We start from the raw sequence: 70367 nt of genomic DNA, 5'->3' as shown, positions 1-70367 counted from the left end.
AGGTTGTCTTCAACCCGGATACAACTTAAGTTGCTCTTTTAATCCAGCCGTCCAATTTTATCCAAAGGCTGCGATCTACCCTCATTTTAAGTTCCTCAGTTAAGGTTCCTTAAGAGAGACTCACTCTTATATAATGAATCTAGGTTGGGTTGGGCACGTGCACAAGGCATGAGGCCATTATTAAGTTAAGTCCATTAAAGTTGTGGCCTAATACAGGCATAATGAGAGATTCAGCCAATTACTTGAACACATCTAAGTTGGCCCAGTTAATTAGGGCAATGTGCTCGCTGTCTCTTTACACTTAAGTTCGATTCTCAATTTGCCTCTGTACTTAAATTCAATTCCCAGTTTGTATATTAAACTAGTTTAGATTATTGCTTCACAACCCCATTAAAAAATTAATAAATAAATGAATAAATAAAAACTTGCAAGAATTGTATCATCAAATTATGGACCTATTTGGTGATTATATCACCGTATTCACATCATGTACATCTTGTCACTAATTCACCGTTTTATAGTCATTCAGGCAGCACGGCAAAGGCTATTGATTCAAGGAAATCAAGCCCAACAGTTCTTAAATTTTAGATATTGTGAATCCAATAGGACTACCGTATGTCTTTGATTCTGATAATCAACAAAAGGGAAAGCAAGCACAACACATGTTAAATTAAAATCTCAAATTCAAAATGAAGCAATATTGAAACAAGTAAAAGGATAGATGCGTATCCACTGAGAAATGAATCAAACAAAAGGGAAAACAAAATGTAAGCCAGTCAATAATTTAGTCGCATTGGAGCTTGTACTAGTTAACATAAATCATAAGGAAAATAAATATCAAGCATGCCATGCCTGTAGCTTTGAGATACATTAATTTGGGTTAATGTTATTCGACCCCAAAACCATAATTAACATTGCTTTTGGGGTATTCCCACCCAACTATTTTCTTTTCTCCATCAATTAGAGAAGTGAAGGAACCAAAAAAAAAAAGAAAACCAATATATAAATTAAAGAGAAAAAAAAGAATGCCAAAAAGAGGAGAGGGCCGAGGAGGGGTTTACATAATTAAATAAACAATGATGCAAACATGGATGGGACCCGATGATGATCAAATAAAATGATGAGAGAAAAAAAGTGAGATCAGTTTGAAGCAGAAGTGGAGGCCGTCCTAGCATAGTGCAGCACCATGACATGATCAGTGGTTGTGGTTGAGGAGTCTGGAAGCAAAGCCGGTGCTTCCCTTAGACTCCATATGTTATCTCTTACATGCTGCAACGTGAAGAAAGGCAGAAGCTGCTGTCCTCTACATGTTATCTCTACCTGTAATTTCATATCATTTTCAATCCCAATCACAACAACATTCCAAATTCTCACACCTCCACATTTATACATATATACATATATACATATATGTATATATGTATATATACACACACACGTACATTAATAAAATGTAATCATTAATTAATTTAATTACTTACTAACTATATAATGACAAACAGAAACAAATTATTAGTAATGGGCTCCCCTTAGCTATATTTGTTGATTTCACATGCATGAAAAAAGAGAAGTTCTTAGGTGCAATCATATCATACGTGCAGCTATAATAATTGTGCATGTTAGAACAGCATAATTATGAAAACTAGCTTTTTGCTTTTCTTTTAGCTAAGTGTAATTGATAGCCATGCAGATATTAAACCAGGACTTTAGGAAATGTAATCGAGTATATATTATAAAAACTCTCGGAAATAGGATGCAAGTGATCTTTTGTCTCTTATTAACATATATATGTTGGATTATATGACAAGAAAAAATCTAACTATTCAAAAATATAATGTTAGAGAGTGTAACGATCTAGGTTCTAAGTCGAATCCTAAAATCCGTGTAGGTTGTGTGAGTTTAGTATATTAACAACGCTCCTTTAAATAAGAAAGATCTTAAAATATTACTATCGCTTTTAATCAAAAAATAGAAAGGTCTTAAAATATATATATATGAGAAAATAAAATCAGCAAATATTATGTAATGTTGAAGTCATGCTTTGTCACTAGCTTACGTCTTTTCCATGCTTTGTGTTCCATATATATAAATCTTTGTAACGTCTGCTTTACCCATAAATCTGTCTCAACTTTTTATCTTTACTCCCAAGAGATTCTTCTTGCCCCACACCCAACAGTCCACGTTGATAACTTTTATATTCCAAAATAATAAAGAAAAAACATTCACACAACGAAAAATTACGTATTAGTATGTAATAATTGTAATTGTCCCATAGGAAAATAAGGGATATTGGAAAAGAAAGTAAATTCGGTCAGCGGTCAGGCATTAAAATCGACTATGAGGGGCTGCCCGCCATCGCACGATCTTAAACTTCCCGGTTTTAATGATTAGGGGACCTACTCAGACTTTGCTGGTAAGCCAAAATCATGACGCTTTGGACTTTAATATTAAATTAACAAATAATATAATTTTTTTTATAAAAATCAATTCACGTAATGGATCCAAAAAGCACGGCGACGAATAGGCACTATCGATCTTTTATTTTTTTCAAAAGGGCCAAAGCCTAACTATTCCAATCCAATTTCATCTTCATGCACGTCTCTTTCACGTTGCTTCTGAAAACCCTAATTTGAAAGGTCAATATTCCTTCATGAACTAGCTTCCACCGCAGGATCTTCTCTGGCTAATAAAATATAAATATTATAATCTCTAAGACACTGCTTGAAACCTGGCAAAACCAAGTTGTTTAAAGGTCGTTTTTATATTAGCCAACAAACAAGGATTATCCTTGTATTTCTTTAATGTGCATGCATCGCATTCACCAACTATAAACTATTCATTCACTTTCATGCTTCTTATCTGTCTTTCGTGATTTTATTTTTCTTCTTATTATGATTCTTACTAACACCGTGCATTTAATTCCTCCAACATAAAGTATTTTGTAATATTTATTTAGGTTTTTAGAACATTTACAACGAGCTAATACGACGAACCTACACCATCAAAATGAGGCTAGCTACAACTAGGTTCCTAGCTGATTGTGGTAGAGATGAGGATGGGGTCTATTAAATTCCATGCATCAAAGTGCAGCACTTAAGGTTTTGATGGGCCTTTTTTTAAGCACAAACAATGCATCTATATCTAGTAAAAGAGAGCGAATTAGAAGGGCCTACATTAGCTGTGGAATAGAAGGATATGAAAGATGAGTATGAGTTGAAAGAAACGAAAGCGTGACGGAAGGAGAACGAGAGAGAGAGAACACCAAACGCATGCAAGAGGTTTTGAGAACGACAGGGTCCACGTGTGATTTTTGAGGCCCTACAATATAATTTGGACCGACAGATATGTGTTATTATCGACACTTTATTGTATGGTAATAAGTGTCAACTGGCCAAGATAATCCAAGATGATCGAAGATGTTTGATTTGCAACAACTTAAAGTCAATGAAGCAATTACAAAATACATGTTATTCATGTCGATGAAAAAAGAAGAATAATTTTTTATGATTCTCATGGATTGTGGCTAATCACCACAAAGAGCATCATGCATGCCTAGCTACCAGCTAGTGTGAAAACAAATCAACAAACCCAAAAGATCATATGTTGATCATCTGAGAATCATATCACCCACAGATACAAAGAGTCCTAAATTTACGCTAAAATCATCAGAGATTGTTTATATTTTTTTGGGTTCATGCGACTAAGTGTATTTAATGTAATAAGTTAGAGCTCATCTTTCATGCCCACTTATAAACCTAATCATTGGGTATTTAGTTGCATGCCAGGTGTGAAGGGTACGAGTTGGCTTTCCGGCCGGCATGGAATTTAATTTAATTTCTCCCTAGAAAATTTGTGTAATTAACCTGGGCGGTGGATCCAAAAAGAAGAAAAGAAATTGCCAAATCAATGGTGTAAGGTTGACTTATATAATACTAAAGTACGTGAAAATTATTTAGTTTTTTTATTTTTATTATAGACATTTTCTATTGAGAGGGGCGACACCAAATTAAACTCACACACACTACACGGATACTAGGACTTGAACCCAGAACATTTCCTAAGAGAATAATTGCTCCAATCAAGTTATTTAGGTTATATGTAGAGTACATATATAAAAGCAAGGAGAATGTTTAGTGTGTCACACATCCTAAATTATTGCTATATTTTTATTAATATGGTATAGATATGGATGAAAGTTTTAATTGTAATTAGGGGGATATGAATATATATATAGATATAGGGGGTGCATGGAAACATTAGCTGCAGAGTTCGATTGTTGGTTGTTTTGCATATAGCTAACTGTTTTGTTCAAGAATGATTAATATTATAAGATACTGTCTCCATCTCTCGTCTCCTAACTTGGTGGCATGGAGTATAAGGTAACAAAACAAGATTAATTGCATTATCAAATCATCGTAAAACATTTGACCTATATTATATACATTTTGTTGGTTTATCATTCCTTCCACTATTTTTATATTCTAATTAATAGAAAACTAAAAACTGCTAAAGATGTAGAGTCAACAACTATTTTCTATGCATTTTAACAAATTAAAAAGATTGAACTTCAAAATGCAAAACATTGGCATGTAGAGTATGTCATGCAGATCAGTTCATACACACACACACACATATATATATATATAATTTAATTAGGCTACAACGACATCGTATGAATATGATAATTTAGGTCAAGAGAAGACAATAAGCATAGCCATTCAGCCTAACACGTTAGCTGATCTAGTATTTATTTATTTTTAATGTGAATTAAGTTGTGGTTCCCTGTTCTTTCCCTGCTAGATATACTTGTGTTGGTTCCTATATCAATTTCCCCAGGTCATGATTATTATTTTTAAATTAGTACTAATATCGTTTTCTTGTCCTTTTTTTTTTATTAATAGCAGGGATATACTGCAATAATTCATTCTATTATTATTATCATTCTTAACCATTTCAACTCCTATTCAAAGCAATTATATATATTCGATTCATTTGTAAATTCATGATGGATTATTTGAGGAATTTTAAGTAGATTCATAGTTATTCGATTATCGACGAAGCTATTTCTATTGAATATATTCACTAAAGAATCCAAAAAAAATTCAATTAGAAAAAAGGACCACTCTAACTCTAATACAGTTACATTTGCTTGTGGGAAATATAAATTTAGATTTATGCACCTTTTCTTTAATGACAAGACTTGTGTTTCTTAATTCATGTAGAAAGAGTAGATATTAATTATATCTTAATAAATATTATATATAGCTTAAACTTGCATGCATGGAATACAAATGTATCCTAAACAAAGAATATGCATGCATTTTCATCGAGTTATATATAATATGTAGAGCTGACTTTAGATCATGACTCAGGCCTTCACGTAACATCTATTATTGAATACTGAGATTTCGTCTACTCTCTGCAACTATGTCTTACACATCATGCTGTTGATTAAACCCGTGATTAATAATTAAAGTTTACTCGTTCGTTGCATAAACAATTTTATAATTTAAGAATGCTGGCTAATAGCAAGGGTGGAGTATGCTAATCATTTCAAGGTATAATTAATATGATCAAGTACGTTAAGAAACCCTTAGTTCATTGTGAAAGCTTAGGTCACTTTAAACATGACACGACTACTTATGTTTCGATATGTTTTAAGGAATTTTAACTTGAGCAAAATTATTAGGAAACATAGGTATTTCATCGTCAAGTGTGTGTTGGAAGAATTCCTTATATGGTGCCGCAATAGTATGCACATTATCACTGTATTATGTGTAATTAATGCAACTCGTGCACCTATACTAGTATTTGTGCATACATCTAAGGTTTATTAAAACTTAATTACTCTATCTAGAGATCTGTCATATGAAAAAAGAAACTAACATGCATATGCCAGTTAACATTGCACTTGGAGGATCAAATTAACTTCTAGGGGGAATCAGAAACAAAGAAAAACAGCCAAGGAGTACCGCCGAAGGGAAGGAGGACTGGTGAAGCCCGAACGATTTGAGAGAAAGATCGATTTCTCTCAAACTTCTAGGAAAAAAAAAGAAGGTAAAAATGTTGTTGTTGATTATAAGAGGATACCCATATAAACAAGCCTGAACGATTTGAGAGACAGTGGGAGATATAAGCCAAGAACTCCTAGCTAGAGTCATATATATGTTGTACGCTGATCTAGGAAAAAAGAAGAAGCTAAAAAGTGGTGTTGTTGATTATATAAGAGGACACACTCATATAAACAAGAAAGGAAGATCGATCTCTTCAGGTAAAATTTGCACATAATTTGTATAAAAGATCAGTCTGAGCCACTTAATCCCACCCAACTCTCCTTTATCTTCCATCTATTTGAAGTTAAGATACGAGTGTGTGCGTGTGTAGTCGAATTCCTATTGTTTGGCTTTCATAGTGGTGTTTCTATCTATGGTAATGTAGAGATTTTTCTTTCTTTCTTTTTTTGAATGTTGCTTGTGCTTTATTCTGCTTTTCCATACAGGTATTGCCAGTTCATTGAAATGTTACTTTCATTAATTTTAAGATATGAAAGAGGAAACTACTTTTATGCAAAGAAGAAAGGACATTCATTTTTCTCTACCATTGATTTGAGGTTTGAGCATAGCGCGGTGGTAGGTAAAGAAAGCACTTGATAGTAGTTAACCTTAATCAACTTTTACCCTTAATTCCATAACCAAGTTAACTAACTAAACATAAGCAGATTACCCATTTAGAAAGACTAATTTTTTTTTCCCCTTTATTAGAAAATAGTTATGAGCAGAAAAAGCTAAGGCGAACAATACAAAAAGAGAAGAGAAATATACTCACCACCTAAATATGGTTTTATCATAAGAAACAAATAGCACTATATACAAGCCCAATTCTAGTTCTGCTGTTTCTGTCACGTCTCTAACACCAACCATGTGCTCATAGCTTAGCTTAGTTACTTGACAAATGATGTTTCTCGATGATGTTAAGTTAGTAAGCAGCACTACAAGCTATCAATTAATGATCAACTCTTAAGTATGAATTTCAAGTTTTCTGCTAATGGTCAGAAAACATACCTCTGATTCGCTATCCAGTCTCAGCTTGTTAACCAGATACTTCTTTATCAACCGGATTGTCATCCTTCTATCCCTAAATTTTCCCACATAAAAAAATTATTAAAAAAAAAAAAATTAATCGTATTGATAAATAAGTAAAAAGGAAAAAAAAAACCTCAGATTAACTAAATCCCAGAAGATGAAGGATAGAAAGAGTTTACTTGATTCTTAGGTAGCTTTTGGGTATCTGTGGCAAGAACGGTTCTTTTTCTCTGCATTGATGGAACAATTAATTATCATGAGAATTGATTAAACACAAATTAACATGAAGAAGAAAGAAAGAAAAGATAAAAAAAAGAGGGAAAGAATGATCAGTGGGGTCGGCTATCCAACAACACTAATAATGCTGATACAATATTACTTACTGATTTTGGGATGCTTGGAGCATAAACCAAATGCCCGACTGGGGCCTCCTGGGAGGATCAACAACTCTGAAATCTAAGCTTGGCCCAGCAACATTCATGTCGTGATGATACTGATGATGAAGCGGACGAGGAAAATAGGGGGAACCCAGTTGTGTGAAAGAGGAAGTTGAATAAGAAGAAGAAGAGGTTGAAGCCATCCCTATATGATTATGAGGGACAGTTGGCCTGAATTGCCAGTTGCCCTCGTGGTGAGGAAACAAACTCGATGAGGAGCTGCTCATTCCCTGCCCCGGGTGTTGAAAGTATAAAGATGTAGCACTCGTAGAGAAATTCGAATGAAACGGCAGCCTTGCGGAAGAAGAAGAAGAAAGAGGACGGATTTCTGGAGGAACAAGAAACATTGGAGGCATATGATGATGCTGCACAGACGACATAGACCTGACTTGTCGTATGGATGATGAAAGAGCAGCGTCATGGCCAGGTGGTAATAGATCGAGCTCAATCAAACCGGGACCAGAAAGAGTGTCCCTTAAGCCTCTGGGGGTTTGGTCTACGTTTGCAGCTGGTTGATGATTGTTGGAGCCGCCTATAGTCAATTGGAGCCATCCTTCGTTGTCTCTGTCATCTGGAGCATCCTTTGAACTTGAACCGGCTTCGTTTACACTGTTGGTTCTCGACTCATCCTCAGCCATTGGATCAATCGCCACAAGATGGTGATGAAGATGATCAGATTCCGTAACGATACTGTTAATATTATTGTTGTTGCTGCTGTTATTATTACAACAATAATAATTATACTCATAACCTTCTTCTACTTGACTAGTAGTACTCATAAGACCGAAGCTCTGATCTTCTGCCGTGTTGTAATTGGCACCGCATCCACCATAACCACTGTAAAGATATCGATGATGTTGTTTGGATAAGTTTTGATGAGCAGCAGGAACCATGGTCATTTTGAGCAACCCACTAACCCAAAGGAGAAATAATATTGATTGGAGGCCTCAGCTTGAGCCATGAGTTGATAAAGAAACTAAGTCTTGAATGATCTGGGGTTTAGATGGGGAAGTGAGATCTGCTGCTGGTGCCATGGGAGGAATGTTTTGAGCTAGTACTAATTGGGGTAGTGGTATAATTAAGAAAGAGAGAGACACCCATGAACATGAACGTCTTGCAGCGGCTGATGATGATGATGATCATGTGGTGGGTTTTTGTTTGATGCAGTTTCATTTCATCCTAGTCGAGATATGATATTCCCAGAAAAATCGGGAGAATAAACCTTGCAAATCTCACTTTCCATTAATTCTATATCTTTGGAAGCTTGTGGATGGAGATGAAATAGATGGAGAGAGAGAGAGAGAGAGAGAGAGAGAGAGAGAGAGAGATGGTGATCAGTCAGTTATATTATATATGTATTTTTGTTCTTCTATTCTATATATGCTGAAGGAGAGGTCGAACAGTACTGGTGGTTTTTTTAATAATAAAATAATAAAAAAAATTCTTGACTTTATTAAGAACTAAGAAGAAATATACGTCCCACCTGTTTTCTAATAAATAATTAGGCTAGGTACCATGATTCTTGTACAACATATATATGTATACAAACATGGGTAAATACTTCAGACCCAGAAAAAAAACATGGGTAAATACTTTGTTCTTAATTATAGCAACTTTTACCAAAAATTCATGAGATTATTATGAAAGTAACAATTCATTTGAGTAAGGGTGATTTTTACTTTTCATTGATTAAAAATTAATTGGTGATAACTTCCATTTTATACCGGGCCGCGGTGATAATAATAATAATAATAATAATAATTACATGTAAAGTATAAGTAACTTTATCAATCGAAAGGTAAAAGGTAACAAGCTAGATTATTAATGTTTGTTTGTACATCTTTAATTGAATATAGGGGTACAAATGTTGTGCATGAATGAATGAAATGACATAACGGCTCTCTCCTCCTTTTGAGATATCTCTAAAAGATCCCTTTTTAGGCACAGCAGTGGTGGATTTATGTGCTAAAGCCATCACTTGTGTTCTGTACTGTAGAATATATATATATATCTTCTGTGCTTTTCAATTTGGTACTCTATCATAATCCATATATAAGACTAGTTGTTTTCTGATCTGAAAATCGATGATGAACTCACATTATTATTAGCAGCTACCATCAAAGTATTTAAGAGTAATCCCAATAAAAATGATATGGGCTGTGTTTATTTTAGTCAAACAAGGTGCAGTACTTTTGGTTTGGTTTTAAGGATTAAATTAAGCAAGTAATTAATTAAATTTAAATGCCTGAAATTGAGAAAAGGAGAGAAGTGGCAGGGCATAATGACATTACCTGTCATGTGTCTAAACAAGAACAAGGCTGATTAAGATATTAATCCTCAGAGCACATAGGGCTAAGTTTTATATTAAGAGAGGTAATTAAGTATAAACACATCAACAGGGGACTTGGGGGACTTGGGGGACTTGGGCATGCATATATGATGGTGTTTCCCCACAACCACAACCCAAGAATCGAAACACAGCGACGTGGGGCTTCCAATTACGAATTTAACAATCTATATTCCTTCCAAAACCCATGTGCCTCCCACCCTCCCTGCATCTCCTCCTGCCTCCTGTACGGCAATGGCAATGACAATGCCAGTGGGAATGCCAATAGCATGCATCTGACTATTAATTTGCTGTCGAAATTCTATCTGCACCAGCAGGATGCTTAGTTTTAATTAGTAAAGCTTCAAAATTGAAAATCTGACATTTCAATTCAGATGGTGGTTGTTGGCTTGGCTTGGCTACCTCTCTTCCTGAAAAGCTGACCATAATTTTTTTTTCCAGCCCATCATACACACCTTTATTTGAATTTTTTTGAAATGAAGGGACCTTTCAAAGACGCGTCAATCAATGAATTCTATAAGCTCTGAAACTGTGGAGGAGAAATATATGCCATGCCATGCCATACAGGACACATGCAATTTTAATTTAATTTAATTAAACGCCCTATATATATATTTGATCATTGATGGATGGACGGCTCATGGGGCACTCCTATAGTACTATAGGTGATCAACCACACTATTCTATAGACTATACCCATCCATTGCAATTTGCATATACATCTAAATGAAGACTATTCTACCCCCATAATCCTGGACGCCACCCACGGATGCAAAATAAAACATAGATCATTTCAAAGAACTGTAATTGTGGTAACATAGGTTCAAGTATATGACCCGGTTCGGTTTAGTTTGGTTTATAGCTCAATTGTGAACTCAGCCGATCATGCATGCCGATTCGATTTACTAATATACTTAGTTTTGGCTTGATTCGGTTTATTAATAGATATGCTTTCTGAGGAATCACTTTGATATTTTTGGACATTTTTCTAATAGAAGTGCTTATGAACAAAAACAGAAGTGCTTTCTATATAAGCATTCCCAAACTCACTAACTGATTGTATGCCTATTACATATACATTGTAATGAAAAATGAAAAAGTTACTTGGGGTGCCACATATGACATAGAGCTTAGATTAGAGTGTTAGAGAGAAATGGGAGGGAAGTAGTGTGATGAACATGATGATGGGTTTGGTTAAATTTGTATGGATATATATAAAAGGAGAAGAAGAGGTAGCAGAGTGAGTGAGTGAGTGAGATGGCATGCCTGGCTGGTGACAGTGCATGGGCATGGAATGACTTAAGCTTGGAATAAAAGCATGAAAAGCAAGCAAAGGTGAAAGGCTATTGATAGTGATATCTTTCTACCCAAAATTCATCCGCAAGATATTGCCTTAGTGCTCTCAACGGTCCTACGTCACGCCGACTGCTCTCTCTTTTTTATTTGATTATACATAAAATATAAAGGATAGCGCTCAGACAAACATTTTGAGTTAAATTCAATCTTAAACCATAAAAACACAACTCTTGAATTTGTATTTTGTTACTGCTAGCTGCAATTCCAATTATAATCCTTCCTTTTGATCTCCTAATTACTTTACTTAACTTGGGTCTGGTTTACTTAAGTAGGTGGTTGACTTTAATTATATAAGGAGTTATATATAATATCCATAGTTTTGCCAAATTGGGCTGGACCAAGGAAGATTTAACCAAGTCATGCCAACCCGCTAGCTATGCCTATGGGGTGCAGAAGATAATTAACACTAGAAAAGAAAACAAACACACAAATCAGACATCGGACAATTATAATTATTAGCACGAAAATAATTTGCTTTTCAATTCAATCATGAAATTACACGAAACCTCATGTGTTCTGTTCAGTAAGCAAAATTAGTCGTCTTTCCCATAGAAAAAAAAAATTCTTATCAGACTCATGAATATGTGACTAGTAATAATCACGTGGACGGAGTGTTTCACGCGTTAATTGGGCCCCTAATCTGAGTAGACCAAGGGCAAACACTCATTGTTTATGGCATGGACTACCAAGGCATCTAATCTCGTTCGCTCCCCAAAGAAGCAGGACCACTAGCAAAATGTCAAAAATGAGTTTAATGGAGAGTTCCGAAATATGCGAAACAAAGGGGCAAACATGTATCTGAACTGAAAAACATCCCTTTTGGGTTTGGCTTTTGATTTGAAGAGTGTAGAAAGATGAAAAGAAAGCACAAGTTTTGGTGAATACGTAATAATAATGCATGGGATGCTCTTCGATCAATTCTGACTTTGGAGAGAGAGAAAGGGATATGATTTCATGTCATGCATAATGCATTAGATTAGCTAGAGTCCATTGGATTTGATTTAACCGTACTAAGTAAGGGGAGAGGCGGGGGGCCAAATGATGATGGCTTTGTAATGTGCTTGTTCCCATTGGAAGTGGGTTTGTTTTGCGCTCCCAATTCCCTTCCCTTTCCCTTTCCCTTCCCCCCACTAATTGGTTGGTTGCTTTCGTTGGATATGATTTGTAGTTGAAGAATTAAAAACCAAAAACCAAAAACCAAAATGGGTTTGGTTTGGTTTGGGCTTTAATCTCGTCATCATGGCATCATCAATGCCATCATCATTAAAGCTCCTAATTCTCCCATACATGATGGGTTTTTAAGTTTGTTTTTTCTTTTAAAGATTTCTGGGGTGCTGTAGGTGTTTAATTATTTGTTTGGTTGTGTCTGCATGTGCATGTGGTGCAATGAGTGCGAATGTCAGGCAGTCTGTCTTCATGCATGTGATTGTGAGATAGAGGAATGGATAAATCAGTTTTTGTTGAAATCGAGAGAGAGAAAAGAGTGCATGGCGTATAGCGGGGGTTTGTCAGGTATTTGTGAGCACGGCACAAACTGCTCTGCTTCTCTCTCTCTCTCTCTCTCTCTGCTGCTTCTCTTTAGTCTGTTTTTCTGCTCTTCTTTCTCTGCCCCTGCTTTTGGGTTTGAATGCATGTGATGTGAGAAGTCCTTCCTCCCCATCCTCTATATACTAATTAAATTCAGAGCCCTTCCCATCCAGTCAACTTTAGTCAAACATATTCTTCTCTTCTGCCTGAGCCACAGCTACTACTCTTTCCTATTACGTTGCCTGCAGACTAAGTAAGATATAATAAGTCTCAAGTGATCTTTAATTGGAGAAACTTTCTTTTGGGGCAAATGGGTCTTGGGGAAGAGCATTTTTTCCTAGCGAAACAAGAATCACAACAAATAATTATCTTTCATGAAAACCACACGTATGTCGTTTACATGACTAGGCTACTGTTGCCCATGAATTCCAGTTCGACTGACATTAGGTAGTTCATGCTAGTTATTGTTATCTTCCAAATAGTTTAATTGCTTAATTCTCATCCAAGGATGGAGCAATTAATATTCAGTACTATTTAGAATGTTCACTAATGAGACAAAGAGGTTCGTGCCCATTTATATATTTGTATTTGATGTTTAATACATCATCGGATGTAGCCTGTAGCTTGGAAAGTGAGAAAATAAAATGGTTGGCTTTCATGGTGTCCTCTATTGCAAGTTACAACCTCTCTCTCTCTCTCTCTCTCTCTCTCTCTCTCTCTCTCTCTCTCTCATTGGCAATTGACAAGGATATGTATAAGAATTCATAAGCCAGTGACTCATATTCCTGGAAGCCGAGATTTTGTCCCCTTAAAAGACTTTGCTTTCAAAACGGGCAAAGGAAAGGGAAAAAGATTAAGCAAGATGCTAGCCACGTGTAAATCCTTTCAGCTCGAGGTTATGGGTATGTGTCAGTAGAATTAATCTTCCCCTAAACTTTTTGCTCATCATAAAAATTTAAAAAAAGTTGAAAATATATTAATTGCAAGTTTATTTACCTTAAATGGGTATTGTAATTATTTTGATACCTAATTTTCCATACATTTGAATTTGATAACATCGTGTGGAATCAAAAAGTATGTGAGTTACCCATTATAATTAGCAATTCAATACCTGAAACAAAAAAGAAAGAAATTATATTGATTATGGGAGTAGTTGATCTCATACTCATTATGTTCAGGGACAATGCACAGATGGACAAAGGGGATCAACCCCATGGAAGCCGGAAAAAATGGCTATAGAGGTCTGAGACGACCCCAGCCTTGCTGGTGTGCGACCCTATGGCACACACCACCTATTCGATGAAATGCCGCAAAGCCTTGTGCTGCAGCTGCCTTGCAAGCTTGAGGCTTCAATTTTTAAACGCGCCAAAACAAATCCGTTTTGGTCCAGGCGTTAATTTTTTTATTTTAAACATGGCTTTAAAACGGCGTCGTTTTGAATCAAGTTTAGAAAAATAATAATATAAAAAATTCCCCACAGCTTACCCGACTCCTCCAGCATCAGCAAACTCTAAAGGCAAAACAAAACCCAATTTTCTCTCTCCTCTTTCAAACCCTAACTAATCCCCAACCTCCACTCCACGTTGTCACAGCCCACCTCGTGTCGCCATAGCCCCTCCATGCTGTCGCCTCTCATAAAGTCAAGTGAGTGATAATCCTTTACTTTACATGTATTATTTTGGGTTTAGGATTTATAATTTTAATGAAATTGATATATTTTTATGAATTAGAATTTGTTGATATGATATTAATGTTGATTGATTTTCTTATTTCTTATTTGGATTAGAATTTATATTGATTGTTATGTCATATAACTTATATGTGATGTTTTGTTGAATTAGAATTTATTCATATGATTCTGAAATTGATTGATTTTATTATTTGGATAATTGGATTATATTAGAGTTTATATTGATTGATATTGTTATTTGGATTAGAGTAGACTTTATAATTCATTGATTGAATTAATTAATAGATAACTATAAAGAAACCCATTTTTAGCTATAGAATGATCCTATAAGAAACTGACTTTATAAACACACCCTATCCTACATGAAATAGAAATTATAAATATACCCTATTATTGCCAACTATCTTTTTTTGGATTTACTTAATATCTAATTTCCGATTTTACCCTTTAGTGTTGAATTCATATTAAAAAAACCAAAGTGAGCCATGTGAACTCCTTTGGTGTTGAATTCATATTAAAAACACTCAAAGCGAGCCATGTGAACTCTCTTACATGTTCTCTTCCCACCACCAACTCTCAACACTAAACTCCCAAGTTCCCAACCCTCTCTCTCACTCTCTCAAATTTCAAGCCTCAAACCCTCAAAACCCCCAAATTGTCTACGATTGAACAAAACGAAAATGCAACAACCGAACTTGGGTTTAAAAAGCCATTGAGCAAGGAGGAAAAGATAGTGAAAAAGAAGGAAAGGCTATGTGAAGACCCATATTTTAAACGGATAAAATTATATATTTATCTTTTGAATAAACTTGGATGATATTATCGTTTTAAGATATTTATCTTTTGGATAAACTTGGATGATCTTATCTTCGTAGCATATTTATCGTTTGGATAAATTTGGATGTTCTTATCCTTTTAATATTGAAGTTTATCATATCCCTATAAACACTATAAATAGGAGCATAACCTTATAGCTTCAAAATATGAGAAATTAGAAAGAAGGAGAGAGAGTGGTGATGAAACTCTTGGGGCTTGGTTTGAGTGATAGTACATAAAGATAGGTAGATGGGTTGTCTTGCCAATTTATTTTAAGGGCCCTCATTATCGAGGTGAGTGGTTTATGTAATGCATTCTAAAAGTTCTTATTTTGTGATAAAATATGAAAACCATGAATTATCGTAGATTTGTTCTGTTTACAAATATCTCTCTATTTCAAGTCAAACATGTCTGATTTGGTGCAATCTTTCACACTATATATATATATATATATATTAACTGGAATATTTGTGAAGTATGTATTATTCATGGAACATGATAACTTCAATGTTGGGGTATCCGAGGGATCGATGTACTACACAGAGGTGTAGGGCAGTGAGGCCAGTAGGGGTCACGTGGTTGGTTACATGCTATGAAGGATAATCGAGATATGAAGTATCTTTTCATGATATTTTCTAGAGTGCGTAAAACGGCATTGCTTAACTGGCATATTATATAATCTACTCACTGAGCGGTGGTTGTTCATCACTCACCCTATTTAATTTTTCAGATGAATTAGTGGGTGAGACAATGACTAAATCAGTTGAGGATGAATTAGATGAGAGTGATAGGGTTTTATTTATTTATTGTAAAATTGTAAGATTTTGGATCTATTTTTATAAGAGAAGTTTATTTTAAACTCATGTTTCGACTTCTTTATATTTTCTCACGCACGGGGCTCGGAGTTTCCACCAACCCCCGAGTCCGGGGTGTGACAAGCTAGCTGCAATTGGTAACTCACCTGGTTTAAAATTTAGCATCCATGATATGGCTCTACACCTGACTATGGAATTTTGCAACCAACTATTTGATTTGGAGTCTCAACTCAGTTTGCAATCAATAGCATGATAAGCATTAGAGTTTAAGCCAAGTCCTGTGTTTAAAGACATTTTTTTGCATATAGAAATAATTGTATATATTTTTACAATGTCCAGCTTCTTGTTTAGTTTAGTAATAAAAACCTGACAGCTTTCTCATGGCTGATCATTTATACTGGGAACATTTCATTGCATGTTGAGTTTGAGACAGAGTTAGGAAAGTCTCTAGGATTAACTAGTAGTTTAAAAGACTTCTAAGTCCATATGTATGTATGAGTTAGTATGTAATGTGGCCCTCTTACTTTATTTGGTTTACAATTGAATACATAAATTAATGAACACTGGATCCTCTATTCATATCTCAAATATTTTCTAATTTGGTTAGACTTTATTTGGTTTATCATACCTATTATGTAAATGAAATGATGTTGTTATTAACTTCCAATAAGTGGTATGAATAGTTGTTATATTGTTCATACCCTGCAACTGAGTTAATTTCTATGACATAATATTAATAGAATTTCAGTAACAAAGCATGCTCTATAATTTGCTATGTATATAGCTATGCACTTGAAGTTTATGATATGCAGAATGTGATTTTTACTAAGAATATAGTTTTATGACTTAGTATTAACAGTGTACTTTTTTTATTTTTCTTGTAGAGGTATTTCCTTTCGCTTTTGCGATTATTTCTGGTGAAACTATGGACTATTGGAGTTGGTTTCTGCAAAGGATATTGGATGTCTTATTGGGCTTTTTTGGGTTTTTTTTGTTCAGTTTTTTGTATGAAATGGTATTAACAATGTTTTTTTATAAGATCATATTAACAACGTACTTCTATGATATGGTATTAACAATGTACTTCGGGCTTGTTGAGCTTGTTTTGGATTTTTTTTTTTAGTTTTTTGTGTTAGGCTTGTTTTAAGTTAATCAGTGGCAGTCATGTAATTTATAGGAACTTCAACACTCATTTTTTTATGTAGTAAATGATTTTTGGGTATGTTTCTAAAGTGCATTCCATGTGGGGTTTTTTTATAATATCAGCCCCTATTAGGGTATATTACTAAAGCTCCCATTAATTAATGTGTAGAATTATGGAAAGATACTTTAAGAGAAAATTATAGTTTGTCTAATCCAAGTAGTTCAAGTGCAAGCGTACGACAAAGACCTATTGAATTATATGAGTACATTGAGATAAACGTTTTTGCTTATATTGATAACGAAGCTATAATGCAATATTTTTAAAAGATGAAAACTCGATGTGGATAATTGTAGCTTCTATTGTTAGTTTTGCAATTAATTATGAATGGAAATATTATCTTTATGTTTTTTTAGTGTTATTTTCTTTTTAAAAAAATTTCAACACTTTTACACTATGACCCTATGAAGTCGCAATCCTGCATCTGCCACTGATTATGTCTCTTGTAATCTTAACTCTCTGATTCATAACTTCCCCCATTCCAAGTAAGTAAACATTTGATACGTATACCTTTATTATAAGAAAATGTTGACAACAGACAAAACTAAGTTAGTTTTGCAATGAATTATAAATGAAAGTACTATCTTTATGTTTTTTAGTGTTATTTTATTCTTAAAAAAATTTCGATTATGTCTCTCGTAATCTTAACTTCCCTGATTCATGAATTCCCCCATTCTAAGAAAGTAAACATTCAATTCGTGTACGTTTATTAGAAGAATAATGTTTACAACAGACAAAAGTAAGTTTAGAAGAAAATAGGATTATGCTTTTGTCTCCCTTTCTTTTTCTTACAAAGCGGTCTGAAAAGTACAAGTCATTGGAGAGTTATAAACCCTAGAATAAACTGTAAAATTTGAGGTTACCTAAAGAAACATTCACAATCATTAGCATTGAAGACTTTAGTTTGGATTCTATAGTATTGTCTATATCACACAATACTATCCATCATTCATTGTCTCGTACACGTCAATTGATGGCACCATGTAATAGTCTCGACTGTTGATGACCGTATAAATCATCAAATTAAGAATTGATTAATTATTGACTAAGTTTCAATGAGAAATTGAGTTAATCTTTAAAGGGTATAATTTGTTCTTTTCTGTTAAAATATCAAAAGAAAGTACAAACCAACTTGATTATGCAAAAACTATTGCACTGAGGTTCTCATCAAGCAATTATGTAGCACTAGAAATTTATGTCCCTCCCTCTCCCTCTATCGATTGCTTATTGCTTGCTGGTCAATTCAGTTCTCCAAATTCTGTTCAAACTTTTAAAATTAGTTCATAGTGTGACAAAAGGTACAGTGAACGCTCCCTCTCTCTCTCTCTCCCCGCAAACTCATCGCACAAACAAATGAACAATATAGCATATGCCATGCTTTCTTTTGCAATCTTGTGACAGGGACTGGTCTTGGAGAGAAAGGTACGTAGGGTTTGTGTCTACTTTGTTGTTGGATAAGTTTTTTAAAAAAAATTGTATATGTATATGTGCGATCGAGGAGATGCCTTTTGATAGCTTTTGGCTTGGCATAGGCGCCTCTCTCTCTCTCTCTGTCTCTCTCTCATAGTGGGCTGTGGCCTGTGGGGTACTTACTATAGCTAAGTGATTAATATTCATTCCAAAGTGATGAAAAGGGGGCCAACTTTCTATAAATTCTCCGTTTTGGATTACCACTTTGCATTGCATGTCCCCTTTATATGCAAGCAAAGCCTCTCACGTCTACAGGATATATGTATTGAAATATTCTCCCAATTTCATTTCCACATAAATAAATAAAAACCGTTATGTGCCCACCCCTTTTTCTTCATTTGGATAAATTTATCCACACCCCACTTTATGAACTAATCTATTTATAATCAAGTGCGCATTAATTATTAATGAAAATAATCAACTCCAATGAACTTTGATGTAATTATAAACATTTATATATATATATATTCATTCATTTCACCTTGAAATGCTCACCGTCTGATTGAGAAAATTAAGTTTATAAACTACAAATCAAGCGCTACACCTTGCATGTAATTTGGCTACATATACATTCATGACATTGTAGTGAAATCGGTAAATAAAATAATTGGTAGGCTGCGGAGGCTGAGTAGCCCAATAAACAGAGGTCTTGTTCTTTCATGTCTATGAGAGCACACAGGCACATCAGGCACGCTTGGTGATTTGATCAAAGCACACATGCATGGGAAATTACGAATGAAAACAGAGTACTTAATTAGTAATTGTATAATTAAACCAAATTAATTTATATACACTTTGCATGTCACCAAACCCTAAATATTCCATTCTTTTCTATTCCCTCTTTCTTCTTCACTGCTTCCCACTCACCATCATCACTACGAACCTCATCATTCCCAACTTTTTTTGCATAGTCCTTCCTCTGATTTTTATTACATTTTCTCTTTTTCCTTGGACGGCTGGTTTTCAGAGATGGCTTTCTTTCTTTTACAAAACCTCTACCACTTTCTTCCTTTTTATCATTGTTTATTAGTTTTACTACCAAAAGGGTACTTGCAACAATTACACTCAAATTGACTTGGTGATCACCTTTTGCGTTTTCTTTCTATCTCCTTTTCCCATCTCTCTCTCTCTCTCTCTCTCTCTCTCTCTTAGATGGATCAATTAGATGGATTATTTTGCTTCCAACGGATCAATTAGATGGATTATTTTACAATTACTGTGTGCTATTGTCATCAAAATATCTAGACCATATTCCCAAAACTCAAGTACATCCAAGAAATTTATCAAAATATTAGGTTCTTAGTCATATTTCCGGTTCGTGATAGAACTTCCACCGAAATTATTTATTTTTTTGTGGAAATTTCATGTTGTATTAACAGGTGGTGTACAGTATTTCCAGGTCTAAGAGCAGCCGCCGAATGTGAACATTTTACTTTGCTACAGTTAATAAGTCCAACTTAATTACGAAAATATAAGAAGTATGATTATTATTACTTTAATTTATTTTTATTTTCACCAGTTATGCATGCCAATGAATGTCCTTGGAAGGCAATCAAACTTGTTTCACTTTCCTTTTCTCTCACTCATACTTGATGATGGTACTTTTCATGCCAGCCAGCTCATTTTTGCGGAGGTTCTAATCCAACGTATTTGACAAAGGGAAAGCCAAACATTATTTATCAAAGGCAAGGCAGCAAGGGAAGCAATGACTTACATATACAATAACTTACTCGTTTCCTAGTTTCCTTCAAACATTGGGCATTCTTTAGTGCATGTGTATATGCTTTAATGTACATAGAAATATACATACATACCCGTATATTATATATTGTTTCAACTCGTCAGATGCTACAGCAATAACATATTAGCATGTACCTGTCCGATTAGTTTGTGTGAATGGGAATAACGAGTAAAGGGTTATCATCATTACCTCTCCACCATTGTGTACAAATAAAATATATGCAACGTGTATAATTATACCTACACGCACTGAACAATTTCGATTTTTCCACGGCACCCCTCAATTGTGTGCAAGAGCATCTATAATAATACCATCATTTAGAGCAATTATAACCTACTTAATAACAACCACCTTTCTTATTTCTTCATAATGTGCAAGAATTATAATATAACCAAAGAGATCACGACAAACAAAACCATTGTTTGAGAACCAACACAAATCCAAATTTGCTCAATTTTAACTCAGTTTTTTCGTCTAATTTTTAGATATTCCATCAAAGCAAAGACTAGATGCCTTAAGGATATTCAATTTGCCCTTCTTTTTTTTTTTTTTTTTTGCAAAGATGATTTATGAATGAAGACTTGAAAAATATACTGTTTGGATCGTTAAAAAAATAAATCGTCATGATCCTGAAGGGTGTCCCTCAATAGAAGTGGGCTTCTACATAAAAGATTTTGTAGAAGCTATCTAAAACCAGAAAGCTTTGTTACAGTGATCAATTATATATTAGTTTTAGCATGGTGTTCAGCTGAAGCCGAGTATGGGTTGAGCTAAGTGCATGCAAGCCTGCCTAATGAAGTTATACATAGCTTATCGGTCTCTCTTCAAATAACAGTTTAACCTGTTGGGCTGGATACTTAAAGAAAACTTATGTATTGGTCTATAAGAGCCACCACCAATGAAGTGTTAGTGTGTTACGTTAACAAAGACTTATGCACAATAAAGGAACTAAACAACAAGGATTCATTTGTGTATGCGTAAGGGGATTGTTGAAATCCCTTGTGAATTTGTTGACTAAAGGTGACCTTTTGGGATGGAAATTGACATGGATAAGAAAGTTGGAAATTTCTTATAAGAAGTAGGTGCATGTATATTTGGAACAGGGATGGAGTATATCTAAGCAAGCATCTGCTTAAAGCTAACCTTTATATATAGTAGCTAGTACTTCAACCTACCTAGCTATATGTTATTCAACTTGAATATCAGAATTATGGCCATGTCAAAAACATATGTTAAAGTAGAGCTATATATAATATAAGGTTTGGTTGCATTCTTTGACACAGAGAGAGAGAGAGAGAAAGAGAGAGAGGAGCCTCTTTTGCAAGTAATTCTCCATGTCCATGTTGTAAGAATATTATATAAATATTCTGTGTGGTCCACATAACGTGACTTATAGTAAATTAATTGTTTAATTGATTTATAATAATTATATTGACTAAAGAAAAAAGTAGTTTTTTATTTTATTACTGTGATGAGTGGTAATTGATTATGAGCTTCACTAGAAAATTGGTCCTCTCTCTGCCTATAATAGTGCACATACTCATCTTATGTGTACACTAATGAAAACACGTATTAGGGTTTTTTAATGTGCAAAAGGCTAAAGAGACAAATATATTTCCTCTACACTGACGGCTCGCCTATGAATCTTTCAAAATAAATATCTTAATATAATAGAAGACTAATCATTTAAAATATGTATGCAATTTAAGTCTAATTTAATTTCCTTCTGATGCTATTGTGAAGATTACAAAGTTTAAGATCTTATATCATGGATTTAATTTATTGATTTTACCCAACATTAAGTTTACACACGTCACATAAAACTTGAGCTGAGAAGGTGAAAATGATGAGAATTGATAATGAAATGAAAAGGCAGCCAATGCCATGCAATGCGCATGAAATGAAAAAAGTGTGTGCTGTGTTGTGTTGGTGGTGGTGTGTGGGGGTGCGTGCATGTTCACGATAACAGCGTTAGGCCCTCGAAATTCCCGACAAGACAAGGGCCATAAAATTCCACGCTTTTTTTTTCTTTTTTTCTCTTTTGCATGGACAGGCGTGGGGCTGTTCCTGTGGGCCCCTCCTCCCTGACTGCGCGTGCAAAGCCGGACTTCGTGGGGGGCTCTCCTGTGGGTCCCTCCTAAACTAATACCCCTCAAATTGTATTGTATAGTATTGTATTATTATTCTACAGATATGTATGTACTCTCTCTCTCTCTCTCTCTCTCTCTCTCTCTCTGTTTTTCCATTTTCTATTACCGCCATCATTTCATTATCTCCTCTTACTAATACTAATCCACATACATTGCCTCTTTGCCTGCAACTACAGTTTTCCAAGATATTATATTATTTAGCCTTAATTAAATAATTAATCCCCTGTTCCCATTTGTTCTCTAATTGCCTCTAGTTGCTGCATTATTTTATAACCAGAGCTATCATGACCATTGAATTTTTAAATATCCTCTTTTTGGGTTCCTTAAAGAAAAAAAAAAGAGAAGACACATGTTGATCTGGATGGATGGGTTGCAATGCATTGTCATGGTTGAGTCACGTGGACGTGTGATTAGTGAAGAAAAGTGTCAAACAGTTAGTAATGGGAACATTATTATAGGAAGGAAGAGGAAGAACATTTTTTTATATAAAAAAAAAAAGCTTTTTACATGATCGTCTTGTAATTCCACTACTAAGATCTTGACACAGCACAGGATTCCTCGTCAGTCATCTTTCTTTTATATATTTCTTTAATTAGTCAACTCTCCCAACACAACACAAATAACGTTAATCTCCTAATATGTTTTACTTATTTCTTCTGTTGTAGCTACAATTTTGGTCCAAGGGATATTCACCAGAAGAAGAAACGTACGTCGTCTCCATAGGGTGATATTGATATGAATGCTGCAAAGCAAAGGACTTTAATTTGGAAAATTTGGTTGCTTTTGTTTTGCATTGCAGTTTTCAAACACGTACGTACATATGTTTTTGTTTGCGTGTATATATATATATATATATATATATATATATATATAAAAGTGTAGTGTAGTAGTGTAGTAGTGTAGTGTTTGTGTTGTGTTGGAAGTAGCTAGGTAGCTAGGTAGTAGGTAGCTAGGTAGGTGTACATGTAGAAACAAAAAAAGTGGAACATTGAACAAGAGAGGCTAGCTAGTGATGAGTACTGCACATGTCAATTGTCAAATAAGACAACCTCATCATGTTCAATTACCCTTTTTATATGACACTTATATCAATTTTCTATTTGTTTAGTTTTGCAGGAAAGGTGGCTATTCACACGATATATATATTATATATATAGTTGCAAATTGCAATGCAAATACTTTACACGCCATGCATACATAATATATGTGTATGTGTGTTTTCTATGTATGCATGTCATGTGCCATAGACAGGAGCTTCACCAAACAATTTTGTCCCCCATTTTTCTCAAAGCTTAAACGTTCAAGGCTTGGCTAATGTGAATGGGAACATCAAGGACACAGCTCTGTTGTTTAGAGTGTTGTGTGTGTACACTGTGTCTTCCTCTCCTTTCCTTTGTAACTCTGTCAATGAATTTTAGGTTAATCGAATCGAACCTTGTGAGACCAGACCAGCCCCCAATGTTTTCTAGTGAGATGCCAGCTTCCCAAGCAATCACTGATTAGATGGGCTCGCGTACAACTTCAGAAATGGCCCAAGGATTTAGGGTTTAGGAGATTTTCTATACAAGAGCAGAAGAACAGTGAACAATAAACCTCAAAGTGTTATATCCTAAAATCAATATTTATGGAAATATAGGACATTCTGTACAAAACTCACTCTTCTTGACCAACAAAAATGGGATCCATGTAATTTCATCACTGCCACTTATCATGGCCTCCCATCATTTGGCTACTCAACTCATCTAAACATTTTCATCCCAGAATCAATGTACTTAGATTCAATCTCTACCTAGAGCCAGATCCAATATCAAGGCTCCTCAAGGAAAACTTTTCATGTTGTTACCACTTACAAGTTACAGCCTGCATTCAATTCTAAAAAGAAAATAATTGGCCTATGACTACGTAATGAAACAGGGCTTGAGCATGCCAACAAAATTTAGGGGCCAGATGATCAAAATTGAGTATAATTAATAAAGGATACATATCCATTGCTTGATACAAAGACCATCATTGGCCACCACTTCAATGATGCTACAAGAAGTTTGAATTCAGACCTGTACAACTAGCTGTTACAGTTTCAAGATTTATATGTGTGTACTTCAAAGGGCTCTAAAATCTAGCATGAAAATATTCTCATACAAGTTCCAAATAGTTTCACCGATCTCTTCTAATAATCACCATTGGCAAGATATGATTCTGACAAGCTTGTGTGACTTGGAAGTATATTCAAGACCTCTAAATTCCAGAAAGCTTAACAAAAGCAACACTCTAACCTGATCAAAAAATTGACGTAAGCAATCTCCTGAAACTTACTATTTAGCCTTCTGTAAGTCACCTTCCCCACCAACATTCTCAGAATCAGACTGGTCTTGAATAGGAGGAGTCTCGCTGTCAAACAGAGGCACCTTAATATTCTCTTGCTTTGACAACAGAACACACTGTGTAACGCTTAAAAACTGGTGCTGACGTATCAAGCTCCACATCTTCTCTCACTTTTAGTTACACATCTAAGTCAAGCACAAAACAAGTTCCACCAATAGTTAGCATCCGCAACATGAACATGAAAGCACAGACTAAGAATGGCAATAGTAATGATGCAGACATATAATTCTGGGAAAGAAGATGAATTGTAGAAACAGCTTCTGCTTGGAGTTAGAGGTGTGAGAAAATGGCCCGCCAGTTAAAAATTCTCATTAAAAATTGTTTCCATTACACAAATGGTTTCTCTTGCTACAGGAAGGGCACAAGTTAAAAAAATATGCAAGTTCATAGCTAACTTAAAAAATATGAAAGTTCATAGCTAACTAGCTTGCAACTTTATAAAAATTTCCATGTAACATAATGAGTTTCCTGAAGAATTTTGAATTGACATATTAATTGAACAAAACTGAGATTCTTCAGAGCAATGAAAAGTAGAAAAATATTAACCTTAGACATTAGTTTGTTCTTGCTGATCTCAAAAGCAAGTTGAGTCAATGACAAGCGCTCCTACTTTACGAATGACAATTTCCTTATAAACACACATGGCCAACAAATATTTAGATTATAACTTGACATGTATGCTACAACACATAACTGATTCATTCTAGGAAATGATTGACATTAAATCTCTTTCAAAGTGGGTGATAAAAATGTTATCCAATGTTCAACCTTTACCGCACCATCAGGAGGTAGATATAAATCGTAATAAGTCTAAGTGGAACACAATGAGAATGAAGTCAAATAGTAATTCAACAAGATTTGGAATAACTAAAAATATTTCTAGTGATAGTGGGTTTTATAGTTGGATTGTCAATTCTCTTTTGAACCAAAGCCTTACCAATAAATTAGATTCGTTTTCCGTAAGATGAGCTGTTGCTTTCTCAGAGATAAATTCCCTCAAATGGAATCCAATTAGTTACAGAAAATTATAGATAAATTTTCTTCTGGGGAAACACAAAAGATAAGTGCTTCATAAAGTGATTCTGAGCAAATGAAAATATGCAGCTAAAACACATGATACATGGGTGAGGTTTGTAAGCACAAAAAACCTTTCTCAGCACCAATTCTCAATAAAAAATTTCATCAGTTGATTTCACAGTAAATTCATGTTATACCAGGCTTAGTATAGTGTTATGTAATTATTGAAGTGATCATAGTAGTTTAGAGTAAGTAGTTGGTAATGCCTCGTCTATTGTCACAAAAGATTTTCCTAAAGGCTAGAAATTTCGACCCTAGCCTAAAATATCACTTCAGTAATTTGTGAAGAAAGGCAAAAAGCCTTTGATTCCTGGTGATCTCAACAAGGAGTGTATAAAAGTATATAATTACCTAATCCATCATGAATTTTCTCAATCCACTACCACCTAAAACGATATCTACAAGATGAGACTCATAAGTCAAAAAGTCATGATTCATAATCGCAATTAAGATGATTCAAAAGTTGAAGTGCCAATATGGAATTTTTTTCAGTGTGATATGATGTCTAATGTCACAAATGACTAACAAGTTTGATATGACACGCAATTTATAGTAGATAATTGATGGATATCGCATATCGCGGAATCTATGATTATCAACGCTCAGACTAAAAAGACAAAATGACGCATTCTTTTGTATCAAGTCAATGCATTCACAATTTGATTATGCTTGCACATACTTCAATTGAAAGGAAAACCATTAAAATATTAGTAATCTTTGACCCTTATACTTGAATATGGATTAAGGTCATGAATATGCCAACATACATATATAATTAGGCAAAATACTATGTACACATGGGTGCATGAACACAGACATTCATAAATGTAACATATCAACAACTTGATAGAAAAATAAAATTTTGTTATTTTGTACAAACCAAATAAGCACACTTTTCTAAAAGGGAAAAAGTTGGATAAAAAATAAGAAATATAACGGATCAAGGTCACATTTCCTTCCTAAACTGACTGTGACGCCCAAATAGATAGGGATAAATTGATGTACAATTTACATTATCTTTATAATCTTTATAGTGACAACGACAACGCATGCAGACAAATACCTGTAATGAGGTGGTGTAAAACTTCCACGATGAGTATGAAGTTAATATCATGATTGTAGATTAGTACTGGACAAAATCATTACATGAAATGTCATACTCTTATTTCACGTTGGTCATAATTGGTAGGCCAAATTATACTGAAATTGAAAATTATGTTCTTTTTGTTCGTAGTTCTGAAATTAGACAATGAAATATATAAATTAAATAAAAAGAATACAATGGGAGCAAGGAAGTTGTCTTAGTCAAAGCAAGAACGGTGAAAAAGGAAAAAAATTTCCAGAGTATCAATAAGAAATCATTTAGCAAGTTCAGTAGAAGTGGCAGCTCACATTTGGACAATTGGAACCAGAAGTGTTTATTTAAGGAAATGCTGGGAACTGCAAATGAGAAAAGGAGGTGCAAACTTTATAATGGTTATCACAAAGGCCAGACTAGATATTCTATACTAAAAGGCCAATGTATTTCGAGAGAAATGATTAATCAATGAGTAATGCCTTCATGCGGACTTATGCACTCTGCACAACGAGAACTTCACGACCTAGAATTACTTGAAGAATGAAAAAAAAAAAAGAGACATAAAAAAAGTGGGCAACACCTCTGTGCACAAATTCATGCTAGAATGCAACTAGTAGAAGGTTTTAATAGTCAGTTTCGAACCATTAAGAACTGTAAAGAAAAATCATTAGCTAGACCCAAGAAAGTGAAAGTAATTGCTCACATAATTGGTCATCGATAAGGAATTACCTGGGATGGAGCGCATTACCTTGAGAACAAGGTGACTTCATCAGTTCAACCCTCCAGGAATCATAGATCCCAATAAGGCAGATCAATCACCAGTAATCACCACAAGAGCAAATTCCATCCTGAAAGTGATGGAACCGATTGATATCTCGAACAACAATATCTCGCTGCACTACTTTTGATATTAACTTCACTGTGGCATGGCAATCCACACATATTCGAAGGTTTTTAATGATACGAATAGGGCTCCCAGGTGATGTTCTAATTAACCCAAATGCTAGAGCTAACCTTTCACTGTGTACCCACAAGAAGCGCTCCTTTTCATCATCCTCCACATCAAGCAAAACGGCACTATAATTGGGAACATGTCCTGCCTTCAAAGTTCTCATTTTCAACCATTCCAGCATCCCGTTGATCAGTTTCATGTCAGGATGTGAAGTATCCCCCACACTGAAATAATGAACTGTGCCCTGGTTCTCAATCCAACTTAGGCCGGGTTCCTTCTTTACTCCTTTCCTTTTCATGTTTTTTCTGACAGAAGCCACATTATCCCATCTCCTTGCAGTGGCATATATGTTTGACAATAACACGTGGGTAGCATCATCTTGGGGATCCATTTCAAGAACATGCTGGGCAGCAATCCTTCCAAGTTCCACATCATTATGGATAACACAAGCTCCGAGCAAAGCACGCCATACCATAACACTAGGTTCAAATGGGATTTCCTGAATCAACTTCACAGCCTTATCAAGATGGCCTGATCTCCCTAACAGCCAGACCATACAAGTATAGTGCTCTACGCACGGTTCAACGTCATAGTTCTGCACCATAGAATTAAAATAAGCCTGTCCTTGATCTAATAGTCCTGCATTGCTACATGCTGACAAAATACCGACAAAAGTTAACTTGTTTGGTTTGCAATTTGTTTCCTGCATCATTTCAAAAATCTGTAGAGCCTCCAGGCCAAGACCATGCATAGAATATCCTGAGATCATCGCATTCCATGAAACCTCATCTCGTTGCTTCAACTTATCAAACACCAGGCGGGCATCTTTGATGCTTCCACACTTAGCATACATGTCTATTAAAGAATTACCCACTACAGTATCTTTGTCGTATATGGTTTTGACCGTTATAGAATGTATCTGAACTCCTGGCTCCAATGCTGCTAGGCTAGCAGAAGCACGGAGAGCACTAGAGTACGTCACTTCTGTAGCCTGCACTTGGCATCTAAGCATATTTGAAAACAAAGCCAACGCCTTCTCCCCATCACCTAACTGAACATATCCAACAATCATCGTGTTCCAAGATACATCATTTCTATTTGGTGATTCCACAAATAAGTCCATAGAGTTCTCTAACTTTCCGCATTTAGCATAGACACCCATGAGAGCATTTGAAACAAAGACATCTGAATCAAGACCAAGCTTGATTACATGGCAATGGATTTGCTTCCCAAAATCTAAACGCTCCATAGTTGCACAAGCTTGAAGTGTGCTAGCATATGTAAACTGGTTGGGAACAACAAATGCTTGCCTCATCCGACAAAACAAGTCCAGAGCCTCTTCACAACGGTCACTCTGAGCACACCGTGAAACCATGAGGCTCCAAGGAACCACGTCATTTTTGGGCATCTCTTGAAATACTTGCCGAGCCTCCTCAACATCTCCAAACTTAGTGTACATATCAAGCAATGCAGTACCCACATATAGATCCCCTTCATAACATGATTTCATTACACACCCATGGACGCTCTTCCCTTCATTTAAGGCCTCTAAACCAACACAGGCCTTAAGCACACCCGTAAAAGTATAATTGTTAGGCTTGAATCCAATCATCCGCATTTGACTGAAGAGTTCGAGTGCTTCTTCAAAACAGCCATTCTCAGCATAGCATGCTACCATCCCAGTCCAAGCTACCATATCCTTACAAACAATCTCATCAAAAACATCCCTAGAAACATCAACGTGGCTGCAAACAGAGTAGGCATCAATCAGAGCAGTCCCAACAAAGGCATTAGAGCCATGTGCAAGCTTATGAATACAAGCATGGATGGTCCAAGCCAGCTCAGCCCATCCCATCCTTACAAGTAACTTCAAAATTGTAGTAAAAACAAATTGGTTAAGCTCATGGCTTCTGTATGCAGCCGGTGAAACAATTCTACAGCATCAACAAAACGTTGAGAGTCCGCAAATCCCTGGATCAACGTAACAAAAGAAATAGTATTTCTTTCAGACATTTCGTCAAACAGCGTAGTGGCATTAGACAGCATACCAGCTTTTACGTACATATTAAGAAGAATGTTGAGAGCAAACAAGTCCAAGCAACCACCTTTCTTCAAGATCCTGCAGTGAAGACCCATTGCGGAATTCGAGTCACCGTTTCGGATACAATGTTGAAGCATAGCAGCGTATGCGTGAGAGTCGAACTCCGAGTTGGGAAGCTCTGCGTGGACAGGGGGGTGTTCGGGCAATGGGGCAGCTGCTGCTGCTTGGGCAGCGTACCCACATCGCGAAAAGCTAATCCGAGCGTTGGTTTTACAATGCGTAGCGAAATTTGCACACTGAAACGTTCTTTGACAAATCAATCTAAGCATGCCCGCGTAAATTTCTTTTTGGAAAAAACAAGTAATTTGTGTAAACCTTGACTTCCTATAAGAAACTGCACCCTTCGGCCCACCACACAGACACGCGTCGAGAGAGACCAAACATGTTGCAGTGGGAAGGCCCACCTTCGCGAGAAAAACTCTGTTGCAAGTTGCAAGTTGCAATCGGTATAGCACTGTTTTAGTATCCGATTAACAGTATTATGTCAAGTGAAAGTATTATCAGATGTGTGTATAGCCAAGATAGCAAAATAGTGTTATACTCGTTTTATTGTAGTTCAAACCACTATGTCAAATTCAAAGCGTGACCTTTAATTTTTAATATATATATATATATATATTTTTTTACAAGTATATTTTTGTTTTCTTACTAGTAGCTTATATTGTTTAATATAATAAAGCTTTTTTTTTTTGGTCGAAGTTTGAAACCGAGCTATGGACGCATTGGCAATATATTGCCTATTAATTACTTGAAAATCGCCTAGCTCAGTTTTGTGATTAGAGAGACTTTGGAAGGACTGCTAACATGTGGAAATAATCGAGTTAGATTTACTTATGTTGTTCAAATTGAAATTGAAGCTTTTATTTTTTTTTTTTTATATATATATATATATATATATAATGGTATTGCATTCAACCCAAAGAGAATATTACATGGATTATTGTGAGTAACACCGTCAAATTATACAAAGTTAATAATTGAAAAAGATTCCAAGGTTTTTGATTGGTCTTTTAAATTCTGGTAATGACTCCTTAGCAAAAATTTTCCATCAAAATTTGTTCTTTTAGTTCATGGCATTCCCCATCGTCATGTTCTTGTGAAACATCCCCAAACCTTTCATTCCTTACAATATAGAGCAATACGAACGGTTGGTTTGCATTTACTAATGTACATTGGCACTTCATGGGGTGCAGTTGTGGTAACACGAACTCCTGTATAAAAGGTATGGTATCACATGAATTTCCTGAGTGTTGAAACCCAAAAATCACTGAAACAACCTTAAATCTTCAAATCCTTCCTAAATCCGTCAGATGAAACAGACTGCCTTCAAAAGTACCAAATGTTCTACTCAAAAAATACTCGCAGTACAAACTACATGAAACATAATTAACTGGAATTACTACTACAAGACTCCTCGTGAATTATAGCAGCACTAAAGTCCGACGACCATGCTCGGACGCACCAATGCATAACATCGTATGACTCATAACTCAAGTGTACAAAATCCAATTCTCTGTCTCACCAAACTCTATCATAAAACTCGAAAAGGCTTAAAATTGTCAACCAAACGCAATGGAGCGTACACAGTATCCATTCAGAGTCAAGTTAAAGAGTAGCTGATACTTAGCACAAAACAGAGAAACCTAAAATGAACTAACCAACGAGCTATAGCCCTAAATGAGGAGAGGTACGGGGCACAGGGTTACTCATCCCGGCTAAATGAAACAGCGTGCAACAGAAGGATTTGAGAAGACATCAATTGAAAAGCTTTAGCATTTCAACACCCCAAAGTTTGAATACAAAATGGAACAACAAAGAATATAGATATGAAACATTTTCATGCAAAAGAACTTGTTCATCGATAACCTGTCATTTAATCTGAAAAGGGCAGACATGAAAATTTCAAACAATACTTCATCCGAAGGGCAATTGAAAATGTAAACCACCAAACATAACTAAACCAGATGCATAACATAGCACTCCCATGACAAGGTCCAGAACGCCGCCCCTAACAAATTACATATTAAAAACTAAAAAGCAAAACAAAAATGAGGAGCACCCACATTTTAACCTTAATCAACCCTCAAAAAGCCCTTTCTCAATTCTCCAAATACACATCAATGCAATCAAAGCTTGAGCATCAGTCTCCCTTCCTTCTGAAAGAGCAACCCTCAGTGAGCCTGGCACGCCCACCAGTAGGCTGGCACAACACTGTCTGGCAGTTCCCACAAACCACAACTGTTTGCGAGTGACTGAACACTGTGGTTCTGCACAAATGAATTTTAATTTGGTTCAATCTCCAGACAATGAATAAATTTCCTTTTTTCATAAATTTAAATCATATGCAGCAACTACTTGAACATAATCATCAGAAAAGGTAATGGAAGATGGGAAGAATTACTTACATGTTGAAGCATCCTTGGCACTTAACGTCCTGTGCATATTTAAAACAATCAAGATTAGAAATTTCTCTAGAAAATCAGAACCAAACAAAAAGAAACAAATGTCCCAAAAAGGGCATCGAATAATTAATAGTCGTACCATGAAAAAAGAGTTAGGAGACTGCACAAGACGCTTGAGCTTGTGTTTCCTCTTCTCGAGCTCAGCTGGTGGATGCAGCAAATCGATATCGTTCTGGAGCACCTGTTAGCAACCAGCAGTTTAATATCTACCACGAAATAATCCATTTGCTCCAAAAAAAAAAAAAAAATTTATTTTTTTACCATTAGTTTGATATGCACAGAATGAATCAATTAAAAGTGCGTTTCATTTTCAGCTTATGGGATCATATCTAGATTCAAAGCCATGTTTTCAATACACCCAGGAAACAAAAACAAACAAAAGATGTTATTTAGCGCAGCGGATTTTCACAAATGGCGTTAAATCTGTGAGCCTAATGAAGAAGATGGCTCAGATCGTAACAAAGGTCTAAGAAAATACAAATACAAATACAAGATAGTTCGGCTGGGCTTACCATCTTGGTTGTTGTAGATCGCAGAAACCAAAAACAGAGCCGCAAGAACCTCTGGGAGATAGAGAGAGGAGAGCGACTGAGAAGGGGATTAGGGTTTATAGGGCTATGAATATAAACGAATGTGGCAAAAATGTAGGCCGTCGGATCCACACAAACTTAGATCTGCGCATTTACCGCCATATGGGGCATTATCGTCCTTTCAGTCTTATTTATAATATTTCTTGATTGGCCCCCTACAATATTCATATTTCCAATCTGACCGAAAGACTAGACTGGAGGAAACGGCGTCGCGTTGAAGGTGTGAGCGAGTTGTTGGCGATTAGGGTTTCGGGGTTTTCTTTAGTTCCTCACACTCTTTATATAAAGCGTGTGGTGGATGCTTCTGTATTGGCCTCGTCTTCCAGCGGCTGTTCCACAATTCTTCGTTATTGTTTCGTTGATGCTACTTGCTCTGCGTTTGTTCTGTCTAATTTTTCTTTCTACTCTGCAGCTTATTTTGTTATTCTATGCTTGCCTTATCTGAAGGCAAAGTTAATAGAGGATGAGAGCATATGATGAGAAAAATTTGGAATTGACGACTGATTGGCGAAAGCCATGAAGCTTCCAAAATTCGAGCTTTTTAAAACTGATGCTCATAATTTTCTCTCTCTCTCTCTCTCTCTCTCTCATTATTAAATGGAGATTTTACAGTTCCTTTTTTCATAAGGATTAGATTGGTTCTGCAGATTGTGTTTGATTGGTCCTTGAGACATTGCCTATGAGAGATCCGAGCGAACCTTGTTTGATGGCGCTTGAGTTCCGTTGCGGGCATACAGAAAACTCAAAAGTGATTCCATTCTTTTTGTTGGAAGATGTTTTGTTTTCTCTTCTTACGTCGAAGAAAGGGTGTTGCACAGATTGTCAATTTAAAGTTTTTGGTTTTTGCAAGTGAATTTTCGGCCGTTTCAAATGTGCTTTTGCGTTTTAATGCGAGGGCTCAATTTCACCCGGCCAATATATGATTTATAGGGGCAGTTTCAAGGTTTTGCATGTTCTCCGTCATGTTTCAATTCAGGTTACTGCCCTAAATTTGTAGTCATTGTTACCCTTAAAAAGTCTAGAATTATAAGCAATGTTTACATCATGAATATAATTTGACTTCTCAAACTGAAAATTCCCTTCAATGGTAAGGCACCCATTCCTTTGGAATATAATCAAAAGGGTTATCTAAAACTCTTTCATCATCAGTCTCAAGTAACTCAAGTAGGATTGAAATAATGGTAATCCATTTTGTATAATCGAAATTAACTTGTTCCGCTTTTCACTATATGGATCCTTACTTTTTACATTAGTCACATGATCTAATTCAGATGAATAATGTAACTAATATGAAAGTTCATATGTATGTCCATACATGGCACTCTTACCATAAAATGATTCCAGATAAAAGAATTGGTACTTAATAAGGAGGAAGATTCTTCTTTTTCTAAGTAAAATGAATGGGCTCTTCACTCATGGGCTTTCAAATAAGGTTTGGGCTAGGGTTAGTTGCTTCAGTCAACAAACAAAGAGAATGAAGTAGCAGATGTTGTTCAGCTTGGGCCTATGAACATTGAGCTTCTCTGGTATTAAAATTATCAGCAAGTTGCCTGTACTGGGCCAGCCATTACAACCCTTGCTACATTCAGCTTGTCTACAAGTGGTTTGGAAAAGGAGGTCCAATTCAGACAGCATGGAGAAGTTGAATAAGTCAAATCTTTGCACGTTTATATTTTGGATTTGGAAGATATGGCAAAGGGTACATACTCAAAGCCAACCTGCTAACTAGGTTTGGGCACGGATCGGTTTGGAACAGTAGAAGGCTCTTTCGTTAATCTAAATTAAAGATTTCGGTAGACTTCGAATTGGTTAACCTAATATTTAGTTCGGATTGGCCAATACACTGTAGTATCGTAATAAAAATATACTAATAAAAATATAATTTATAATATTTTCACATAACATAAATTCTTGAACAAATACACTAAATTATCCTTCATAAAATATAAAAATTCAATAGTCTAATTCATCCAAGTATGAAATCAAATAATTTAGTCACTATATCATTTAGTATGTACTCAAGATGTAACTAGGAGCCACTTGTGTTTGTTGTTTGAACCTTTGAGTGTTCTTTTTATTGAATTCTCTATATTTATATAAATGATTTTGACATTTGTTCCGCGTGGGGTTCTTTAGTTTTTCATGCTGAATCCAACCATATAAAGAACATAAAATTTGGATCAATAGTTGGAAAGTTACAGGTAAAAAAGGGGCAAATGTCGAAATTAGAAAACATAGGAAGTTCATAAATTCCTCTTTGACCAAAAAGTGCTAAAGTACCGGGGTAAATGATACAATGTGATAAAGAAGTGATAGAGTGGTGATAAAGCAGTGATAAAATGGTGATAAAAGTGATACAATGGTAAGAAAGAAGTGATACAGTAGTGATAAAGGAGTGATACAAAATGCTGATTGTATTTATCTTTGGTTTTTTGTTTTGTATTTAAATAATAAAGTAGTAAAAATATCAGATCGGTACGGATTTCTGTAGGGTTAGGAATTTTGTTTCATTAACCAAACCTAAATATTTCGATACGGATCGGATCGGAATAATTAAAAAATAATTATTTAATCAAACCAAACCAAACTGTCGGTACGCAGATAATTCGGATGAGATGCCCACCCCTATTGCTAACTAAAGATACGCAGACTCCCTCACTAATGTTAAACCAGCCTACCATCATCACCCGATACATTAATTCAACAAAGGCATACCAGATTTGGACCTGACTTTCCGATCTGTTCCTTGAGGAGAGGTTTGGCACGGATGCTATCTACTAATTCAATTTGTCTTTGACCACTAAGATTTTTATTTTCTTGGTTCGCTGCCCAACATAATTTGAGGGCGGCATAATTTATAGGGTCTAAAGTAAATAACATTTTGTTGGGTGTAGTAGTATTCCTATCCTTTACCAACTCTTAACCTAACCACTCATTAGTTAAAGTTTATAAAGTGAATGCATGTCTCAACAAGAAGAGCTAAACCAAAATTCAAAATCTTTCAATTCGAGGGCAGAGAATAAATAATCAGCTTCTTTGTGTTGAAAATTCGTGCATTATAAAATTACAAATTTTAAAAAAAATGGTCATCTAAACTAAGTTGGTTAATTTTTTTTGAAATACAAATAATAGTTTAAACTATTTTAAATTAGAAGTTTGTAGCTCAAGTGGTTTTCTGAGGAATGGAGATTCAAATTTGAGTGCAAGGTGTTGGGCTCACTAACTGATAAACTAGCCTAACTTACATATGTCGACGACTATGTTTTCAATCTACATAAAAAACACACACGTTTCCAAATTTCAATTTAGATAAGCCATTAAAGTACAAACAAGACGAATTCAAATTGATTCCAAAGGGGACCAAAATAGGTAGCAAAGCCAAAACACATGATTCCACGAAATTCAATATTAATATAAAATATATCAACTTGGGTTTGCAAATATTGGGTTTGAACATCTCAAACAGACTCTCTATCCTCTTATCCTAGCTACTTTAGCTAAAAAGAAGGAAAATCCTCCTCCATGACTCCCTACTTGGCTCTCTATTTTGGAGAATCAACTTTTGGCTCTCTATGTCTAGCAAGGAGGAGAGAGAGTTTGGCTAGGAGGAGAGAGAAAAATGGAGAGAGATATAGACATTTGGGAGATTGGTGGGGTTGGGTTTCTACTTTATTTATTTATTTATTTATTTTAATATATTGGATTTGCAAGAGAAAGAGGGAGAAAGAGAAAGAGAAAATTATAATAAAATATTTCAAATTAACCAAAATAGAAAACATTGTTGGAGGAAACATCTTTTAAGTTGTTTATTATAATAGCTTTCTAGTTATTTTAGCCAAAATTTGGCTAAAATTTGGAGACTCTCCTGGAGATGCTTTAGAGTATACAACATGTGACTAATAATACTAATAAAATAACCTTAGAATTACAAATAAAAGAAGGGATGGTCTCATGTTCACATTGGAAGAGCACATGAAATGAAAGTGTGAGGAAGGAGACAAACGAATAATAATAGGTAGCTGCTAGGTGGGTAGGGTTTGCCCCAACAAGAGTCAAGGCCCTTGAGTAAAACGTGAATGACCAAATCTACTCGAGAAAAAAGGAGTATTGGGATATAAGCGGGAGAAGTGCTTTTGAGAAGGAAACCAACATAACAACTACTCTAGAGTCGGTCTTATCTTTATCTTCTCAGCCTAGTACTAATTAAGTGTTTCTAAAAAGGACTTTGGAATGAGTCTTCTTTCTTCTGCTGCCTTGCCTTGTGGTTGTGAACTTGTGGTTGTCAAAACGCGTATATTATAATATAAAGCAAGCTTCTTAGGCATGGGAGGGAAATGGGGACACCGAATGCAACCTGTGTTCATATCAAAAAAGAAAAAAACGCGTTGTTATTTTTCTGATCAGGGTCAGGCTTAACTTCATTAATTATAATGCATAAAATACATGGGAAAAAAAAATCTGGAGTTTTTATGCAGTTCACCAAAAGAAAGAAAATAAATAAATTTATGCAGGGTAAAAATATATGAAGCAAGAAATTGGTTTTGTGGGTTACCTTTCTTTGCGCTTCTCTAGGAACCTCTGCAGTGACTTTCTGCGGAAAATTGGTAAATCTGCAAAAGTAATTAAAATTAAATATAAGAACACGTAAAAATTTCAAATAACAAAATTCTGTCTAATTTTTTGCAAGATGATTTATGAATGTAGACTTAAAAAATAAATAGTTTGGATCGTTGAAAAAAAAATTCTTAGGAGACTCTAAAAGGTGTCCAATTTGAAGGATCCTCGATAGAAGATATATATATTTCATGATGAGAAAAATTGCTACTTTACTTCTTATTAAGGTTTATCTTGGATTTTTAATAGCAAAGTTTGTAGTTAACAAAGGCAAAGTGAGAATGGGTTATTATTATTTACCAAGGGTTTAGCGTTTAAACGAAGTTTCCTCTCCAAGACTATACACAATAATTCAAATTAATACGAGTATCAGAGTTGAAGGAAAATAAGCAGAAAATAGTCGAGCATTTAGGAAAACTGAAAATAAAAAGGCAGTCAACTGACCTCCGTCAAGAGGATCCAGAAGCTGTTGCTGGTCGCTTGAGTGAGGAGCAAGTTTTGAATCCACAGCTAACGCTGATTCCGCAGCTTTGGCCGAGTTTCCTTCCAAGGCAAGCTTCAATAGGCTCTCAGCCTAAACAATTCCAAGCATTTGTCTCTCAACGGTTAACAATTGAACCAAAACCAAATACTCTAAACTTTTCTGTGAACACATACGTATGAGGCTTAGAAAGAAGAGAACAAACCTTGTCGCGAGGGACATCGAAAACATAGACGGTTCCGTTGTAGAAAATCGTCAGAGGCGTTGTTGTTTCTTCAAGCTTTTCTGAAGCAGCAGCGGGAGCGGGCATGAAAGAAGAGACAGAGGTGCCGGTGGGAATGTAAACAGGCAAAGAGGGAAATGGGATTTTCTCTGCTTTGGGGCTGGACGGCACGGATAAGGATTTCCTTGAAGCCATTGGAGTTTCAGAGCCGTGGGGGTGGTGGTTGAGAAGGACTGAACCAGACGCAATCACAGATTTGAGAACCTGAGGCTTGATCTTGGACATGGCATTCTGAATGCCCCTGAAGCTTCTCTGGCGATGAAGGAACTTCTGGAACTGGGATTTGGAGGAGGAGGAAGGGTCGCGATGCTGATCCATGCCGAAGAAATCGAGCTCAACCGTTGCCCTGGACATGCTCACAAACTGTTTGCTAAATTGCTTGTTTGGGGGAATGTTGGAGAAGTTGGAGGAGCGACTTAAATGACAAGGCGGGAGTGGGTTTTTCTCTAAATAGGACAGGGAGGGAGAGGGAGGGTCTTAAAAGAGGCACGAGATTCATGTTAAGAAAGCTGAGAAAGAGACAGGCAGACAGAGAGGACTGTTTTTGAGTGCTTTAATGTGCACACGTCTTCCACGAGGTACAATCAGAAAAGAGAGAGAGAGAGAGAGAGAGAGGAAGAAGCTGGTCCAACTAATACACTCTTAACCCAAAAATTAAAACATAATAAAAATTATTGTAAGGCTCCAAATGGCCACTTGACAATTGTTTGGTGGTGTGTAGGTCTTAATCCCTGTGTGTGTGTACCCAATAGCCTCTCAATGACTTGACACGTGTGATGTGGTTCAACTTTTGTTTGGACCTCGTGGTTTTTGAGACTCGCCGGAGTAAAACCTCGTGGTCTTTGCTTTTCTAGATGCCTTTCGATTTCAGCAATATGAGATGACTATTCCAATTTCCGAACCCCCCCCTTTTTTTTCATTCTTTTTTTTCTTTTCAGTGCTTTTGAATGTTCTCTTGCTTTTACTTTTCTTGCTTTGAATTTTTAATCATTATTAATTTTTAAAATTCAGTGGTCAAATTTTGTCACATTTTTATGTTTTGTAGGGATGCTTGCTTAGGCAAGAAGACAGTATCGAGTGTGTTACATGGTTTGTCAATGGCTGTCCAAAAATAAATTATGAAATGTTTAAACATATAAGTACCTTACGGCGGGGGGCAAAAATTAGGTGAGCCTATTTATTTATTTTTTACTTAAACTTGTTTGTCTTTTAAGCTCATTAATGTAATTGGTCCCTTTGTCACGTTGTGATCTTTGTAATCATTTAAGCTTATCTAGTAATAGCCTTGATTATTGGATTTATGATTAGATTCATGTGCACATATAATTGGGGTGCAAAGGCACATGACTATTTGGTGAAGATCATAAAATGCTTGGCATTCAATACTACTTGACCATTTTGGTGCGTTTTTACCAAAAACACATGGATCTACTCAATGTAACCCATTTCCTACTCTTTCTTTATTGGTGCAACTGCAATGCAATTGTCGTTCATGTCAAGGATATACGCATTATAATTGGAGTATTTGCATTTGTGTTCTATCATATCAAGTTTGATTTGGTTCATGTGTTGTCTTATTTATAATATGGACAACGTGAAGTTTGTTTTATTTGAAGGAAGTTGAAGTTTCACCTCAAAATCAATTGGCAATGTGAGGAGTAGTCTAACCCCTTATAAACTCAGGTTTGATCCCTTAACTTTTCAATGTGGGACAAATACTCTCAACAACTCTTACATGCTTCATTATCCGTTCATTTCATATATGGAAAAACACTATTTTTTTATTTTTCAAGAGAAAAAAATATGCTTTTTAAATTTGGAGTGGTAAAATTCCACTTATATGTGGATTAGTTGGTATGCTTCCGATCACAATTTTTTTTTATAAAGTGGAAAAGGCATTGACTTGCATATTCAAGGGTTTCAAGTTCGAACCTTATAACATCTTGATAATGTGTATGAGAAACTCCTTGTAATTTAGATTATCGCTTGTATTTTTTTTAAAAAAAGAATTATCTCCGGGACATTCCCATAAAGCGGTCACCCAAGGAGCCCCAAATTTTAATTATTCTATCAATTATATTTTCGATAATTCGGATATTTGTTTGGATAATATCGATTATCTGTTGCATCACATTTTGTTTGGTGCTCTTTTTATTGTCTTGATTTGTCTAAAGTGTGATATAAACAGATTTTTAGGATCCTTGAATCTCATTATCGGCCCCACTAATCTTGAAAGATTGAATAAACCATAGTAGAAGAAAGAAATTTTTGATCTGCTGAATCCATTTTGCCTGCCTGCCTGCCTGCCTGATACATCGGTATCATGATGAAAATGGCAGGAAATTTCAGTACCAACAAGAAAGAGAAATTGGAAGGCAATTTTCAAGCAAAGTTGGCGAAAAACAATGGATTTGTGCTTGTTGGGGAAATGGGGGGTAGGAAGGAATTATGATTTTATTTATTTATTTATTTATGTGCGCAGTGGGCAGTGGGCAGTGGGCAGTGACGTGAAAGGAAAACCAAAACGAACAAGATCAATAATCACGTGAATAAAATCCCGGACATTGCCATGTAGCCACGTGTTAATTCTGGATTGGACGCCACTCACGAGAAATACAAGAGTGTGACGGCAAAAGTCGTCGGCTTTGTCGTCCACACCGTTCCTTCCTACTAATCCCTACCTCCATGGATTGAGAATTTTCGTTGAGAGAGATTCCCCAAAGCAACAGCTTATAAAATAAAATAATAAAAGGGATACGTTTTCTAATTAATTAATAATTAAGCAACATTTGAACAACGTGACTGACAGGTCTTTGGCTTGGCCCCACCGCACTGAAGATTTTGCGGTTGTTCAACTCTTCTTTAATTTCGGCAACAACTAAAAAAAAAAAACTCTTGTTGAAGTCTTTATAATAAGATCTGCACGTGTTTCGTGTGAATAATACTAAATCTTACCAAGATGGATTGCAATGCCCTTGCAGTGGTTTGCCATATTTAAAGAAAGCTGTCCTATGTCACACTAGGGTTGAGTTTAGGTACACGTACGCATGACAATTTATTTTACTTTTTTTTATATAGATAAAATGATATATTGTATTTATAATTCAAGCACAAAGGTCTACAATCACAAAAACATGTACAAATACAGATAGCCACACAAGGTTATTACAAATATAGAAGTGCAATAATCATAAAAGGTTAATCCAAATACGGAGAACTACACTAACAACACTAGATGCACAACTGTATCTCCACACATAGTCATAAATGATCAAAGAAGTCCAACATAAAAATTACAAGTCTACAAAAGTCAAGCATAGACCGTGAGTTTTTTGAGGAGGGGGCTAGAGTTCCGTGAGTTTTCCATTAAGCTGTACAAATTTTTTTTAATTTTAATTATGCATCAAAACACTAGAATCAGATGATGAGGTTTTAAATGCAATTTACAATTGTGTAGGTCGAATCTCATTTAATTTTAGGCTGAGCTAACCTAACGCACTATGTTTAATTACCACATCATAGATCCATGTTACATAATATATAAAATCATACTGAATATTTTTTTGTTGACAAAAATATAATATTCAGTATGATTTTATATATGGGTTGTGTTTCTCTTGACATGTTATATTTTCAACATCATCTATAAGTATTGGCGGATCCACAGCCACAAAGATGCAAAGAGGTGCCCCTCACCGAAAAATGCTTTGGAGCAGTGGGGAAGTTAGAATTTCATGTGTGTGCGGCCTCTTACAAATTATAAAGAATAAAAATTCGAACTGACAATACATACAAAAAATAATATATATATATATATATATATATGGGGGCGGATCCGTGGCACCACAAGTTTTGACACAATTTTATAGCCTTTAGATGCAAGCACTTTCAAGGGCTAAGATTAAATGGGATTTTATTATTTATTTATTTTATTTTGATAACATAACAAATAAAATAAAATATTAAACTCACCACTTTTCAAGGTAGCATAAATGTAGGCTAAAATCTCTCCATCTCCTCCAATCTCATTTATTCTCATGTTTTGAGTTTGAACTTTTTTTTATTTAATTGTTTTTCCTTTATCTGGAAACAAAGTTCTCATCTCAGTTGATCTCCAAACACACAAGGATCTATTTCAGATTTTTCCACTCCAACACTTCATGCAATTTTCGCTAAATATTATGGAGATTGTTTGAAAATCTTAATTGTTAATTGTGCTAAGAAGCTATGGATACTTTTTGCTGCAGTTAGATGCTAAACTGTTTGAGAATGAACTTGAACTTCTCATGGTAAAAGACATTAAGAAATCCACAAATGTAAGAGGAAAAAGAAATTCGAATTGAAAGTAATCTAAGGATTTAGAGACTCAAAGCTCAAGAACATAACAAAAGAACCAACATACAAGACTGCAAGATAAACCTTTCCAAACTTTGCTGCAAGATAGAAAGAGACAGTAGTTGAACCAAACCCCAAACGAATAAAAAAAAAAGATCATAATTTTTTTTTTTTCATACTCAGAGAATTAGATCATACCATTTATTTATTTATTATATTGATTGAAATCTTAGGGGGAAAAAATTAATGGCTAACATGTGAAATATGGGAGGGAGAAGAGCTACTTCTTGTTTAGTGCTGGTAGTGATAGAGAAACTGTCAAGTGCAGAAGGAAGATTTGGAAGAAGAAGAAGAAAAAACAGAAGTGAAGGCATGAAGAAGAAGATGACGTAAGAGAATATGTTAATGCTTTTAGGAAGCTGGGAAAACATAAATGAAGAGAGATAAAATATTATAGTAAGTTAATTAAAATTAATTTAAACAAATAATTATTTAAAGAAAAAGAATTAATTTGTTTAATCTTAACCATTCATTGTAGCCTAATCTAATGGTTAAAAAATTGTGTCAAAACTTGTGTCAAATTTACGGTGCCACGGATCCGCCCCCTATATATATACATATGTCAAGAATTATATTGCTTATTGGTTGCAATCATAATTTTCCTCAACAAAGGGATATACAAATACATTCTAAGCAAGAAAAATTGCAAGAGATAGACAAAGAGTAGCGGTTTAGCAAATATCTTTAAAGCTTTTTCCCCCATTAAACCCAATAGAAAGAAAAAATAAAAATTTCACAAACTAAAAAAACCTTAGGTCCCTTCATGCATTCATATAATATATAAAAAATGTTTTATGTAAAAATATTGACTAAGTATGAATTTTTTTTTTTTTTTGGAATAATCATTTTCTCAAGATAATTTTTGGCAGCTTTTATTCCTTACACATCAAATAAGAAAACTTGATTTTATGGGATTTTAGTATGAAATATATATTGACTTAATGAGCCATCATTTTTAGCCTAAATCATATTTTGCACTAAAACCTATTTTTCATTTTTTTGATTTGGTGGGAATTTTATTTTTTAGTATTTTTATTTGAATCCAAATAGGTGGTACTTCCTTATTTACATTGTAAACTTAAATAAATGGAGTAATATAAAAATAAATAAAAGTAAAATGACAAAAACCATCACCAGTTGAGCAAAGAGGCAATTTGAAATAGTGGCTGGCCTTAATAGGTTAGCCACGACACATGTAGGTACATATCAAAACGTAAAGTATTTGAAATAATATATATATAGAAATACATAATAGTATATTACTTTTAAAATATTTATAAATAATAAAAAACTTGAGTGGGAGCCTGGGACCACACTGGTCCCAATGTGGCTCGGCTCTACTTTGGAGGTGGCAAAATTTGCCCCTCTAGTTTGCCATGGAAGTGCCCACCAACCACTCGATGAAATGACTCAACAAAACTCCTTTATGTTTGTTGTGCCTGTGTTGCTGGGCTGCACACATATCTTTTTTTGTTTTGGCTTTTTATTAAAAATAGTCCATGAAGTTAACGAAATTATCACATTTCGTTCTTAATATTTTTTTTGTAACATTAATGGTTCTTAAGGTTACCATTTATACGTCAAATTGGTCCATAACGTTCGCTTCCGTCAAATTTTATGTTAGAATGCTTACATGGCACATATGTGGAGCCCACACATCCATGGTTATTCGTTTTATTAGTCCCTGAACTTTGACCCGATTTGCATTTGAGTCCATCAATTTCTATAATTGTTCCCGTGATCCTTCAACTTTAGTTTCATTAGGACAAATGGTCCTGCCGTCAATTTTGTTAACTTTTTCTGTTAAATGCATGGGTAAAATGGTATTTTTGTATTATTTTTAATTTTCAATTTTTGAATATTCCTTTTACCCAAAAAATAAAATTAAAAATTAGAAACTAAAAATTAAAAAATCTTATTCCTATCCTCAGCCAGACTAAAAATTAAAAATTAGTTCTTATTCCTAACAACTTAAATTTTTTTTCTAATTTTATTTTGTTTTAAATATTTTATTCATATTTTAATCAATTTAAAATAAAATAAAAATAAAAATACCATTTTACCACTACATTTAACAGAAAAGTTAACAAAATTGAAGGCATGACCATTGTCCTAATGAAACTAAAGTTAAAGGACTATGAGAACGATTTTGGAAATTGAGAGACTCAATCGGGTCTAAGTTCAAGGACTAATAAAATGAATAACCCCACACATCCAATTATATAAAGCCAAGTGGATTTAAATAAAAGATATCATAAACATTAACATCCATTAAAAAAAAAAAGCCTAAAAAATGGGCTACAAAATTGAGGAAAAAGGAGATTAAAAGTTCAATAAGTAAACAATTGAATCAATCCCTCCCCCTCATCTTCCCTCCATCTCTCTTTCTCTCTCTCTCTCTCTTCCCCATAGTCTTAAATATCGATAATATCGACGAAATATTGAGGATATTATCATTTTTTCAGGTCACGGATATTTCGAAACGTTTACACATATCGTATAAATATCGATAATATCGAAAAATATCGATGTCGATAATTTCACTCACACTTCAGCAATATTTTGTCAAAATATCGCTATAATATCAAAAATATCGATATAATGGAAAAAAGAAAAGAAAACACAAAGCACACACGCAAAAGAGATTCAAACCCCTACCATTTCATTCCTCCAACGCCTTAACCACCATGTAGCTTAGGTTTTTTTAATAATACGTAAAGGGAAACTCTATGTGGTACTAAGTCACTCATGTATCTTACCATATAATATATAAATTGTAAAATATTGAAGTAAATCATTATATATAAATCATTATGGTGTGTTTAATCTTCTTTCATTAAGTACTACATATTTTCTATACTTACAGTGTTTGTCAGCTCGCTATATAATCAATTTAAATAAGTTAAACCCATCATGCAATGCATTTCCTTCCAATTTTTTGTATAAACTAATAGATAATTGACTAAATAAATATCCTCCAAAGTTTCAGTAAAAATTTCCAAGGTTTTTATTCAATTTTTATTGATATCAATAATATCTCGATATTTCCATCAAAATTTCTGTGTTTTTGGACTATCGATATTTTAGACCTTGCTCTCTTCCAAGAAAGAATCAAGAAAAGAAGATGGCAGGAAATACAAAATTGGTCATGAACATTAAGTTGAGTGAGAGCAGAAGAAAGGGCTTTTGCACTGCGGGTGGGGCTGGTTGGGGTTGGGGGTTGGTTTAGAGAGAGAGAGAGAGAGAGAGAGAGAGAGAGAGAGATGGCTGCAAAATCTTTTTAAAATTGAAGTTTTTATTCTCCTTTATCTTTTTTTTTTTATGGATTTTAATTTTTATGGTATCTTTTATTCAAAATCCACTTGGCTTAATATAATTGGATGTGTGGGCTCCATATATGCGCCATGTTAGCACTTTAATGAAAAATTTGACAGAAGCTAACTATAGGCCCCAATTTGATGTATAAAGAGTAACCTTAAGGACCATTAATGTCACCAAATATATATATATATATATATATATAAGGACGAAAGGTGATAATTTTGCTAAACTCAATGACCATTTACGATATAAAGCTTTTTTTTAAGTCTCTGTCCAAAAGGCCATGACAAAAAAAAAAAAAAAAAAAAGAAGAAAGAAAGGTGAAACCTGTCATATGAAGCCTTACCTCCACCGTACAACTTGCTTGAACGGAATTGTCTGACTTTGATTTCTTGACTCTTCTGAAGCTCATATGTGTAGAAAAAATTTGGTGATATGTGTTTGGTCCTATCACCTTTGATGTATCATCATTTGATGTAAGCAATGCAAAGCATTGTCTTCATTCAGGATGGTTGGAGTGTCTGTTGCTGAGGGTAAGGCATATGTGCTTCGGATGTGATGGATCACTGACCTCAACTAAATACATTCATGATTGGCTTCATGAAGGGCAGGTATTTCTAAGTGATTGGAAGATGTAGCAACCAACATTTGTTTTGTTGAGCGCCATAGATTGCAGTACCTCCACATGTAAACATATGCCCAATTTGTGAACAACCTTTATGCAGATAAGAGAGGTATCCTGCTTCAGCATATCCAAAAAGACTCGGCGCATTGGTCGATTCACTGGAATAGGATAAGCCCATGTATGTTGTCCCAAGAAGATATCATCGAATATGTTTGATACCGGTCCAATGTCGATTTGTTGAGGTAGCGTTGTATCTTGATAACAGATTTACTGAAAATACTATGTCTGGTCTAGTACATTGTGCTAAGTATAATGAAGCACCTATTGCAATAAGATATGGTACTTATGGACTAAGGATAATTTCATCATCCCCTTTTGGACGATATAGATCCTTTTTAGGGCCAGTTTAGGATTGCTGTCACTTTTAAAAAAAAATTTGCTTATGCTGTGCTTTGAAAATAATTAACTGTAAAGTAAAATAGCTCCATATTTGGTAAATAATTCTTTTAAAGTGACATTAGTACAAAAAGTTGTGTAAAAACCTTAGTAAATTTTAATACAAACTGTCGTAACTATGAATAATGACTCAAGTAGATATGATGTTGAAATTGTTATACGTTAATTATGTGGTGGTAGTGGAGGTGGTGAAAGAGATGGAGGTAAAGATGGTGGTGAAAGAGGTGGTGGTGGAGGTGGTGGTTGTGGTCGTAGTGGTGGTGGGGATGACAATTGTGGAGGTGGAGGTGGTAATGGTGGTTGAGATGGTGCTTGTGGAGGTGGAAGTGGTGGAGGTGGTGCTTGAGGTGGAGACGGTGAAGATGTAGGTGGTGGACAGAGCCTTTGTGTCAAGAGACCGAACGACCATTGGAGTTCTAAGTGAATGAGCCTTATCCAAAACATTCACTCTACAACCACAATAATTGCTTCTTACTGTTTGTAAATAGTGATTAAGCCTATAAGTCTTCAACTTTTAGTAAAACATGATATTTAATTTCCAATATTGTTCCTCACTTTTAACCTGTGAGTCATCCATCATTTATAACAGATCCTTATATGTTTTAATTTTATACCGTTATAGTTAAAAAATGTTTAAATCCTCATTCGAATATTGCTTTTTTCCTGAAAAATTCTTGATATACAATAATTTCAAATTTGAGTTTGAATAATAGTTCAAAATGATACTAATTCATGCAAACTGTTTCACAAGAAAATAATATTATAAAATGTTGATCTTGAGTGTAGATTTTGACAAGGGGGTTGCTGCCCGGCCGACCGAACCATAGCTTCTCTTTTTTATTCTTTTGTGATACTCTTCGTTGGTGGATAGATTGTGGGCTGATTTGAAATGGGCCATTGAATCCCTGCAAGCTATCCCTGTACGATAGAGCTGGGAACCCAACTTTTAGTAAATGGGTTGGGTTCCTGATACTGAAAACTTGAGTTCAGTTTACAAGAAGCCAGCCTATGGCCTTACCATTGAGTTGGGAAAATTTTGAATCCGTTTGTTATTTCCTCATTAGTTTTCAGTCTGGTTTAACATTTATGAGACTATTGCCATTCAAGTTTGACTTTTCAAAATTTTCCATTGAACTCAAAACATAGACGAGAGATGGCAAAAACCTACTGTGCCTGGATTTTTCAAGTTTTCACTGTGTCATGTCATGTGGTTAGCGTATAGAGATTATAAAAATTCACACCTACGTAAAATTTTATTTCCTCGGATGAAAGAAAACAAGCATAGAAACAATTGTAGAAATGAACAGAGATATGTATATACATGTATGACCAAAACTATTCATTCTCATTTCATTTCACCTTTTTGGCCTTGCACAAAATTGAAACATAACACAAGCTAGCTGCATTATCCCCATTTATTTACATACAAAACTCCAACTAAACTCATCGGTTGATAAATCAATCATGCACAACCAGCTTCTGATATTCTTCTCCAGAGATAGCTAATTCCATGAATTCATCTGGTCGGATTTCCCCATCGTTGTCCATGAAGAGCTTCAGCAAGTTCTTAGAGAAGCCACTCAACAGAGCCACCCCGGGCTGATTCCCGGGCACCGGTGTAGACCTCGAGTTCCTCAGATTCCAAAACACCAGCTGTGGGATCACATTCCCATAACCATGCTCCCTAAACTTATTCTGTATCACGTCATAATCAGTCTCCCAGCTGTTGGCCGAAGCCTCATCAAACTCCATGTCGCTGAACACAAACACCCTCTTGATCATATTCTCCGGCTTCAAATTCCCCTTCACCGCAACCCTCAGCAGCAAATCAAACACCTTCTGAAAATCAGTGTTCGTTCCCCAATCCATATCCCTCACAAACTGGCACTTGGTCTTCAGATCATCCCCTTTCACCAAATGCAGCTGAGGATTCCCACTGAATGTGATCACCAGCCTCTTCCACGGGTCCTCACTCAGCTCAGACACCAACAGCCCCAACGATATCGCCACCTCCATGGGGGTCCCACACATGCTACCGGACACGTCACACACCGCCAAGCAGTTCTTCATCTTCCCCAACTTCATCATGTCCTCCACCATTCTCTTCCATTGAAGCTCAGCCACTTCCCCGACGTCGCCTTCCTCCACAGACCCAATAATCTCATGGGGAAGCAGAGCACCGGCCGCCATCTTCGCCTTGCCGGCCTTCACGTCCTCCAAGTACTTCTTGAACCTCTCCTCGTCGTGCTTCAGGAAGAACCGTTTGTAATTCTTCATGGCCACTGACGCCACTCTGTTGTACGGAAGCGAACCCCACTGCTTCGCGCCCATATAAACCTCCGGCAACTCCAGCACCTTCCTCAGCGGCACCAGAACATCTTTCCTCAGCCGATCTCTCACTCTGTAAGCGTAATGGGTTTCCTCCATGCCTTCGTATTCCTTGTACGATTCGCGCGGGAACACCTTTCTCGCAATGCTCTCGCAGATTAGAGTGGCTCGATCGAACGAAGAGTCAATCGAAGGGCACCACTTGGCCGCGAGGCTGATCTTGTTGCTCTGATTCGACTTCAAATTCTCCATATCGGCCTTCAACAACTCGGCGAAAAGATCCGAAACCCTCTCGTGCAAGAATCGGAAATCCGGGTCGGATCCATACCTGGCAACCGCCTTCTTGGCCATGGCGATCTTCTTCTCCTTCCTCAACACGCTTGCCTTTTCCTTTTCCGATTTTACCCACTGCTTCGCCTTCGCTTCATTTTCCTCCTTCGACATGTCCTTTTTGGCGGCTTTTTTCTCTCCTCCGGTCTTGATTTTCTTGAACGGAACGGCTTCGGGGCTCAAGTCACAGCCCAACCTCTGTTTCCTCCTGCCGCCGGCGGATTTTCTTTCCTTCAATGCATCCTTCTGTTTCCTCCGCACGTCCTCGCCTTCTAGAAGGCGGTAGAGAATCTCGGGCAGGTCCTTGAAATAACCGAAGTCCGCAAAGGACCTGAGATTGCATGCGAGGGTTTTGGGGTGGTGGTTGTGGAGCCAAACCGCCGCCGTGTGGAAGTTTTCCTTGTCAGACTTTCCGGTGCCGCGTACGCCTCGGAGGTTGCAGATGAGCTTGAGCGTGGTCGGAGCGCTGTGGCTCCAGGCCAGCGGGAGCTGGTTGTTGACGTAGTCGGCGGGGGTGTCCGGCACCACGTGGAAGAAGAAATCGAGGCAGGGGTTGCCGGTGGAGAGATAGGTGGCGGAATTATTCTCGGTCAAGCCCATCGGGAGTTTGTTGTCCATCGCTATGTCGTTGAAATTTGAGACCATGAGGTCAACGAAGGGTTCGCCGGTGGCGGGTTCGGGTTTGGGGTCGGGTAGGGGTTGAGATTGGGGCGGTGAGGTGTGGGTGGGATTGGTGAGCTCTGGAGGACCGAGAAGACTGGGAGGAGCCATGGTTGCGAGGTGTGAGAAATTGTGATTGAGTGAGCAGAGGAAGGACGATATTAGGCGACAGAGGCGGATCTATAGGATGGCGGTTACTTGGGTTCCAAACTTAGTGTTCATCGCTTCTGATTTTTCTTTTTCTTTTTCATTTTCGAGACAATATATTTGTGCCGAGTCCATTTTCGAGACTCAGACTCAGGGGCCTTTTTAGTGCTTTGTATTTTTTTACTTTTTCTGATAAATTGGATTTGAAATTAAATAAAGAAAAGGAAACCATCTTAAAATAAGGAATTTTCGTACCGAAAAGGAAGAAGCAGCTCAACCCACGACTGTTTCTTGCTTATGTGGATTGTCCACACGCGGCAAGCCGAGAATCAGAACGTAGATTGCTTAGGAATTACCTGATTGATATATAAACTATTTAAATTTATCTAGTGTGTGATTCGTTATGCTTACAACCACCAATTACCTTTTTTGTTGTTGATAAATATCACAAGGTGTCCCTATACTCGATAGGTAGAATTAATTTTCACTCAAAATTTGACTTGGCTCTGATCACGAAGCAACAATTACTATTTCTAATATGAATAAGTTGGTAATTAAGAAATGTTATCGACAAAGTTTGTCATTTGTCAATGCCTGAATTGAGCTAGTCATAGTCGATCTCCTAATCCTAACCGATGATCAGCCTGCCATACTTGTAATATTTTCAAACTTTGGAACTTTATTTTCTTTCTTAAAGAGCCAGAAACAAAGAGAAAGATAAAACCAGCTAGGTCGGCATTAGTAAGGAAATGGGCAACAAAATGGGTTTCACGTGGAGTGTCGTTGATGGCTAATCCAAAGCTTTTCTCCCATACCTTAAACCAGCTCAAAGTTGAATTTTCAAACCAGCGTGCATGCCAAGAATCAGAATGGGCTTTTGACAAAGGCAACCCTTCATCACCAAACCTACTCAACTCATGTATAAAGCAAGCCTCTCGAATGTTAAAAAGGTTTTGGGATCCTATTCGATCAAAGTTGCACCACACTTGACATCAAAGCCATAAAATTGAATCTACTTGCTTCTCAGTTTAATTTATTGAGAATAACACAAGCTGCGTTTAACGACATACAGACTGATTGAATTTTAGTCTTGGAGGTTTGTAAGAAATCAAGAGCAAAACAGAAACCAAGAATACAATGGCAGCAGCAGAGCATGCTATTACTATGCATATCTAGAAGCAGCAGCGCTCCAACAAGCAGCAGCAGCAAAGTGCAGCCAAACTGCGAATTGTAACCAACGAGGGGGAGATATCAGATGATAAACAAAAGAAACGGCATATATTCACTTGCAATCCAATGTTTGATGTTACATGCAACTATTGACTTTACTTGATGATATTGAGGAGATTCGAAACAGGAAATATACAATCAATTGGATGAAAAATAGAAACTTGGATTGGATTGGATTGGACCCCATGAACATGAACATAAACATAAACAATAGATATTAATAGGGATATATAATAGATAGAAAGCAGAGACATACATACCAGCTTTTAAAGAGAGAATCGCAGGCATAGTCATCTTGGTGGTAGTGGTGGTATGGGTGGAGGGGAGGTGGGGCAGCTGATGGTGGGGGTTGGTACCCTTCATAGAAGTAACCCTGATATCCATATTCCTGTGGCGGAGGAGATGGATTTGGGAACCCTGGCCGTGGCGGTGGAGGTGGAAAGTCCGGCGGCTGAGGATATTCTTGTGGGTACCCTGAAAATTCATAGTCGCACACCCAACACAAATAATTATTATTGGATAATTAAACAAATCTAAAATCGGGGGAAATTTACAATTGTATTATAAATGGCTTGCCTGGTGGGGGATGATGCTCATGTTGAACATGGATATGTTGGTAACTCATTGTTCGTTTGCCTTATCCGATGATCTGGCTGACTTCTGTGGTTATGCGTTGTTGAGTTCTCTGCTCGAATGAAATATTAAACCCGTGTTCTCTCCAAAGTTTCTTTGAAGTGTCAGTGCTGCATTGGGGAGGAGGACACCTGGCGGGAACGTAGCGATGTCAGTGTCGACAACCATGCATTAATTTTCTTTGGAAGGATCGATATAAACAACTTGGCATACAACATGCTTATCAACTTTATGAGGTTACTTAAAACTTATTACTTTGGGAAAGGAAAAAAAAAGAAGAAATTCACAAGAGAAAAGTTATGGATAAATGCAAGCTCCTCATAATAATGTAGATTATTACAAATGCTTTTATGACGGTCAGTCGGTGACAAGGTTAGACTAATTATCCTTATGAAGCTTCTTGATTTTTGTCCTGAGCGCAACACCTGGTCAAGCAAGCCAAGCGAAAGCTTGTAATTCTGCCGCTAGCTTCCTGAATAAACACAACACTTTGCTTCGCTGAAAAGGCAAAGGCAAAGGCAAAGGCATTCACATAACAGAGCCGCGTGTCACTTTTTCAGATATTCTTGAAATTCCTGAACCTTCCACTCTATAAAAACACATTTTATCTCTCAACTGATAATATACACAAGAAAACAAAGCAAAAGAAAGAAGAAAACCCATCATTTATCAGCTCATCAAACTCACTAACCATGACAGGCATACCAGAAGAAACACACCCCCATAACCAATCATCTCAAGCAGCCAAAGACCCAGAATCCAATTCTCCATCCCTTGCCACTGTTACTGATCATCAGGACCTACAGACGCCTCAGCCACCACCGCCACCACATTCAGCTTCATCATCTCCAGCAGAGGAGGAAGACACCAAGAAATATGGGACCCACATCATGGGAGCCCCAGCAGCCCCAAATGCCCACCCAGACAACCAGAGAGCCGCCCAATGGAAAGCATCTGATCACCAGCAAATTCACCACCACCAGCAGCCCTATGTCCAGTGCGCTCCCGTAAATAAGCCCAGCAACAACCCTTTTGAGCCTGCGATCCACGTGTTCAATTCCTGGAGCGCCAAGGCCGAGACCATAGCCAGAAACATCTGGCACAACCTCAAAACAGGGCCCTCTGTTTCTGAAGCTGCCTGGGGGAAGGTCAACTTGACGGCAAAAGCCATAAGTGAAGGTGGATTTGAGTCTCTATTTAAGCAGATTTTCGCGACTGATCCAAACGAGAAGCTCAAGAAGACCTTCGCCTGCTACCTTTCCAGTTCCACAGGTCCTGTCGCTGGCACTCTGTATCTCTCAACTGCCAGGCTTGCTTTCTGCAGCGATCGTCCTTTAACTTTCACTACCCCATCTGGACAAGCAGCTTGGAGCTACTACAAGGTAAATAACACTGAATTAAATGAACTCTTTTGAGAAAATTGATGGAAGTAATTTGTATTGACTGGAAATCTGTGTTCTTGAACAGGTGATGATACCTTTGGCAAATATAGGTACAGTGAACCCTGTGGTCATGAAAGAGAGTCCACCAGAAAAGTACATTCAGATTGTCACCATAGATGGCCATGAATTCTGGTTTATGGGATTTATTAATTTCGAAAAGGCATCCCATCACCTCTTAGACAGTGTCTCAGATTTCAGAACAGCTGGGAATTCAGCGCAACCGGTTGTTGGCTAGAGCTTGAAGATGAATTTTCCTTTTGGATCCCCAGGATCATCATCCTCCTTTGAGTTTTGATTTTCAGAGTTTTGGTTTTGTTGATTTGTTTGTAGGATTATGGATTAGTTGAATCTGTAATTCATTGTATTCTGTCCTTTGCTTCCGTGTGTTTTATGTGTTTGTAAATTGTGACCTTTGTTTCAGATATCTACACATATTATATTCTTTAGTGTAAATTAATGTTTTAAATATTATAAGTTCAAATTGAGTTTGCATACCTACACTAAGGTCATCTCCTATCATACTACTAAATGTAGTACAGGGCTAAATTATCTTTCCAAAATATTAATTTTTTTTAATTTTTTAAAGAATAATGGAGGATTAAATTTTTTCATCATATAGGGTTATATTTTAGGATTTTTTTATATTTTATTATTTTGAGAATGCTTTAAATAAGGCAAGTGAGGGAGTGTTTTAATATTTGGTGATTGAAAAATATATGGTGGGATTAACTATGAATTTGGCATAGGTCAAAGCTGAGTTATATTTGATTCGGTTAGAGGGTTAAAGGGTCAAATATGGCCTTTTAAATGTGGCCAAAATTTTATTTAGTTCATAATTAGAAATGAGTTTTGCATTAATTTAGGATTATATTTAGAATATAGTCCATGATTGGAGATGACCTGATTTTACTTGTCAAAACTCCAACTGAAGGTTCTCGTTGGGAAGTGATTTTGGATAGGTAAGCTCAATTGAGGCTATGGTTCTTTTCTGGTAAAACAATGAGGTTATTGGCCCATATATACTAAATTGTAAATTAATATTTCAATATTATAAGTTCAAATTGAGGATGCCTACTCCACTAGTGTTACACGTACAAGTACAACTTTGAAATGGAACTTAAAATATAGGATTACAATTGCAAACATGAAAGTGTCAAACAAGAAAGCCTTCCCCTTCATCATGTAAAGCATGCACTTGTCTTCATAATGTGCATCTACAGGTTCAATTTTCCAGTAATACTGCAACACTACTGCAGGACATCTCAAATCAATCTATCAAAAGCAAAATAAATAAAGATAAGATGCATCTAAGGGCCTAATTACAGCATGCGTCCAATATCCAGCAGCAACAAATTGCAGCCAAACTGCAAATGCAACACGAGAGGTTGGGATCAGTGAAAGTGGTGGGAGAAGAACCAAGGAAGCCAAAAAGTAATTTTAATTATTGTCCTAAATTTTTTATAGAGAATATAGAAAAAGAACAAAGAGTAAAACACATATTTATTCAATTCAAGCCAAATATGATGATCAAATCAAACAATTAAAGAGCTGGTGGTAACAGAAGGATATGGAGAACATGCACATACCAGCCTTTGAGGACTGAAAAGCAGTTAGGTTCACCATCCTCTTGGTGTGAAGGGGGCGGGGGTGGAATTGGGTTTGGTGGCGGAGGCGGATAATAGTAACCCTGATAGCCAGGTGGTGGTGGGGGGCCTGGAGGAGGAGGGTAGTCTGGCGGCGGTGGGGGAGAGGGTGGCGGCGGCGGCGGCGGCGGTGGTGCATACCCTGGCGGAGGCAAGGAAAACATGTATTTGTCAAAACAAGCAATTAGTACATATAACATGAACCAGAAGGGTGGTTAAAGAAAATGTGGTTGGTGACTTGATCACTTGCCTGGCGGGGGTGGGGGTGGAGGCTCACCGGGAACAGGCCTGTAACTCATTGCTCTGCTTTTCGACTTCAATCCTAGCTTAGTGCAAAGGCTAGAAACCCAGAACAGAGAAGAGGGTTATGTCTGTTAGCTGTATATATAAACTATATAATTGACTACCCGCTGAGTAAGTGGAAATCATGTGTAACATGCTTTTCTCATTTCCATCGAGTTTTGGCTTCATTTTAGTATTATAATTTTAATTGATCTTCCCATAGACATTCGAGCAATAAATTAACCAAAACGAAGTCTATAAACAAAAAGTTAACCTCCATGTAACTTCCACCTGCCATTCTAGAAGTAGGTGGTCACCTAACAGTCCACCCTTTACCAATTTAGAGAAGAAGGAAAGAAAACCCAAAGAGAAACAGGAGCTTACTGCTTACCTGAGGGTCAGCACTCTATCCACCATTCAAGACAGCTGAAGGAAGTTGAGCAAAACCCCTCATCAAAATGATAAATCATGAACTTATTAGGTGCTGTGCAGATTGATAATTTTGAAAAGACCTGGGATATCACCTCCTAAACCTTGTGTCAGATTTCAAAGCCATTGAGAATGCACTGCAAGTCCGCAACTAATTGTCACAGATTTCTTGTAATTCATATATCCTCTTTTCAGAATGTTATAAATTTGGATTGAGATTACATGTGCATATCGTAGAGGTTAGGTATTTTTGTATGTTCTCTACTTCAAAAAGAGACGAATAGAAAACAAAAAACTCAGAGAGACGGTTAAGATATGAAATAGCTGTAAATATTTGTTTCCTTGTCCAGATAGTCAATTGCTTTAATTTAGGACCAATATAAGTTTATCATATGTAGCCTACGCTTCCTCTTTATATCCTTTATCATCAGAGTTGTACAGATACAGACAGTGGCGGATCTAGGACCCGTAACCCAAGGGGTCACAATGTTTGTTCCAATTTTTTTTTAAAGAGTTTTCCATTTTTCTTAGGGAGCTTCACTAATATACCCAAAATAGGGGCTGAAATTCTAAAAAAAACCCCACATAGAATGCACTTTAGAAATACACCAAAAACTCATTTATTATATAAGAAATTGATGTTTAAGTTTCTATAAATTATATGATTGCCATTGATCAACTTAAAAAAGAAGTCCAACAAAAAAATTTAAATAGCACCCAAAACAAATCCAGCCCAATTTTATAAAAAAACCTAAACAATTCATTACAAATAAAACGTCTTGAAAACCGTAGCTTCATTAATGTGTCATGTTGATTAATGACTGTAATATTCTACATATTTACTGTCATGTTGATTAATGGCTGTAATGTTCTAGTCTAGGGTAATAACATTGCTACTTTCCTATGACATTCTTTTTCTAATGCATGTGTATATGTTCCAGTCTAGGGTAATAACATTGCTAGTTTACTGTCATGTTGATTAATGACTATAATATTCTAGTTTAGGGTAATAACATTGCTAGTTGTAGGGGTCTTTTTATTCCAAAGTAGCCTGACGAATGGGCTTGGCTGCCATAAGAAGAAAACGCACAGAAATTCCCCAAGTGTCCGAGTTCTGGAACCAAGCTCCTGAAGGAGTTTTGGAAGATTTGATAAACCTTAGAAGAACACCCTCAGGTTCTCTTCACCAATTGCCAAATAAGCATGATAAAATCAATTAATGGCTTAGCTTGAGGAGCTTGTGGCATGGGAGCTAAGCTTTCACAAGTTTAGCAATTTGAGACAGAGAGAGAGAAGCATGGATTTCCTACTGGGAGTGAAAATCTGAAGTAGGACAGAGAAGAACTAGAACGATTTCTGTCCTAATGGAAGAATAGAAAACAAACGAAGAAGAAAGATTGGGTGGCTTGAGTAGATTCCAGGTTGATTGACAAAGCTTGGTCAGGCTCTGGATGATGATCTTCGCTGGGTAGAAGAGGCCCCTTTTATAGCCACGAGGAACCCTAATTTTGTCTCAATTTCTTTTCTCTTTTCATTGCCCTTTTCCACTTTATCCTTCTTGATGAATTTCTCCATCCAAGAAGCATGGGTAAGGAACCTTTTGTGGTTCCAATGGTTTGATGCAGCTGGACCTTCCCATAGAAGGGAAGGCGCCACCTGCTTTCCTTATGGTTTTTCAAGACAGAGCTTACAGAGGAAAAGATGAGAGATGACGCCTTTTATCCGATGGACACTCCTCTCACCCCTGTGGATTTCCTCTGGTCCTTTCATGGCTCCCTTGTGACCGTTGTTTGGAGTTCTAACAGGAATGAGACTTAGCGCCAGACTTTTGCAAGTCACTGGGCTGGGCTTGTACACATGGTATTGGGTCTTTTAGCTTGTTGCTTCCAGTGTGCAATAGGTTTCGTCAGCCTGCTGAAACAGTTTTATTCTTTTAAGCAATCTATTGATATGGGCTGGGCTACTAGGTGATTTCCTAAAGTTTTGGACTGTTTTTCATCTCTCTCATGCTAACCCATGTATTTGGGTTCTAGGAATGGGCTTGAGTTTCAATGCCCCCAAGTGGCTTAAAACTTGCGTTCCTCAACCCCTCAATGGGCCCTATGATCCGTTGTCCCCTTCCATACCACAACCTTCTCAGTAAGCCCCGGTTAATTTTGTGGCTTGGGCCCACTTAGGCTTGTGACATAGCTTAATGCTAGAATAGTGGCTCTTTTCACATGATACCTACGCTTGTGCTTGAGTTTTATTATGCCATGATAGGCTTATAATTGGGCCAAGTAATACCGAAGAGATATGTGAGAGTGGTCTTGTAATGTTGGCCTACTCTTGGCCCATTTGTATGTGCTTGCTTGGCATGACACGTGGCTGATAGCATGTATTAGCGGGTCTCACAAATTCTCTTTTGTTTCGATTAAGCCCTTTTTGTACCCTCTTATCTGTGTTGGGCCAGGAATTAATTTGGGCTTAGCCCCTTGGATTTTTGGGCCTCAACATTAGCCCTCTTGATTATTAGGGCCATAAGCAATACCTTGAGATGGGTCGAATAATCAAACCCGGCCCAAAAGCAAGAAAAATCAAATCCTGCGACTGATGTGACCTTCTCGTTTCCCGCGTGTGTGCTGCCATGATTATCTTCCAGCAGTTTCTTACGCTTCCTAGGTACGCTTCCATCAAATCTATTTTTATTTTTTATTTTCTTCCTTCTTTCTCCTGTTCATTCTCTCGACCTCTTTCTTTTGTGCGTGCGAGTCCCCAAAATTGGTTGCCCCTTTTCAATTTTTGCTAGTTCCATCTCACACCAGTCTAGAGCACCTTTGGAGAACGAAATCACAGGAGGCCTCCTCCATAATCGCTGGTTGGTTACGCTCGAGAAACCGCTCGAAATGTCGGGAAAAGCCACGGCTCCTCTTTAAAATCCTCGAATTTTTCAATTTCTTCTTCAATCCGCCAAAACCAAGCTTGGCAAAGTTGCTCCGCATAAGCGTGAAGCAATTTTGACAAATAAATCGTAAGCGGTTCCCTTTTCTTCGATTTTAAGTCTGGAAAACACCGCCAAGAGCAGTGGTAAGCATCGTCCTCTTATCTCCTCTCTTACTTCTTCATCTTATTATTGTAGACACATGCATTTATGCATATGCACATATATGTACAGATGGCGTACTCACGTATATATATTTTGGGAATTTCTCATGAACAGAGTGTCCTCTTAATTCCTTTTGCTGTATATCCGCCTAATCATTCATGCCTGGGTTCAAATTTTTGGGCATGAACCATTGATTAAAGCGAGCAAAGGTGCATTATGCAGACCACTCCATGGCCTTCTTCGGACAACTTACTCATGTAGCTTGGCCCCTTTTTTTTGCATCAAATGACCTTCTCCCCTTTCTATAGGGCAGATTTGCATGATGGCATGGAATTGGTATTCTTTTTTTTTTTTTTTTGATATGATCCTGGCATGACATCATAGGGATGTGCGTATGTTCAATGTCTGTGAAGGTGCTGAACTTATTTGTTTTGTTCCTTTTTCCTCTTTTGTAGGTGTTCGCGACTTAGCGGGTTTATTATGGCATCGTCCGACCTTCCGCCCATCATGTTAGACCACCTTTACTCCATGGATGACAATCTCAAAGCAGGAGGGCCGCTCTTGTTGCTTGAAGATGCCCGTGAGAATCCCGTTGTTGGTGATGAGCCATCCCCTAAAACCACTCCTGTAATTGAACATGCCTCCATATCCTGATGCTGCATTGAAAAAGGCCTATTTCCAGCTGTTCCCCTATTCTTCCAATACCCTTGTAGCATCAGTAAGGGTTGGTCATAATGGGTCGATCGTGAGTTGCGGGATCCATCCACATGCAACATTTTGTGCAGGGCACGGGTCCTAGATGCCATCTTCCTTTCCAAACTGTGGGATATCCATATTGAAGCGAAGATGTTTCGTCACGTGGCCCGGAGGTGGAGCGCTGCTACACACACTTTTGTATGTTCGTGGGGGGAATTTACTCCTACCCTTGAAGACGTGGCGAATATCTCTCACCTTCCCATTTGTGGCGACCGGAGTCCCTTCGACGTTGCTCTCACTCTGGAAGAAATGGACAAGCTTGCAGTCTTACGGAGAGGTGCCCCTACCTCTCCCAGCACCTCACTTCAGTTCAAGTAACTGGATACAACATTTTGGGGATGCAAATAGACAAGGATGCTGCCGGTTGGCTGCATTTATAACTTTGTGGCTTGGGCGATTCGTGCTTTGTGATTTTTCGCAGGATTGCTTGCATGAGCGTGTGTTCCCCTTGGCTTTGGCTATAGCTCGAGGCGATACAATCCCTCTAGCCCCCATGTTCTTGGTGCATCTATACCGGCTGCTTAATCAGACTTAGCTTTTAGAGAAAAGCGCATCCGGAACTATGGGCGTGGAGACCCTCTTGAATTTTGGTTTCTTGCAGGTGTTTTTATGGGAGCGTCTTAAAGGATTGGATGTACATTCACTCCCTCACTCGCATGCTATGAAGCTGGCAGATTGGGGCAGGGGTTCTTATATGCCAGGAAGTCTTCCCTTAATCTGCAGATGGTTTAAGCGGATGCAGAGGAAAGGCCAGGACTTTCTGAAGCTGTTGGATAACGTTGAGAACTTTGTCTTCCGTCCTTACGGCACCTCGGCAGAGACCTTCACCTTTGTGCCCTTTTATGCTGATGTTAGTAATATAACCATTATTTTGTACATTTTTATTATCTTTATCTTATATTCTTGCTATGTTCTTGAGTGAGTTTAGTCCATTTTTACTTAGTTTTGTATTTTACTAGGTTTGAAGAGTAAAGATGGAAAAGCAAGCAAAACTAGCAATTTTGGGATTGAAATATACTGTGCTGTGCAGAACAGTCAACTTGACAGAATATACTGTACTTCCTCAGAGCAAACCAGATGTTGAGCCTTATATCGTTGGAAAGATACGGATGTTAGCTTTCTGTAAAATTTTACGGTTCATGATTTGGACTTGTGTGGAGAGAGTTGTGGCCGTTTTAGTACAGACAGTTCGGGCAGAATGTGTTCTGCGGGTTTTGCAAAATAATCCCTTTGAAGTCCAATCCTTGGAGTTTAATTTGTGTCATTTACATTTGGGAAGTGTCTACAAGGATGTGGAGTTATTTTCTGAAGTATGATCCTATATTTAGTAGGATTTTGGATGCCAACTCATCAAAGACAATTGAAGCCAAACTAGGAAAACATAGTTACCAAGTCAAAAGAGGATTTGTTCCTTATTTAAAGAAGACTAGAAAATAGGGTTCTTTTATGCTGGAAGTTGAAGGAGAGTCAAAGAGTCGCTGCCATCGTCAAGTTCTCAAGCATCGTCACAATCTATAAGTTTTATTTTACGTTTTCTAGTTTTTCAATTATGTTTTCTTTGAACATGATCAGTAACTAAATTATTCTCTAGGGCGAGGATGACGCCCGAGCATGGATAGTTATGATTTTTAATGCCATTTAATAGATTCTAAGTTTCTTTTAGATGAATGTTTAATCACTATTTTAATTGTTGCTATTTGTTTAAGTTCTTTGATTGATCACCTTAGGGCTTTGCATCTAGTAAATTGGAAGATGAATTTGAGGCAGAACTCGCAATATAATTCAATTAGCTTCTTGTGATTAAGTGTGATGAATTACATTATTGCTTGACGAAGAATAATGGTTTGCTTGGTTCCCTTGTTTTCTAGAACGTAATGAATTCAACTTGTTAAATTTATGCCTTAACTAGGATAGATTGTAGGATTGGGTATATGATCTTTGTCTGAACTAGAAAAGAATCTTACCCTTAAGGAAAACTATGGTCTGAGTGCCTGAAAAGGACTTAGATACGGGAATTATCATCTAAAGAATCGAAAGAATCTGTTGAATGCATTGAAATGTAACTTGGATTGCTTGTGGTTGATTCCGAAACCTTAGACCTTCATCATCCTTTTTCAATCTTTAAAAGTCAACGTTTTAATTCTTAATTGCCTTGATTAATTTCTTGTTTGTTTCATAAACCTTCACAACAACAATCTCTACAAATTTACTTGCGTGTCAGTTAGATTTAATTTAGGTATTCGAGTATTAGATTAATTTGGAATCCTCGTGGGAACGATACTTGGACTTGTCAAACGCTATACTACATCAATCTTGTGCACTTGCAAGGCTAGACCAATTAGTGACACCGTTGAGGTTCCAGCAGCCATGTCACAAAGCGGCCAGTTCAGAAAGTATGCCATGTTGAATGTCGCTCCTATCCTGCTGCCTACTCTTGGAGACAGTCGCTTGGAAATTTCTGTACCTTACTCACCTCATCGGGTTAAGTGGCAGTTTGGGCTAGATCAAGGAGTACCGAGTAGTCCTAACCATGCTGACCCCTTCGTGCTACATAGAGTCTTCTGGAGCAATGACCCTATACTAAACTGTTGTAGGCCCCTTGTTTTAGCTAGCAAGAGGAGGATTGGCGACTTCTCCTGAGGTTACCAAGCTTACTAGAACCGCTGCCTCGCCTCCTTTCGTGAATTCCAATATTTTCCTGGAGATAGATTGCCTCCTACAATAGCTCGTCTTGCAGGCTTGGTGTCAAGAGAAAGACATCCCTCTAAGCCAAAAACGCAATTTCCCCTTTATTTCCAAGAGCGGTGACATTGTTGGAGAATTTCCTACGACAAAGCTGAAGCCGGAGTACAGAGTCCTTGTGGTTCTGGAAAAAATGCAACACCGTGTCGTAAAGGAAGCGAGATGAGGAGCAGAATGTGAGGGAGAGGCAGATCGCCAGTAAACCTGTATGTTCATTCCAAAGGTAGCCTCAAGTGGCCCTCCCGAACCAAAGAAGCAACTCCCGAATGTCCACATCCTCAAAGCCTATCTGATTCGAGAGTCAGCGTCTGGAAGGCTCTAGAAACTACCCTCTTCGCAGTAAGTGTTACCTCATCTTTAAAATTTTTTGCCACACTTCTCCTCTTTTTTTAACCTATCGATATGTTTTTTTATTAAGGAAAAATGGGTACCACTCCAAGAGGAGAAGAAGTAGCACACCATCTGTGTCCCCACAGCTACTCCAAAACGCTGCAGATGCGTGTCTTGCAAGCAAAATTCACTGGGGCTCGTCTGTAGCGAAGCCTCTGGAACTAGAACTGTGGTGACAATTGATGATGACAGTGATGATGGTGACACTACTGAGTCCGAGGCTAGCATTCCGGGGCAAGAGGATATTGATAACATCGGTGACATGCATAATGGTTCCGATAGGAATGACAATTATGACCATGATGGGGATGTACCTTTCGATGATTATACAGAAAAACAAGGCGGCTCGGATACCTTTTCTGGATCTATAGGTAGCAGTGTGCGCCTGTTGGTGTCGAGTTGGTACTTGGTCTATCCTAAATTCTGTTCTCTTCTCCTCCTTCGCACCACCAAATATCTACTGGCCACCCGTTTCCATCTCGCAGGTTACCGATATTGCTGAGGACTCGGGCTATGTTGTGGCCATTGTTGACCATGCACAAAGTACCCCTGAGGTACCTGCTTTACTAATATCTTCTTTTTCTCCTTATTGGGCAACATCCTCCTCTTACTCCTTTGCTAATGCACACAACCTGTTGTTTATTTCGTACTGATCCTTGTATACATATATATATCATATATTTTTTTTTTTCTAGATTGGGCATGTTGCCCAAAACATGGAAATCGTGCCAGTGGTGGCTCCCTCCTTCAACACCTTTGACAGATTGGTTGAGGCAGCCTTTGTGGAGTCATTTCCGACCATGCCGTCAACAAATTCCCAGGACACAACATCCATGTTCCGAATCACAAGCTCGTTGCCTCCCATCTTCCAACACTTTCTTCTGGGGGACCTTGAGCCTGCCATTTTTCCAGCTTCTTCCGGCAACTCTCCAGAGCAACACCTTTGCCTTTCACGGACACGCCTGCTCCATCTTACATTCAACCGCTTCTCCGGCGCCAGAGCCAGCCCCTAGCACTCCTTCCAGGCGTCCTCATTTGGTAACGAGGCGCTGGCCGAGAATGCCTAGGCTATCATTGTTGTCGGGAATATCTGCTGCAGTAACACCTATCTGACACATCTTGGTTGGAGTGGGAGGAATCCTTTGCTGCATTTATGGCCTTCTTTGATGGTGGTGTTCAGGTCCTTCGATCCGCAGATGAACTCTTGCCACTTTGTCACAGGTTCAATGGTTATGCAACATTCCGAGGAGCCCTCGTTTATCCCTTGATTTCACGGACATGACTAGCATCACTTCTTCCTTTTCACGGTGCGCTGCTTTCCGGACTCTTGGCTTGGTGCTCCATGGAATGGATACTACGCAGTTGCTGGACATCACAGACCATCGACTCCTTTGCTAGCAGGACGTGACATGTGAAGCCATGACTTTAGGTTTCCGGGTCTAGTTTCTCTTGAACTTGGTGAAGGACCTAGCACATGCTGTATTCGGGGAACGAGCTATTCATAGCATGGAGTCATTTTCTAGTTATGACAACATAAGAGCAGCGGCAAAGGCCTTAAATCTCAAGCAGCACGAGTTAGAAAATCAACATGGGGAGTTGCGTGCCCTTCTTCTGGCCCAAGGTATTTCTCCGATAGTGCAGGCTGCGTGATGGAAGCAGTGACAAGGTCTTCTCATAAGGCTTCTTTCGTTCTTTTCTAGCCATGCGTGATGGTTCTGAGGTTCGTGACTTCCTGTCTCTCCTTTTTTATTCCTATCCACTACCCTGCTTTTTCTTCGACATTTTCTTAATTCGCAGTTGCATTTCTGCCGTGCAGATCGATCGCTCGACATATCTCGAGATTTCTTTCAAGATTGAAGAACACATTTTAGCTTGTATAACTTAGTCTGATCTAGGCTGTAATTCCTTCAAGACTTGTATTACGGTAGCTTGGGCACCTGTAGTGTTGTTGTGTTCAAGCTGCCGGAACCTATGTCCCTTTTTTTTAGAACACATTGTAACTTTTGCTTAGTATATATATATATATATATATATATGGCGCTTGGTTGGCGGAAGTCTTTCGCTTGAGATTTTTCTACAGGTTGGGCACCCTTTAAAACAAGATAGATGCCGCCAAAATTTTGGTAGGATCCATGCTCGAAGCTTCTAAGTACTTATATATATATATATATATATATATATATATTATTTTTTAGCAAGTTTGGGAGCATGCCAATTTCAAAGGCTCAGCTTGGCGTATTTCTTTGTTGATAAAGCATGAAGCCTGCTAATAACCCAGGATCCCATGCAAATGGCTTTGGCTTGGCATGTCTTCTGCTAAACAATTTTTTTTATTTTTTATTTTTATTTTTATTTTAAAAAACAAACAGCAAACTTCCACAAACAGTTTCTCTTTTCTTTTCAAAAATACTCCTTCACTTTTAAATCTCATGTTACCACCAAGGTACATTTTACAAAAGCTTCCCCAAGCAGAAGCAAGCATATGGAAAGAGATCATAAAAAAAGAAAATGCAATAACATAAAGATAAAATACTATGCCTACTTAGCAGTAGTAGGGCTTGAGCCATTTTCCATTGATGGGATCCGTTAGCATGCCTTCCTTAACAAAGATCAAGCGATAATAGCCACTGTTGTGTACTTCCTTGACTGCGAACGGACCTTCCCATTGTGGGGCAAACTTGGATGGTCCTGACATCTGTCTCCTCACATGCTCGACGACTTTTAGCACAAGATCTCCTTGCTTGAAAGCTTGAGGCTTAACGATCTTGTTATATGCTTGGGCAACAGTCTTATTGTAGAGGGCCATTTTTCTTTCGGCTTCCATTCTCTTTTCGTCCACTGCTTCAAGGTCCAACAAACGCCAATCCGAGCATGATTTTGCATCCCATTCAAGGTCGTTAACAACCGATACTCTGGCCGTGGGAATGGTGATTTCCACATCTGAAATAGCTTCGGACCCATATACTAGTGAATAAGGTGAAAAACCTGTAGCACTTCTTGGTGAGGTGCGGTAAGCCCACAAAGCATTCGGCAGGTGAATGCTCCAACCGCCCTCATACTCATACACCATTTTGCTTAAAATCCTCAGTAGTGTCTTATTGGTAGCCTCTGCTTGACCATGTCCCTGTGGATAATATGGTGTTGAGCGGCGATGCTTGATTCCGTAACCACTAAGTGTTGAGCTTACTTGCTTGTTCACAAAAGGCGTGCTGTTGTCAGTAACCATTTTGTATGGAATTCCAAATCTGCACACAATATATTCCCGAATGAAATTTGAAACAGCGGCTCCCGTAGCCTTCGGAGAGGAATTGCTTCGACCCATTTTGTGAAATACTCTGTAGCAGTAAGAATCCATATGTAACCGTCGGAAGGAGGATGAATTGTCCCTATTAAGTCAAGCCCCCAAGTATGGAAAGGCCAAGGAGTGCGCATGTCATGCAACAATGTAGGAGGCTTGTGACTCAAATTAGCGTGGATTTGGCACATGTGGCATTTCTTAACAAAATCATGCGCATCCCTTTTCATAGTAGGCCAGTAATATCCAAAACTCAACAGCTGCCGGTGAAGCCTTTTCATTCCTTGATGTTCTCCACATTCTCCAAAGCGTGTATTTCCTGCATGACTTGATGTGACTCTGTCTTTCCTAAGCATCGTAGAGGTTCCCCGTTAAATCCCTTCCGATAAAGAGTCGACCCATCCACAAAATATCTCTTTACCGTCTTCTTAAGCTTATAGGCGAGCTTGGAATTGCTTGGCAGAGTCCCTTCAACAAAAAAAGGCTAAATATGAGGCCCTTCAATCTTCTGCGAGTGAAATGGTGAAAGATTCCTCGGTAGTAGGTATTGTAGAACATTTGGAATAATTAGCCTGAACCTCAGCCGCTTGTTTCCTCATTTCTGGCCAAAATAACCTTTACGCCGCAGCGCCGATACAAGCTAATCGGTTCCAAACTGCAAGTAGCCTCGTGCACTTCTTGCAACCGCATTCTTGCTTAAATTATTCCTATGCATCAAAATGCCTCCTGGAAGACGCATGTAGAGTTCCCCAAAGATAATCACATAATCTTTCAGATCCTTAATACCGCTCTCTTCACCTAACTTTTTCTTCAATGGTTTTTCCAATCGCCTTTTTCCAAAGCTCCGCCTGTACCATTGCTTTGACTATCGGTGTGCCTTTCCTTATTACTGTAATATTGGGCTGCTCCTTGACGAATGAGAGCTTTGATCCCAGCGTAGCCAAGGCATCATCATACCTATTGGTGACTCCTGGAATGTGCTCCGTCACTATTTACTTGAAAGAATTAATAAGCCTTTCAACAGCTGTCCGATATGGTGCCAAGGTTACCTCCTTCACATCAAAGCTTCCTTGCAATTGACTTAGCACCAAATTAGAATCGCCAATGATCTTCATCCTTTCTGCACCCATTTCCCTGGCAGTGCACAATCCCATAACAAAAGCCTCATACTCTGCCACATTGTTTGTGCATAGAAAATCTAACTTGAATGAGAGAGATGTAGCATGCCCATCAGGATTAATGAGCACTACACCTGCTCCTCCACCTTTTGATGTGGAAGACCCATCAAAGTAGAGGGTCCATGGCTCATCCTCCGTCACAGCAGCCACTATTTCAGCAGTTCCCCCAAAACCTCCATGGAAAAAGTTGATTCCTCTACCTCAGGAAATAGAGCTAGCATGTCAATCACAGCTTGTCCCTTGATAGCTTTAGGAGTTGTGCATGTAATATCAAATTCAGATAGCTGCAGCAGCCAACACGCAAGACGACTAGATAGCACCGGCCTTGTGAGCAGATATCTCACAGGATCGGATTTTACTATGAGCTGTAGCTTGTGAGCTAGAAAGTAGTGTCGCAAGCGCTGTGCAGCATAAACAAGAGATGTATACAAGAGCTCGGTCTTTGGGTATCTCGCCGCTTCCCTTAATTGTCCGCTCACATAGTAAATGGGATTTCGTCTCCATTATGATTGTCCTGGGCAAGCAAGGCCCCAACCGCTATGTTTGCTGCAGCCAAATATAGTTTAAGCGGAAGTCCCGGAATGGGTGCTCTCATGGTGGGAAGCTTGGTGATTATTTGCTGCACTCGCTGATAGGCCTCCTGGCACTCCTTGCTCCACTTTTATGGCTTGCCTTTCTTGAGTAAGGGAGTAAAGATACTCATGGTGGTAGCAAGACCCGGGATAAAGCGTCGAATATACGAAAATCTTGCCATGCAGCTTTTTAATTCTTTCAGACTTCTGGGTGGTGCGAGAGAGTTTATGGCTCTGGTTTTTTCTGAATCCACATCTATGCCATGCTGATGTACTTGAAAATCAAGGAACTTGCCTGATGAGACTCCGAATCCACATTTCTTTGGGTTCATCTTTAACCCGTAGAGCCGACACCTTTCCAGCACCCGTCTCAAAACCTCCTGATGGCTTCCTCTATCTTTTGATTTTACCACCAAGTCGTCCACATAATCCTCGACTTCTCTTCCAATCGTATCATGAAACACCACCGTCATGGCCCTTTGGTAGGTGGCGCCGGCGTTCTTAAGACCAAATGACATGACGGTGTAATAAAAGTTCCCATATGGTGTTCGAAAGACAGTCTTCTTAGCATCCTTGGGCGATATTTTGATTTGATTGTAGCCACTAAACCCATCCATAAAAGATAGCATTGTAAGAAGAAAACGCATAGAAATTCCCCAAGTGTCCGAGTTCTGGAACCAAGCTCCTGAATGAGTTTTGGAAGATTTGATAAACCTTAGAAGAACACCCTCAGGTTTTCTTCACCAATTGCCAAATAAGCATGATAAAATCAAATAATGGTTTAGCTTGAGGAGCTTGTGGCATAGGAGCTAAGCTTTCACAAGTTTAGCAATTTGAGAGAGAGAGAGAAACATGGATTTCCTATTGGGAGTGAAAATCTGAAGTAAGACAGAGAAGAACTAGAACGATTTCTATTCTAAAGGAAGAATAGAAAACAAACGAAGAAGAAAGATTGGGTGGCTTGAGTAGATTCCAGGTTGCTTGACAAAGCTTGGCATGCTCTGGATGATGATCTTCACTGGGTAGAAGAGGCCCCTTTTATAGCCACAAGGAACCTTAATTTTGTCTCAATTTCTTTTCTCTTTTCATTGCCCTTTTCCATTTTATCTTCCTTGATGAATTTCTCCATCCAAGAAGCATGGGTAAGGAACCCTTTAATGGTTTGACGCAGCTGGACCTTCCCATAGAGAGGAAGGCGCCACTTGCTTTGGTTTTTCAAGACAGAGCTTACAGAGGAAAAAAGGAGAGATGAAGCCTTTTATCTGATGGACACTCCTCTCACCCCCGTGGATTTCCTCTGGTCATTCCATGGCTCCCTTGTGACTGTTGTTTGGAGTTCTAACAGGAATGGGACTTAGCACCAGACTTTTGCAAGTTGCTGGGTCTGGGCTTGTACACTTGGTATTGGATCTTTTAGCTTGTTGCTTCCAGCGTGCAATAGGTTTCGTCACCTGCTGGAAACAGTTTTATTCTTTTAAGCAATCTATTGATATGGGCTGGGCTACTAGGTGATTTCCTAAAGTTTTGGACTGTTTTTCCTCTCCCTCATGCTAACCCATGTATTTGGGTTCTAGGAACGGGCTTGAGTTTCAATGCCTCCAAGTGGCTTAAAACTTGCGTTCCTCGAACCCTCAATGGGCCCTATGATCGCTTGTTCCCTTTCATACCACAACCTTCTCAGTAAGCCCCGGTTAATTTTGTGGCTTGGGCCCACTTAGGCTTGTGACATAGCTTAGTGCTAGAATAGTGGCTCTTTTCGCATGATGCCTACGCTTG

The 70367-nt window shown here is 37.4% G+C and overlaps 8 protein-coding genes and 1 non-coding gene across 11 annotated transcripts; 2 read left to right on the top strand and 7 right to left on the bottom strand.

Annotated features, from left to right (window-relative positions):
• Positions 1 to 757: 757 nt before the first annotated feature.
• On the bottom strand, positions 758 to 8871 carry LOC103322245 (RING finger protein). Its single transcript, XM_008224144.3, has 4 exons — positions 7466 to 8871; positions 7262 to 7312; positions 7062 to 7134; positions 758 to 1320 (listed from the first exon to the last, which is right to left on the bottom strand). Exons 1-4 carry the CDS (start codon positions 8416 to 8418, stop codon positions 1141 to 1143), a joined length of 1257 nt encoding a protein of 418 aa, XP_008222366.2. The 5' UTR covers positions 8419 to 8871; the 3' UTR covers positions 758 to 1140.
• A 15709-nt stretch (positions 8872 to 24580) lies between these two features.
• On the bottom strand, positions 24581 to 30650 carry LOC103322244 (Tetratricopeptide repeat (TPR)-like superfamily protein). Its single transcript, XM_008224143.3, is given in 3 exon segments — positions 24581 to 25139; positions 27899 to 30029; positions 30032 to 30650. Coding segments are annotated over 2 exon segments (2505 nt in total). The 5' UTR covers positions 30492 to 30650; the 3' UTR covers positions 24581 to 25139; positions 27899 to 27984.
• Positions 30651 to 32056: 1406 nt separating this feature from the next.
• On the bottom strand, positions 32057 to 33328 carry LOC103322243 (small ribosomal subunit protein eS27y). The gene is made up of 4 exons (XM_008224142.2): positions 33197 to 33328; positions 32764 to 32865; positions 32628 to 32656; positions 32057 to 32489 (listed from the first exon to the last, which is right to left on the bottom strand). The coding sequence occupies exons 1-4, from the start codon at positions 33197 to 33199 to the stop codon at positions 32363 to 32365; spliced, it is 261 nt and encodes an 86-aa protein (XP_008222364.1). The 5' UTR covers positions 33200 to 33328; the 3' UTR covers positions 32057 to 32362.
• A 413-nt stretch (positions 33329 to 33741) lies between these two features.
• LOC148919888 (small nucleolar RNA SNORD36) lies at positions 33742 to 33831 on the top strand. Its single transcript, XR_016124799.1, has one exon. It is a non-coding gene; the product is annotated as a small nucleolar RNA SNORD36 (small nucleolar RNA).
• A 2834-nt stretch (positions 33832 to 36665) lies between these two features.
• On the bottom strand, positions 36666 to 39123 carry JAZ10 (jasmonate-zim-domain protein 10). Of its 2 annotated transcripts, XM_008224140.2 has the most exons (4): positions 38575 to 39105; positions 38333 to 38462; positions 37827 to 37884; positions 36666 to 37628 (listed from the first exon to the last, which is right to left on the bottom strand). In XM_008224140.2, exons 1-4 carry the CDS (start codon positions 39004 to 39006, stop codon positions 37592 to 37594), a joined length of 657 nt encoding a protein of 218 aa, XP_008222362.2. In that variant the 5' UTR covers positions 39007 to 39105; the 3' UTR covers positions 36666 to 37591. The 2 variants fall into 2 exon arrangements, with proteins under 2 accessions (XP_008222362.2, XP_088903091.1); XM_089046965.1 differs by lacking the exon at positions 36666 to 37628 and having other exon boundaries at positions 37823 to 37884; positions 38575 to 39123.
• Positions 39124 to 48775: 9652 nt separating this feature from the next.
• Positions 48776 to 51082, bottom strand: LOC103322241 (Uncharacterized conserved protein UCP015417, vWA). Its single transcript, XM_008224138.3, has one exon. It carries the CDS (start codon positions 50876 to 50878, stop codon positions 48908 to 48910), a length of 1971 nt encoding a protein of 656 aa, XP_008222360.2. The 5' UTR covers positions 50879 to 51082; the 3' UTR covers positions 48776 to 48907.
• Positions 51083 to 51900: 818 nt separating this feature from the next.
• LOC103322240 (uncharacterized) lies at positions 51901 to 53252 on the bottom strand. 2 transcript variants are annotated; one of them, XM_008224137.2, is made up of 4 exons: positions 53118 to 53252; positions 52721 to 52908; positions 52405 to 52618; positions 51901 to 52135 (listed from the first exon to the last, which is right to left on the bottom strand). In XM_008224137.2, exons 2-4 carry the CDS (start codon positions 52767 to 52769, stop codon positions 52087 to 52089), a joined length of 312 nt encoding a protein of 103 aa, XP_008222359.2. In that variant the 5' UTR covers positions 52770 to 52908; positions 53118 to 53252; the 3' UTR covers positions 51901 to 52086. The 2 variants fall into 2 exon arrangements, with proteins under 2 accessions (XP_008222359.2, XP_088902031.1); XM_089045905.1 differs by lacking the exon at positions 53118 to 53252 and having other exon boundaries at positions 52721 to 52924.
• Positions 53253 to 53308: 56 nt separating this feature from the next.
• Positions 53309 to 54672, top strand: LOC103322238 (GRAM domain family protein). Its single transcript, XM_008224135.2, has 2 exons — positions 53309 to 54159; positions 54245 to 54672. The coding sequence occupies exons 1-2, from the start codon at positions 53470 to 53472 to the stop codon at positions 54452 to 54454; spliced, it is 900 nt and encodes a 299-aa protein (XP_008222357.1). The 5' UTR covers positions 53309 to 53469; the 3' UTR covers positions 54455 to 54672.
• A 567-nt stretch (positions 54673 to 55239) lies between these two features.
• On the bottom strand, positions 55240 to 56709 carry LOC103322237 (uncharacterized). Its single transcript, XM_089045903.1, has 4 exons — positions 56536 to 56709; positions 56113 to 56201; positions 55806 to 56004; positions 55240 to 55583 (listed from the first exon to the last, which is right to left on the bottom strand). The coding sequence occupies exons 1-4, from the start codon at positions 56559 to 56561 to the stop codon at positions 55535 to 55537; spliced, it is 363 nt and encodes a 120-aa protein (XP_088902029.1). The 5' UTR covers positions 56562 to 56709; the 3' UTR covers positions 55240 to 55534.
• Between the last annotated feature and the right edge of the window lie 13658 nt (positions 56710 to 70367).

Source organism: Prunus mume, linkage group LG2 (genome assembly GCF_029339155.1).
Source record: "Prunus mume cultivar Tortuosa linkage group LG2, ASM2933915v1, whole genome shotgun sequence".
Lineage (NCBI taxonomy): Eukaryota > Viridiplantae > Streptophyta > Magnoliopsida > Rosales > Rosaceae > Prunus > Prunus mume.
This window is presented reverse-complemented; position numbering and strand designations above follow the sequence as displayed.

Coding starts and splice junctions, on each gene's coding strand:
- JAZ10 (XM_008224140.2), bottom strand. CDS start 39,006: ATGTCCAGGGCAACGGTTGAGCTCGATTTCTTCGGCATGGATCAGCAT. Junction 38,463..38,574: donor TCGATGTCCCTCGCGACAAG/GTTTGTTCTCTT, acceptor GGAATTGTTTAG/GCTGAGAGCCTATTGAAGCT. Junction 37,629..37,826: donor CTAGAGAAGCGCAAAGAAAG/GTAACCCACAAA, acceptor ATATGAACACAG/GTTGCATTCGGTGTCCCCAT.
- LOC103322237 (XM_089045903.1), bottom strand. CDS start 56,561: ATGGTGGATAGAGTGCTGACCCTCAG. Junction 56,005..56,112: donor TCCACCCCCACCCCCGCCAG/GCAAGTGATCAA, acceptor TGCCTCCGCCAG/GGTATGCACCACCGCCGCCG. Junction 55,584..55,805: donor TTTTCAGTCCTCAAAGGCTG/GTATGTGCATGT, acceptor TTGCATTTGCAG/TTTGGCTGCAATTTGTTGCT.
- LOC103322238 (XM_008224135.2), top strand. CDS start 53,470: ATGACAGGCATACCAGAAGAAACACACCCCCATAACCAATCATCTCAA. Junction 54,160..54,244: donor CAGCTTGGAGCTACTACAAG/GTAAATAACACT, acceptor GTTCTTGAACAG/GTGATGATACCTTTGGCAAA.
- LOC103322240 (XM_008224137.2), bottom strand. CDS start 52,769: ATGAGTTACCAACATATCCATGTTCAACATGAGCATCATCCCCCACCA. Junction 52,619..52,720: donor TGAGCATCATCCCCCACCAG/GCAAGCCATTTA, acceptor ATGAATTTTCAG/GGTACCCACAAGAATATCCT. Junction 52,136..52,404: donor GATTCTCTCTTTAAAAGCTG/GTATGTATGTCT, acceptor TACAATTCGCAG/TTTGGCTGCACTTTGCTGCT.
- LOC103322245 (XM_008224144.3), bottom strand. CDS start 8,418: ATGACCATGGTTCCTGCTGCTCATCAAAACTTATCCAAACAACATCAT. Junction 7,313..7,465: donor CTCCAAGCATCCCAAAATCA/GTAAGTAATATT, acceptor CCATCAATGCAG/AGAAAAAGAACCGTTCTTGC. Junction 1,321..7,061: donor GACTGGATAGCGAATCAGAG/GTATGTTTTCTG, acceptor ATGAAATTACAG/GTAGAGATAACATGTAGAGG.
- LOC103322243 (XM_008224142.2), bottom strand. Junction 32,657..32,763: donor CTCCTAACTCTTTTTTCATG/GTACGACTATTA, acceptor AAATATGCACAG/GACGTTAAGTGCCAAGGATG. Junction 32,490..32,627: donor TGCCAAGGATGCTTCAACAT/GTAAGTAATTCT, acceptor TCATTTGTGCAG/AACCACAGTGTTCAGTCACT.
- LOC103322241 (XM_008224138.3), bottom strand. CDS start 50,878: ATGGCTCCTCCCAGTCTTCTCGGTCCTCCAGAGCTCACCAATCCCACC.